We start from the raw sequence: 67507 nt of genomic DNA, 5'->3' as shown, positions 1-67507 counted from the left end.
TTCCTCAGCATGTTCCTTCACAACCTCTTCCTTTTTTTTCTCTTCATCCGCAACTTTCTCCCTGCTTTTTTCCTCTGTTTCCACAGCCTCTTTCTTTTGTTTCTCTTCTTCCACAACTTTCTCACCTTTTCCAGGTTCATCCTCCATACGCCTAATTATTGGTCTCCTCGCAGCCATTGCCTTAGTCCTACCACGTGGCGGTGTTGGAGTTCCCTCTGACTGACTCCCACGTGGTGGTGTTGGAGTTTCACCGGTTCTGTTTGTCTCAACCCGAGGCTCAGTGTTATCAACTTTGGGAGTTCCCTCTGACTGACTCCCATGTGGTGGTGTTGGAGTTTCACCGGTTCTGTTCGTCTCAACCCGAGGCTCAACCCGAGGCTCATTGTCATCATCTTTGGGAGTTCTCTCTGTCTGATTCCCACGTGGTGGTGTCGGAGTTCCTTTTTCTATCTCTGTCTCCCGTGCTTCTGATTCCACCTCCTCAGTCTCATTTTTCTCCTTTTCTTTCTCCCTGGTTTCAGACTCTTTCCCTTCAACTTCTTCTTCTTCATCCTCCTTCCCTTCAACTTCTTCTTCTTGATCCTCTTTCCCTCCAACCTCTACTTGATCATCTTCTCCTTCAGCCTCAGATTCCACCACTTTTTCTTCATCTTTCTCATCATTGTTCTCATCCTTTTCCTCACTGGTTTCAGCTTCTTTCTCTTCACTTTCTTCTTCATCATGTTTCCCTCCAATCTTTTCCTCATTCGCAATTTCCTTCCACAATTTAGCAGCTTGTCTTCTACTTCTCTCCTTCATTTGCTTCAACTCTTCACTTTCACTCTCACTGTCTTCTTCCTCATCAGCCTCACTATTTTCCTTCTCTTTCTCACCCTCTTGCTGAGCATTGTCATCAGCCTCTTTCTCACCCTCTTCCTCAGTATTCTCGATGTTATCCTTTTCTTTTCCAGCCTCGTGCTCAGCATTAGCTTTCTCCTTCTCAGAACAAGCTTTGTCCTTCTCTTCATATGTATCATTGTCCCACTGTCGAAAATCCATGTCTTCACCATGACTCGGCTCCACTTTACTCTCAATAGAAGTTAGCCTATCTTCTATTTTCTTAGCCCTTCTTCTCAAAAGCCGCTGGTTCTTTTCAAGAACACTCATCCTTGAGCTTTGAGCCTCTAACATTGTCTCCACCGTGACGTGAAGTCCAACAAATCTTTCTCCCATGAACTCCAAAATCCTCTCTTCCAGACCTTGCAACCTCGAATCTAATCCAGAATTAGAGGATGATCCTTCTGCAAACGTCACCTTCTCTTTGTCTTTCTTTTTTGGCAACACTCCTCGTGCAGCTTGATCCAACTCATATAGCTCTTCCCACCAAATATTCTTCTGCTTCACATTTAACCAGTAGTTCCAAGTATCACTTGGGCTGCCCTGACGGTCATACTCTCGCTCCTCATCAATGATACGAGCCAGCATAATTTGCTCACCAATAGTTGGAACTAAGACACTGTTGATAACCTGAAAATAAAACAAATGTTAGCTCAAATGAGTTTTTTGTTCTACTAGCTTCTACTATACATATATACATGTACCTTTGTTTCTCCAACAGCAGCATATATGTCTTCCAAAGGATAACCCCTAAGACTGGACTTTGTAAACCGGCTCTTACACATCCTTGGACATTCTTCACTGGCGTCCTCTGAATAGATTCTAAACGTCTTCCCCAGATCCGGAATACACTCAAAAGCCAGAACCTAGAAAATCCATTGTCACAGTGTCAAATTTGAATTATAAAACAATTAAATTTTTTCTAAACTATATGCTTTACCTCTAAAGGGATGATGAAACCAGGAAAGGCGCATGCCTCTTTCACTTCACCCTTCAGATGGTTCATCACGTGCTTAACCCCTAAGACTGGACTTTGTAAACCGGCTCTTACACATCCTTGGACATTCTTCACTGGCGTCCTCTGAATAGATTCTAAACGTCTTCCCCAGATCCGGAATACACTCAAAAGCCAGAACCTAGAAAATCCATTGTCACAGTGTCAAATTTGAATTATAAAACAATTAAAATTTTTCTAAACTATATGCTTTACCTCTAAAGGGATGATGAAACCAGGAAAGGCGCATGCCTCTTTCACTTCACCCTTCAGATGGTTCATCACGTGCTTAATCTCCTTTATTGCATCCTCAAACGTTAGACGACCCCAGGGAAATGATCTGCAAGCATCTAAATCGTCCATCATCCTTAATATGTTTCCCTCCAATCTTTTCCTCATTCGCAATTTCCTTCCACAATTTAGCAGCTTGTCTTCTACTTCTCTCCTTCATTTGCTTCAACTCTTCACTTTCACTCTCACTGTCTTCTTCCTCATCAGCCTCACTATTTTCCTTCTCTTTCTCACCCTCTTGCTGAGCATTGTCATCAGCCTCTTTCTCACCCTCTTCCTCAGTATTCTCGATGTTATCCTTTTCTTTTCCAGCCTCGTGCTCAGCATTAGCTTTCTCCTTCTCAGAACAAGCTTTGTCCTTCTCTTCATATGTATCATTGTCCCACTGTCGAAAATCCATGTCTTCACCATGACTCGGCTCCACTTTACTCTCAATAGAAGTTAGCCTGTCTTCTATTTTCTTAGCCCTTCTTCTCAAAAGCCGCTGGTTCTTTTCAAGAACACTCATCCTTGAGCTTTGAGCCTCTAACATTGTCTCCACCGTGACGTGAAGTCCAACAAATCTTTCTCCCATGAACTCCAAAATCCTCTCTTCCAGACCTTGCAACCTCGAATCTAATCCAGAATTAGAGGATGATCCTTCTGCAAACGTCACCTTCTCTTTGTCTTTCTTTTTTGGCAACACTCCTCGTGCAGCTTGATCCAACTCATATAGCTCTTCCCACCAAATATTCTTCTGCTTCACATTTAACCAGTAGTTCCAAGTATCACTTGGGCTGCCCTGACGGTCATACTCTCGCTCCTCATCAATGATACGAGCCAGCATAATTTGCTCACCAATAGTTGGAACTAAGACACTGTTGATAACCTGAAAATAAAACAAATGTTAGCTCAAATGAGTTTTTTGTTCTACTAGCTTCTACTATACATATATACATGTACCTTTGTTTCTCCAACAGCAGCATATATGTCTTCCAAAGGATAACCCCTAAGACTGGACTTTGTAAACCGGCTCTTACACATCCTTGGACATTCTTCACTGGCGTCCTCTGAATAGATTCTAAACGTCTTCCCCAGATCCGGAATACACTCAAAAGCCAGAACCTAGAAAATCCATTGTCACAGTGTCAAATTTGAATTATAAAACAATTAAATTTTTTCTAAACTATATGCTTTACCTCTAAAGGGATGATGAAACCAGGAAAGGCGCATGCCTCTTTCACTTCACCCTTCAGATGGTTCATCACGTGCTTAACCCCTAAGACTGGACTTTGTAAACCGGCTCTTACACATCCTTGGACATTCTTCACTGGCGTCCTCTGAATAGATTCTAAACGTCTTCCCCAGATCCGGAATACACTCAAAAGCCAGAACCTAGAAAATCCATTGTCACAGTGTCAAATTTGAATTATAAAACAATTAAAATTTTTCTAAACTATATGCTTTACCTCTAAAGGGATGATGAAACCAGGAAAGGCGCATGCCTCTTTCACTTCACCCTTCAGATGGTTCATCACGTGCTTAATCTCCTTTATTGCATCCTCAAACGTTAGACGACCCCAGGGAAATGATCTGCAAGCATCTAAATCGTCCATCATCCTTAATATGTTTCCCTCCAATCTTTTCCTCATTCGCAATTTCCTTCCACAATTTAGCAGCTTGTCTTCTACTTCTCTCCTTCATTTGCTTCAACTCTTCACTTTCACTCTCACTGTCTTCTTCCTCATCAGCCTCACTATTTTCCTTCTCTTTCTCACCCTCTTGCTGAGCATTGTCATCAGCCTCTTTCTCACCCTCTTCCTCAGTATTCTCGATGTTATCCTTTTCTTTTCCAGCCTCGTGCTCAGCATTAGCTTTCTCCTTCTCAGAACAAGCTTTGTCCTTCTCTTCATATGTATCATTGTCCCACTGTCGAAAATCCATGTCTTCACCATGACTCGGCTCCACTTTACTCTCAATAGAAGTTAGCCTGTCTTCTATTTTCTTAGCCCTTCTTCTCAAAAGCCGCTGGTTCTTTTCAAGAACACTCATCCTTGAGCTTTGAGCCTCTAACATTGTCTCCACCGTGACGTGAAGTCCAACAAATCTTTCTCCCATGAACTCCAAAATCCTCTCTTCCAGACCTTGCAACCTCGAATCTAATCCAGAATTAGAGGATGATCCTTCTGCAAACGTCACCTTCTCTTTGTCTTTCTTTTTTGGCAACACTCCTCGTGCAGCTTGATCCAACTCATATAGCTCTTCCCACCAAATATTCTTCTGCTTCACATTTAACCAGTAGTTCCAAGTATCACTTGGGCTGCCCTGACGGTCATACTCTCGCTCCTCATCAATGATACGAGCCAGCATAATTTGCTCACCAATAGTTGGAACTAAGACACTGTTGATAACCTGAAAATAAAACAAATGTTAGCTCAAATGAGTTTTTTGTTCTACTAGCTTCTACTATACATATATACATGTACCTTTGTTTCTCCAACAGCAGCATATATGTCTTCCAAAGGATAACCCCTAAGACTGGACTTTGTAAACCGGCTCTTACACATCCTTGGACATTCTTCACTGGCGTCCTCTGAATAGATTCTAAACGTCTTCCCCAGATCCGGAATACACTCAAAAGCCAGAACCTAGAAAATCCATTGTCACAGTGTCAAATTTGAATTATAAAACAATTAAAATTTTTCTAAACTATATGCTTTACCTCTAAAGGGATGATGAAACCAGGAAAGGCGCATGCCTCTTTCACTTCACCCTTCAGATGGTTCATCACGTGCTTAATCTCCTTTATTGCATCCTCAAACGTTAGACGACCCCAGGGAAATGATCTGCAAGCATCTAAATCGTCCATCATCCTTAATATGAAGTCGTCTAAATTTCCAGCATCCTTCGGCTTTCCTCTGATAACCCGACCAAGAAAAAACAAGACTGTCATCTTCAATCTATCTGGACACGGCGGCATAGACAACATCTTCTGCTTCACATCAGTGATGGTGATCTTCTTTCTGTCATGGAAGTAATAATCCACAAACTTATAACCTCCCAACTTCTCATAGTTTGGTGGATAATCACCGCAGTCTAACCCAGAGATGAGGGCATGTTCCCTCATAGAATAGCGGATGGGTACACCATTAACCGCAAACCATGCAACATCATCTTCTGGAGTACAAATGGTGCGCAGTTGTAACATCCACATCCCCTGAAGCTTCAGGTTATCTTCGTCTGGCATGTGGAAGAAATGTCGAAACTGAGGATGGCTTGTGAACCACGCAGCCTCAGGCTTATCCCTGATGAGCTTTACTGTCCTGGTCACGAAGCACTTAGTTTGTATCTTCGAACTCTGGGGGAACTCGCTGCTTTTGAAGTAGAACTCAAGGGGTTGATTCGGTTGCATTTCCTGCAATCAAAATAAATTTATACATGTTAGTAATGCTAGTAATACAAAAAGTACTTGTATTACTGCTAATTACTACTCAGCATTTCTCACAAACAATAACAATGAATACAAAATATATACCTCTCTTTCAGACCCCTCACTATCGGACCCCTCTCTTTCGGACTCATCTGAGACTGAGAGCGATTCTACACTCGGTGCTCTCGCTGGCTCTCTCACTGGCCTACTCTTCTTACTCTTCTTACTGCTTTTCTTGCTCTTCTGAACTCTCGGTTCTGGTTTTTTTGCAGCCGAGTCCGGTTTCCTGACTCTAAGAGACTGACGACGACTTTCATTGGGGACTACCTTTTGATTTTTCTTCATAATTTTCCTGTACAAGACATTACAACACTCAATTACTCTAAATTCAAACCGCAAAACAACAACACAACATCAACTAAGTTTCCCCAATACAATTTTATTAACAAAAATTAAATACAATTTATAACTCAAATCGGAAACAATAGATTCTATGTAATATATACCTAAACAATAGATTTACCAAGTTCTTATCCAATTTCAAAACCAATATCTAAACATAAGACACATTCAAAGTTTTCCCCAAATTTGTTTTCAAATCTACATACAAATTCGACCAAATAACAACCAAATAAAGGGAAACTAATCACTTACCACAAGGAACAAAGATGGAGCCTCGATTTCGACAAAGGAGGATGAAGAAACGAAGCGGTCTCGACTTTAGGGTTTCAGACAAGAGAGACAAAGAGATAGTTGAGACACGAACCAACAAGGAAGAAGGAAGATGGATTTTCGATTTAGATAGAAAACAAACAAGGAAGAACGAAAATAGATACTCTAGGGTTTCAATCTCCGATTTTGCAATAGAGAGTGTCGCAAGAGGAGAGACAGACCCGATGATTGAAAATTTTGGAGAAGAGAATGTTGAGTGATACAAAACGACATCGTTTTGGTTTAGATGGGTCGGGTTTTAGGGTTTGTATTGTATGGGTCGGATCTTTCTGGTTGGATCTTGTAAATAACTAAATTAGTTTAGGGCAATCTGTCTTTAGCCACGTTTTCTATTTAAAAAAAAATGAAAAAGAAATTATATTATAATAAAGGGAAATGCATGCCAAGGAAAACCAATATAGCCTTTCAAAAAAAACATAAGAAAAAAAGTGCGACTAAGGAGGGGGTTTATTGATAGATGAATTTGGATAGAGTTGGTGAATTTTAACAGTTAGATAGATTTTAAAAGAAAAATTTACACTCACAGACACATTTTGACTTTACAATATCACAATAAGACACATTCCACTTGCAATACACATTCTACTTGTGTAATGTCCATGATACCCTCTTAACCAGCACCTCATTCTCGCTATCTTTTTACTTTTTTGTGCTTTAGTTTTTTTTTTTTTTTTAATTTGCTGATTTAAAGAAAACAAAGAAAGTCACTTTCCCAAATTCCCAGTTCACGAACCCTAATCTTATTTGTTAGATTTTCTATGGTTGCAATTCATTGTCATTTTCTCACCCTAATCCATTTCAGTCCCTCACTCCGTAAATCATTCGCGAATCAAAATCATTTTCTTCTCCACATTTATCTGTTTCGTAGCGGTAGTCTCTGAGCCACCGGCCCACCGTCGAACAAAGCCCCCACACCTGCTCCCGTGAGCAACAGATTTCTAAATGCAAGGTTAGTTAGTTTGCTTTTTTGGCTAATTTGGGAACCCTTTGTTAAAGCAATTTCAGTCAAGATTTGGATATGACAAAATCTCATATCTGGAGTGTTGTTCATTGGTTAAATCTCCATCTCTTTTCTTTGATTGTAATTGGTTAAATCTATAGTAACTGCCCAAAAAAATTGGAACTTTTTCAGATATTGTGGATGTGCTGGAGCTATCACAGCACCAAGATGTCTCGTGAAACTACACAAAGAAGAAAGTTTTGGTGAGTTTCGTGCTTCATTCAATACAACACCAATAGAATTTGATTCTAACAAGGCTTGTGAAATTCTTGTGTGTGTGTGTTTTGTCATGCAAACGAATGGAAGATTTTAATGAGAGCAAGAAAGAGTAAAGATAAGTTTACGCCGTGGAAGAAGTTAGATGGTAACGAGTTCGGTATACAAAACTCCATGAATCTACACGTATGGTTCCCAATAAGCTCAGGAAAAGAGGTACCTCTTAGTTTTTCCCAGGCTTTGACTTAGGCTTCTGGTTAGCTTATGTAGTGTGTCTAAACAATTTTTATTAGCGTACGTTAGAAAGCTTATGTTTTTTGTAATTGTTAGTCGAATATGGACCTGGCAAATCTCTTTAGATTGCTTTATCCAGTTTTTTTCTGTTTGATGGAGAAAGAAATATGATATCCATGTCCATAGTTTTTGTGTCCATGTCCATAATTATATTATAACTATATTATCCACAATAAGGTATCAATATGGTATGCATAAAGTACTTGTCCACAGATACTAAAAAATTATGTAAGATGATTAAGAATATAAAAACTTGTCCAAGAAAACACATCAATGAAACTTAGTTCATGAAACCTCATCCACGAAAATTTTAAAGAGATTTTCTATATTTTTTATCCATCCATGTCCACATCTTTTTATGTTCACGTATTTTTCTTACATGTTCACAATTTTGCATCCACACTTCTTATGTCCATACATTTTTTTATATAATTGTTGAAATATATAAAATATATATATGAAAATGGATGTTAAAATATAGAGAAAAACAAATTACAATTTATTGTAATAATTATACTTTCTTCAAATGTCTTAAACTCTGAGAAAAAAACAAATAAAAACATAAGAACTTTGCAAAAAGAACAAAGAAAAAATTGAGAAAAAATAAATAAAATAAAAAAATGCAGCCATCCTCTAGTTTCTCTGAACCAAACGTGAAGGGTACTGCTGTAAAACCACAAGGGGTGGAAGAGGACAATGTGTCCCTCAAGTGGAAAGTGCTTTATCTTGTAAAAAAAGAGAATAATGTGTCTGATGATGTAACGCACTCATTTTAAAACTTATGTGGATTGTAAAAATTTATATCACAAGGTTACATATGATATTTTTATTTCAGATTCCCGTAAGAACGTAGTGGTTCTTACCTAAAGCTTTAAACCTAGTTGAGTCACAATTCTGATAACGAAAGACAAAAAGAAATATAAAAAAAATTTGATTGATTCCGGACTGAACCTTATATAAGGCTAAAGAAAAAACGCAACATGTTACCTTTTCACACGCATCTGAGATTATTTTGGGAAAACTGCATGACAATATATATAATATCTTAGCCTAAGCTATGTTATGGATATAAACTTAATTTCCTAGTATGTTATGTATACGTTCTCAAATTTCCCTTTTATCTTCTTTATTTTTTAGACATGGCAGCATGCATTCACCGTCACCGGTCCAGCATTGTTATTCCTAACCACCAACAAAAACTTATTGGTTGAAATTCTCTTCTTGAATACGAATGTGAATCGGGAATCGTGACTTCGCCTTGCAGTCAATGTGGTGTCGTCTTACTCCCGCCTCTCAGTTTCATATCTCAGAAACCTCCTCCTTCTCTCACCGCACAAGATTTGGAACTCTGTCTTCTTCTCTCACCGCCGTGAACCCAACCGGTTTGCGTCCTGGATCTTGTACATCTTAGATAATAGATATTCACCTTTCCCTCTTTAATCTATCCAAAGTTAACTTGAGATGATATGTGAATAAAAATGAGCCACGGTTTATCTCTTACATCAATTAATTATTAATTTTTTGCAGGTTTCATCGTTTGTTTAAAAAGGTACCATTGTATTATTATGGAAAATATGGTTGTGATTGGTAACTCAGTGAAGTAAAAGAGACAGAGTAAAGTGGAGTAATAGAACGGAAAAGAAAATGTAAATCAGAGTAAATGATAACAAAAAGTTGTTGCACGGATTTCACTAGGCCTGGGCGTTCGGGTACCCGTTGGCATTCGGATCGGGTTTTTCGAGTTTTCGAATTTTCGGGTTTACGTTCCTAGGTTCCATACTAAAATTTTATTAGTACGGGTCGGATTCAGATAATAACACTTCAGATTCGGTTCAAAATTATATTGCGTCCTAAAACCCATAAAGTAATCATATACCGTACGGATTCGGGTTATATCGGTTCGGTTCGAATATAACCGAAGTGAAAAACAAAAACAATTAAAGAAAAACATAAAGAAAAACATCTAAATTAAATAAAAATTAATATATCATACATAAAATTGATAAAATAACAATAAAATGTTAAATCAAGCATGAAAACAACAATTATTTGTAAACAATATATATTTCTTTATAGAGAGTAGACTTTTTATTTCAATTAGCAAATTATAAAATACTTATTTATAACTAATTGTGTACTTAAATTATTTATTAAAAAATTAATATTTATTATTATATATCATATAACCACAAATATTGAATTTAATAATTGAAATACTTATATATATTTTAAAATATTTATATTAACTATTAATTTCAGATTTTTTGGGTTACCCATTCGGGTTCAGTTAATAACACTTCGGATTCAGATATTTTTTGTACCACCCTACAAGACCTGTTCGGGTATTTTTACATTTCGGGTCGGATAACGGGTCGGATTTTTCGGTTCGGGTTCAGTTCGGATTTGGGGTTCTGGATTTTATGTCCAAGCCTAGATTTCACATGATAAAGATGGAGTAAATATTTACTCTTCTTTTTTTTTAACGCTGATTTATTATGATCTTACAATTATGATATAGGAAATATTACATAGACGATTCGACAACCGACAATACTGCCTACCTTATGAAAATCTACGTCTAACTGTATCACCTGAGCCGTCCTATGAAGATCCATGCCTGGCCAGATTTACTTGCACCATGTTGAAGATCTCTTGCAAGCCTTTCCTCTGTAGTCTGCATAATTGTTTAATAAACCGCTTTCTCCAGGACTTGAAACCTGGATTTCCTGTAATCTGCAATAAATTGCATAGTCTGGGATTTGAACCCCAAATATAAATTATTTAATAAATATTTACTCTTTAAAACACTAAAAGACAAACAACTTTAATGCAACCAATAGTAAAATATTTTGTTTTATTTTTTACCTGACTGGTTATAGAAAAGCGTAACACAGTTAAAAAATATTTTACTTTCAGATATTTACTCTAAGTTGACCTTCCAGTCGCACCCCATATGTTCACTACAAGAAAACAGCGGTATTCTGACGGACGATCCGACGGAAAATGAATTCCTCGGAATATACCGAGGCATTTCCGAGGCAATTCCGAGGAAATACAAAATTTTGCTTCCTCGGAATTCCGTCGGAATATTCCGACGGAATTCCGAGGAAAACACATTTCGTCGGAATATTCCGACGGAATACCGAGGAAACTAGTATTCCTCGGAAAAAACCGATGAATTCCGAGGAAATATTATAGACGTTAGAGAGCCGTTGGAGAGCCGTTGGGGGATTTTAAAAATTCCGAGGAAATTCCGACGAACTAGCCGTTTGCATCGGAATTCCGTCGGAATTTCCTCGGACCGTCGGCAGGATTTCACCTATAAATACAAGCACCCCTCTTCCTCTTCATTCACACCATATCTTCATCCTCCCTCTCACTTTCTTTACACACGAATTTGATTCATAAAAAACATGTCTTCTTCCAATTATTTTCGTTCTTGGATCGATCGACCTCATTTGGATCCGAACACGAGATTGCTTACGGAAGAATACCAACAAGGTATAACCGAATTCATGGGGTTAGTTCACCGACAACCGGAAGCAAAAACAGGTATGTTAAGATGTCCTTGCTCTAATTGTAAAAATAAAAAAGTTATTAAAGAATGGGATGTTTGGACTCATTTATATTTGAGTGGGTTTACACGAAGTTACAAAATTTGGTATCATCATGGAGAAACTGATTATGAACTTGGTAGTACTAGCGAACCTCAGCCACCGGTTAGATTAGAAGATCCAATTAGAACGGATGTAGATTACGGTGTAGGTACTGAGCAGATGGTAAATGATCATTTTAGAGGGGAAGATTTACCCAATGCCGAAGCTAGGAGATTTTATGATATGTTGGATGCTGGAAAGCAACCATTGTACGAAGGTTGCAGAGATGGTCATTCAGCTTTATCATCTGCTACAAGATTGATGGGCATTAAGACGGATTATAATTTGGCTGAAGACTGTGTGGATGCGATTGCTGATTATGTAAAAGGTATTCTACCTGAAGATAATGTAGCTCCTGGCTCATACTACGAGGTTCAGAAACTCGTAGCTGGTCTTGGTTTATCGTATCAGGTAATAGATGTATGCAGAGACAACTGCATGATTTATTGGAGGGCGGATGAACAGCGGGTTTCATGCAAATTTTGTGGGAAGCCTCGTTATAAAGATACGAGTGGAAGAATTCCAGTACCATATAAAAGGATGTGGTATTTGCCTTTGACGGAAAGGTTGCAGAGGCTGTATCTGTCTGAACGCACAGCGCAACCAATGAGATGGCATGCGGAGCACTCAACAGATGGTGAGATCAGACATCCTTCAGATGCAAAAGCGTGGAAGCATTTCCAATCAAAGTATCCCGACTTTGCGTATGAGAGAAGAAATGTCTACCTTGGATTATGTACTGATGGTTTCAGCCCGTTTGGCAAGAGTGGAAGACAGTATTCTCTATGGCCAGTCATTCTTACACCATACAACCTACCCCCAAACTTGTGCTTGCGACGAGAGTTTTTGTTCCTCTCGATTCTCGTTCCCGGACCAGAGCATCCTAAGAGATCACTTGATGTGTTTCTTCAGCCACTAATATATGAGTTGCAACAACTATGGACTCAAGGTGCTGAAACATACGATGTTTCGTATAAAGAAAACTTTCAATTGCGGGCAGTACTAATGTGGACAATAAGTGATTTTCCAGCATATGGTATGTTATCTGGATGGACAACGCATGGAAGGCTATCATGTCCATATTGTCAAGATAACACTGATGCTTTCCAACTAAAACACGGAAGGAAAACGTGTCGGTTTGACTGTCACAGGAGATTTCTACCACCAGATCATCCATATCGTAGAAGTAGGAATTTGTTTACGAAGAACAAGAGGGTGTTTGACAGTCCACCTCCGGAAATTCGTGGGAAAGATTTGAAGACACAACTTAGAGATTTTGGTGCAGAAAGAACGCCAGACGTCGGTGGACATGAGCATTTTCCGGTAGATGGTGTTGGAAACCTACATAACTGGCACAAAAAAAGTATTTTTTGGGATCTGCCATACTGGGAGGATCATCTACTAAGGCATAATTTAGATGTCATGCATATCGAGAAGAACTTTTTTGACAACCTGATGAACACGATCCTTAATGTTCAAGGTAAAACAAAGGATAATTTGAAGTCAAGACTGGATTTAGTCGATATATGTGCTCGTTCAGAACTTCATGTTGATGAGAGTGGTAGGGCTCCTTTTCCCATATACCGACTTGATGCAGCGGGAAAGGATGCGTTCTTTGATTGGATTTCAAACGATGTGGAATTTCCAGACGGTTACGCATCTAATTTGCGTAACTGTATCGACAGAAAGGAAGGAAAGTTTACTGGCTTGAAAAGCCATGATTGCCATGTAATGATGCAGCGTCTCCTTCCGTTTGCCTTCAAGGAACTATTACCACGAAATGTTCATGAAGCAATTGCAGGGATAAGTGGTTTCTTCCGCGATTTATGCACAAGATCAGTGACTCTTGAAGGTATTGAAAATTTGAAGACTAACATAGCTGTGATTCAGTGCAACCTTGAGAAGATATTTCCTCCCTCATTTTTTGATGTTATGGAGCATCTTGTTATTCACCTGGTAAGAGAATTGGAGCTTGGTGGTCCTGTGCAGTATAGATGGATGTATCTGTATGAGCGGTATATGTTCCATTTGAAGAAGATGGTGAAAAATTTAAGTAGGGTGGAAGGGTCTATAGTCGCACAGATGATCAATGAAGAAACTTCAAACTTTGCCGAGTACTACTTTCCAGCAGAAGTTCAGACCAAAAACAGAAGACCTGCTCGGCATGATGATAGAGGCGAACGGGCAACATATCATTGGAAGGTTCCAGACATTTTCACAGACGTTGGACGACTTAGCGGAAAACCAAAAGACCGTCGACTTACTGATCAGGAGCGCAGTCATTTGCAAACATATTTACTCACCAACTGCGAAGATGTTCTTCAATATGAAAGGATTTTCATGGCAGAAAAGCGGTTAGAATATAGATACGCCACAGAGGACGAACTAGAAGAAATGAAGCAGAGAGAATTTGGTGGATGGATGTTTACCTATGTGAGTGATGGTTTGGCCAGAGGTGAAACATTTGACGATTGGATACGCGAGATGGTCGTTGGACCAAACTTTGTTGTGAAGTCATATCCGAGATTTTGTACTCGAGGATATGCATTCACAACTCAGAAGAGGAGACGTTCGAGTACGACTTACGATGCTGGTGTTTGTTCTGCATCAGGAGATGATGTATACTACGGACACATAAATGAGATTTTGGAAATCAAGTATTTGGGCATGGTTGGATTGCGCTGTACTGTTTTCTATTGTGACTGGCACGACAACACTCCAGATCGAGGTGTGAGAACAGATGCATTTGGTGTTACATCAGTAAATTCAAGACGGAAGCTGCAATATTATGATCCTTTCATTCTTGCTTCTCAGGCCGATCAGGTTTGTTATATCAAGTACCCCCGGGTAAGGAACAGAGATGATCCATGGGTTACTGTTACAAGACTCAACCCGAGAGGCCGAGTTCAGGGAAGTTCTGAGCTGGAAGACCCACTACAACCAAGCACATCCGGCAACTTAAGTGCAGCAGAAGATTTAGGTGGAGTTGGCCTTGTAGTCGATTTAACTGACTTCGGAGAAGAAGCCGCCGTTCACGAAGAGGATGAACCAGTGATTGGAGAGTTTCACCAAGATCCAGATTCAGATTCATCTGGTGATGACGACTCGGAAGAAGACTAGCCTCGACCTTTTTTTTTTTTTTTTTTTAAAGGAAAATTTCGAGGAAATTCCGAGGACAGATAGGTTTTCCTCGGAATTTCCTCGGAATAGATCTTCTCGATTGAAAACCCCAAGTTCCTCGGAATTCTGTCGGAAAATTCCGAGGAAATTCCGAGGAACTCTTTTTGTTTGTCGGAATTTCCTCGGAAAATACCGAGGAAATTCCGAGGAGATGGGGATTTGATTATAGATTCTTTTTCCTCGGAATCTCCTCGGTATATTCCGAGGAAATTCCGACGAACATAAGGATTTCCTCGGAATCTCCTCGGTATATTCCGAGGAAAATCCGAGGAACTGGGGGTTTTAAATCGAAAACAACGTTTTACGGATTGAATAACACGTATATAACCTTCATTAAGTGTCATAACCAGATTATGATGTTTGGAACTATGAACTTTGGTGTTTTATCCAATAACAAACACTTTTACGATTGCATGAACGAAAACCACACAACGTAAGAGAAACACTTATACACTTTAATAAACGGTAAAGGGAATACTTAGAATTATTTTTGAAATTGTGTTATTTCATGGTTTATGATCATCTATACAAAGAATCCTCAATGGTATGCATTATAATTGTATAAGAAATGAAATACGGCGAAAATAATCGATGTTTTAAAACCCCAAACCCTGGTTCCTCAGAATTTCCTCGGAGATTACCGAGGGTATTCCGAGGAAACTGGATTCGTCGGAATATTTTCATCTAACCGGGTAAACGAAGCCGCCAAATATTTCGGGAAAATTGAATCATAGAATTCCGAGGAAATTCCGACGGAAGTATAAAATATTTCCGAGGAAATTCCGACGGATATTTTCCGTCGGACGCCTCATAAGATTAGGGCGAGCCCGATCTTCTTCCCCATTTCTCTCTTTCTCTCCGCGCCGCTGCACATCTCCTCTCGCGATTCCGGCGATTTCCGGCGATTCCACCGTTCTCTCTCCCGTTTTTCCGGCGATTCTCCCCTAATCCTCCCCCATAATCATGTAAGAACCCTATCCCACTCTTTTAGGTTAGATTTGTATGGTTTTTAAGTAGATTTGATGATTTTGGAATGAGATTTATAGATTTTGTTAGGGTGAATGGTAGATTTGTGTAAAATGGAGTTTGATTATGTATTTCACTTGATTTGAATTTTTTTTTTAGTTTTTATCAATTTTGTGGTTATAAAAATCGAATTTGAAATTATATATATATATATTGAAAACGTTTTTTGTATATAAAATCTATTTTTGCATTTTAAATTCATTTATAAATTTATTAAACATTTTTAAAATCTATAAAACTTTTTTTAAGATTAAAAATCATTTATATAATATTTAAAAACATTTTTTTGTATTTTATATGTAAAATATAAATTTATATATTTATTAAACATTTTTAAAATTTTTAAACTATTTTTTATTTATTAAAACTTTTTTTTGTAATTAAAAATGATTTATAAATTTATTAAACATTTTTAAAATCTATAAAACTTTTTTAAGATTAAAAATCATTTATATAATATTTAAAAACATTTTTTTTGTATTTTATATGTAAAATATAAATTTATATATTTATTAAACATTTTTAAATTTTTAAACTATTTTTTATTTATTAAAACTTTTTTTTGTAATTAAAAATGATTTATAAATTTATTAAACATTTTAAAATCTATAAAACTTTTTTAAGATTAAAAATCATTTATATAATATTTAAAAACATTTTTTTGTATTTTATATGTAAATATAAATTTATATATTTATTAAACATTTTTAAATTTTTAAAGTATTTTTTATTTATTAAAACTTTTTTATTAATTATTAAACTATTTATATTTTGTGATTAAAAACTATGTTTTTAAACTATTTTTGTGATTAAAACTATTTAAACTTTTTTTTTAATTAAAATTATTAGAACTAATTTTTAAATATGTTTTTTTTTAATTTACAGGTCTAATGATGATCAGATCCGGCCTCGCCAGCGTCGTAGCCGGGGTGGTATGGGGAGCCAGTCTCGGGGTTCTTCCAGCCATGTTCAGGATTCCGTTTCGCCCCACAGCTCATACCAAACATCTCCCTCTCCATTACTCGCTCCTGCTGCTCCCTCTCCCGCTGCTGCACCCGCTCCTGGTCCCGCTGCTGCACCCGCTCCTGGTCCCGCTGCTGCACCTGGTCCTCTGGGAGTGATGAGGGTTGCGGAGTTGGTTCGACAGCCCGGTCGTGACCATCTTCCCTATCTCACTGAGTATCCACATGGACATGGTCAAACATGGTAATTTAAACTTTTATTTTTTAAACTATTTTTAATTTTTAAACTATTTTTTATTAATAATTTATTTTTTTTGTTAGGTTCAACCGATCCGGGAACGGGATCAGCGCATGGATCAACCGTATGATGTACTCGGCCCTCGACAGCGGACATCCGACTTTCACTCACTTCCCTGTCGAGAAGCAGCATCTGTGGTTTCAGCAGTTTGCGGTAAGTATTCTAATTTTAAATTATATTTTTTATATTATTAAAACTATTTTTTGTAATTATTAAACTATTTTCTATATTTATTAGACATTTTAAATATTATTAAAACTTATTTTTGTAATTATTAAACTAATTTATATATTTATTAGACATTTTAAATATTATTAAAACTTATTTTTGTAATTATTAAATTATTTTTTTAATTATTAAACTATTTTTTATTTATTAAAACGACGATTTTTGTAATTTTTAAACTATTATATTTTTGTGCTTAAAAACTATTTTTAAACTATTTCAGCAAGAATTCAACTGGAATGCCGATGATACGCTCTCTATCTATCACCATTTTGTCCATAAAGTTATGGACAACTATGGGAAGCAGATGTACGAGTGGAAGAAGAAGTGGGAAGTAAACAAGGTAGTTTTTAATTTATTAACAATTTTTAATTTATTAAACTATTTTTAAAATTATTAAACTTTTTTTTTTTAAATTAAAAGGTCCCAAAGTCGATGAACGGCACGGTCTGGAAGGAGTTGTGTGCGCATTGGGATAAAGAAGAGACGAAAGAAACTTCTTCCACCAACTCCAACAACCGCAGGAGCGACCGTAAAGGAAAGGGCATCTACAAGCATAACTTGGGTGCTCAATCTATTGCCACTCTGGCGGATCGCATGGTAAGCTCAACCGCTTTTTCTTCAATTATTTAAGTTTCAGAATTTTATTTTTTTTGCATTTTCAAATCTCTAATGTTTGTCTAATTTATTTTTTTTCAAGGCGGAAGAAAATGAAGGCCACCCAGTTGATGATCTCGCCCTTATGAAAAGGGCGTATACCAACAAGAAGACCGGCCAGATTGATGATGGTCTTGTGAGGGACGTGGTCGACCTGGTCCAGACTCAGGTGTATGACGAAGTGTCTCAGCTTCAAACCGATGATGACGATTCGACGGCCTCGACCAACTTGTCTCGGGTTCGAATCAACGAAATCGTTGAATCGGTAAGTTTTTTTTTTTAAAAGTTCAATTTAATTATTTCTTGATTTTTATTTTATCATCAATTTAAATTATCTTAACTTCGTTTTATTTATATTTCAGTCGGTTCCAAAGAAAAAGGGACGTTTGGTCGGTTTGGGTCGTCGCTCCCGGTCGGCTGCTCCTTCTTCTGCACCACATGCGTATGTTGATCCAGAAGTTCTTACGGCTCAGCTGAAGGACAAGGATGATCGGATATCTGCGTTGGAGGCTCAGATGGCAGCTCAACAGGCGGGCTATGAGACCCAGAAGAGGCTGAACGAGCAGATGATGGACATGATGAAGAGGATGTACCCGAACGAGACGTTCCCGAACATTCAAGACCCGTAGTTTTTTTTTTTCCAAAAACTCTGAATGTTTTATTTAAATTTGAATATTATCTACTATGTTTTATTTTATGTTTTATTCAATTTTAATTTTAAATTTTAAAAATTTTAATTTTTTTCCAAAAAAAAATAATTTTTAAAAAAAATAAATTTTTTAAAAAAATAATTTTTTTCAAAATTCCGAGGGAATGGAGGTCCTCGGATAATTCCGAGGAACTTTTATCCCTCGGTAAATTCCGACGAACATTAAGTTCCTCGGAATTGTCTGAGGGAAAGGATTCCTCGGAATTTTCCGAGAAACTCAATTCCCTCGGAAAATTCCGAGGGAAGAAAGTTCCTCGGAAATGTCCGAGGAACAAATGTTCCTCGGAATTTTCCGAGGAACAAATGTTCCTCGGAATTTTCCGAGGAACTTTCTTCCCTCGGAATTTTCCGATAAATATTCCGAGAAATATTTCGTCGAAACTTCCGAGGATTGGACCATCGGAATTCCTTCGGTATTTTCCGAGGAACCTTCCGACGAACATTGTGTCCTCGGAGTTTCCTCGGAATTTTGTTTCCTCGGAATTCCGTCGGAAAATTCCGACGGAATTCCGAGGAATTATGAATTTCCGAGGAGTTATTTCCGAGGACTTTTTTCGTCGGTATGTCCTCGGAATAACGTTATTCCGACGACATACCGACGATTTTTTCCCTCAGTATCCCGATGTTTTCTTGTAGTGGTTGTAAGTAGGTCAAAACGCTAGACGATGAATTATAGAATTTTTTTACGCTGTAAAGTGCAATCTTCCGTATGAGATGATCTAACGGTTAGAATTCTAAGAAGGTATAGGATTGTTGGCTGGTGAAGGTCGTTTGATCTAATCAGAGCCGTACAAATGTAGCAAACGTGGCTTTATAATAATGAAGCCACGTAAAGCTGACGTGGTAGTGGTCGACGTATCTTCTTATCATTTCCTCGAACAGAAGAGACAAGAACCGATTGGGAAAGATTCTTACCGTCCCGCTCTCTCCTCTTCTTTTGTCTGATAGACCCCAAATCAAGGCAGAATATCCAGAAAGAAAAAAAAAAGAGCTCAAAAACCCTAAAGTCTGAATAATAATTATAGAAACGAAACGACTATAGATTCTAGAAGAACGATCTGAAGCTTGAAGTTAGCTCATTTCTAGGTGGGTTCGTTGAGAAAACACCTTCTTCTTCTCGGTTTCACTTCACTGAGATTCTGTGTTCAAGTTCCAAGTAAAGCGTTGATGTTGATGAAAGAAGAATCAGAAATAACATTTGCGTAATTGTTTGTAGGTGTTTAGACAAAACTGGGTGAGGAAATCTTGCAAGTATGTCGAGCAAAACACCACGGGATGTCCTAGAAGGTCTGGTTAAAGATACCTCGCTCAAATGGTTGCTTGGGAAGCAAACTTCTCTGGATGATGAAATCGAGGAGATTGAGAATTCTCCTTCCGCTGGATCGAACTGGATACCTGAGCTTTCTCCAGTGGCAAACGTGGTTATCCGCAGGTGTTCAAAGTAAGATTATTTTTGGTTTTGATGTTAATGTTAGAAAAGAACCTTTTGGTTTGGTTTCTGTATAGTGATGGGAGGAGACATTTGTGTTTTGTTGCAAGAATACTTGGCGTCTCTGTAAACGAGTTGCAAGATAGTTTCAAACAAGAGGCGTCTGGATCTGTGAAGCAGCCGTCAATGTTTCCGCGGAACTTTCTAGAGTACTGCTGTTTCAGGGCACTTGCTCTCTCTGTGGGAGTGACAGGTCATCTAAGTGATAAGACGTTTCGGCGTTTAACTTTCGACATGATGGTTGCTTGGGAGGTCCCTTCCGCTGCTAGGCAGTCATTGCTCAGTGTAAGCCACTTTTGATCTCTTCCTTTTTTGCGATCTGGTTTAGACAAGACTACCTGATCGTCATGGAAACAGGTTGATGGGGATCCAACCGTCGGTTTAGAAGCCTTTTCCCGGATTGCTCCAGCTGTTCCGATAATAGCTGATGTCATCATATGCGAAAACTTGTTCCGGGTGCTGGCTTCTTCATCAAATGGTCTTCGGCTTCATTTCTCTGTTTATGACAAGTACTTGTATGGACTTGAAAGGTAACTAAAAAGTTCTATCTTTTTTTATGGGAAAAAGTTAGCTAGTTTTTTCAAATCCGGGAGCAATGTGTAGAGCAATAAAGAAGATGAAGAGCCAGTCCGAGTCATCTCTTCTTTCTTATGTTCGATCAAAAGGAGAAAAGATTCTTGAGATCGACGGGACAGTTACTACACAACCAGTTCTTGAACATATTGGAATGTCTACATGGCCAGGTATGCGTCAATGTGTGCAGCTTGTGGTTTGATACAATCCCTCTCTATTTGGTTTATTGAACTTGGGTACTGTTAAATGCAGGTCGCTTGATTCTGACTGACCATGCTCTCTATTTTGAGGCTATAAAGGTTGTCTCTTTCGACGCACCAAAGCGTTATAGCTTATCTGAAGATCTGAAACAAGTCATTAAACCCGAACTAACCGGTCCTTGGGGGACTCGGCTTTTCGATAAGGCAGTCTCTTACAAATCTACTTCCCTGTAAGTAATGTGACTCATCACAAAGAAGGCCCTGTTGTGTATCAGTTTCTTAGTTGACTGACTCAGTTACATGTTTTCAATGGCTCTTGTTTTTATAGACCAGAACCAGTAGTGATGGAGTTCCCGGAGCTCAAGGGCCACACACGAAGAGATTACTGGCTCGCCATAATCAGAGAGGTGTTGTATGTTCACCGGTACATGAACAAGTTCAAGATCGTCACAGGTGTGGCAAAAGATGAATCCATCTCAAAAGCAGTGCTTGGCATTTTACGCGTGCAAGCCATTCAAGAACTCGGTTTAACAAACCCAGTGCGTTACGAGAACCTTCTCCCCTTCAATCTCTGTGATCAGCTTCCTGGTGGAGATCATATTCTTCAGACGCTTGCAGAGATGTCGAGCTCCAGAGTGCTTGACCGGACAAACAAAGCCAAAGAAGGTAACGTTAATTACATCTTATGCAAACTGTAATCTTACAGAATTGTATGTTGATAATTCCTGTTTTTTTAACAGGGACACTCTACTCTATCTCGGCCTCGGATATGGTTTCGCAATTGGGTTTGGTGTTTGGAACAAGCCCAAGGAGTAGTAGTCTTGTGGTAGGTGAAGTTGTGGTTGGAGATGTGAATCCATTGGAGAAAGCAGTTAAGCAATCAAGAAAGAACTATGAGAAAGTAGTTTTAGCGCAAGAGACGGTTAATGGAGTCAAAGTTGATGGAATCGACACCAATTTAGCTGTGATGAAGGTATAAAACAAAGAGATTCTTACATTTTGCATATCCTCAACAGACTCTTGAGACTGTGTTTTTTTTCTGGCAGGAGTTGCTACTTCCAGTAATGGAAATGGGGAACTGGCTTTTGTCGTTAGCGTATTGGGACGATCCATTGAAGTCTTTTGTCTTCTGTCTCTTCTCAACGTTCATAATTTACAGGTAACATACTTTTAATTTTGGTTTTGTTTGTTAGTCTAGTTACAAGTCTCTGAAATGTAGTATTGTTTAGGGGATGGGTTGGCTATGTTTTCGCGTTTGCGTCTCTCTTCATAGCGGGTTTCATACTTCTCACAAGATGTTTCAGCAAAAGAGAGAAAGTAATGATCGAGCTGAAAGTTATGGCGCCTCCTCCTATGAACACCATGGAACAGCTTTTAGCAGTTCAAAACGCTATTTCCCAGCTAGAACAGTTAGTCCAGGATGCAAACATTGTTCTCCTCAAGCTCCGAGCTTTACTACTCTCTCTTTTCCCACAGGCAAGTGAGAAGTTTGCGGTTGCTATAGTGGTCGCTACGACTATGATGGTACTGTTGTCTTGGAACAGCTTAATCATGGTGGTGTTTCTTGAGCTGTTCACAAGATATTCACCTCCGCGGAGAGCAAGCACAGAGAGACTGATGCGGCGGCTTAGAGAGTGGTGGTTCAGCATTCCTGCCGCTCCTGTGATTCTCGAACAACAGAACAAAGATGATAACAAGAAAACCAAGTAGACGAATCAACTGTGTAGAAAAGTGTTTCGTTTAATAGTGATGTAAATATTATAGAGAAAGTACTAAACAGTGGTAAAATCATCTTGCAAAATTAACCATTTTATTCGTAGTAATAATCACACAACAAAAGTGAAGCGTCTCTTTGTCTGTCTCATCACTCTAAATCTTCTCGAGTTATGCTTACAAAGCAGCAGCATTTTGCGGCTGCTCAAGCTCAACAGGAGAAGCTGTCCGAAGAGGTTCCTGCAGCTCTGGATTTATTGGAAACAAATGGCACTGTGCGTATTGCGCCATCAATTGATCCACAAGAACTAAAGCCACCATTGCTTCCACCATCGGCACAGCTGCAACAAAACCCAAGAAACCAAGTTCAATATACTGAGTGAGAGGTCAACGTAAAATCAATTCAATTGTTTCTGGTTTATATAGTAACCTCGTGGAACAACACAGGGATCATGACGTCCACGCGCAATCATCTCTGTTTCTTGCTTATCTCTGGTCACAGTGTTCTGCTTTCTCTGCACAATGGAAGGAGAAGGCCAGTGTGTTAAATAATTAATGATCATCAAACAAACAAACATGTTATTATGTTCATAACGGTTTTCATCACAAACTTACTCCAATTGTAGATGTTGGTTTGAAGGCTACTCTCATGTTTATTATCTCACCGTTTGATATCCCTCCCTACGCAAATCCGACCAATATCAGCAAAATCTCTCAAGAGACAAGTAGTTCACTGACATATAAAACACATAAGACGCAACAACGAACCTGAATTCCACCGGATCGGTTTGTTTTTGTTCTTATTCTTCCGTTTTCATCGGTATAGAACTCATCATTGTGTTCAAGACCAGTCAGAAAGGTACCTACGGGTTCATTGCGTATGATTCATTACTGCTCGACAAGGGTTTTTTCACTAACTGAATAAGAGCAAAGTTTAACTTTATATATATATACCTGAGAAGCCACTACCAAACTCAAAGCCCTTTGTTGCAGGTAAGGACATACAAGCTTTTGCTAGTTCTGCTTCAAGTTTATCGAACACCGGCGTTCCAAGCCCCTGCACATAATAGTTTTAGTAATCATTCGCTTGCGTTCATGACATCAAACGCATAGATTAAAAACGGAACAGCGAGTTCCTACACGTGGAGCATTCCGGACGATGCAGGTCACAACACCACCAACAGAGTTCCCTTTAGTCCTGACAGCATCTATCGCAGCTATCATCTTTTCTGCATACTCTGGATTGGGGCACCTGACAATGTTATTTTCTATCTGCAAGACAAACAAAATGAGGTAATAAAGTTACTAGAAGAACCTTAGGAAAATGATGGTGTTAAGTGTATGAAAGTCGCACCTGTTCGAGTGTCAGATTCTCGTGGTCTACCAAATCCTCTGGAAGTACAACTTGGTGGACTTGCGAGACATAGGCAAGAATCTGGAAAAACAAAAGAAAGATATGCTAAGATGCAAGGAGAAACCAAATGTCCCTAAGGTTTAAAGAGTTTGATAGGAAATGATTGTTCCAAGGAAATGCTTCAGAAAGTAAACACACCTCAGTTCCTGCAAATTGCTTCAAGATTTTCTTGGCTAAAGCTCCAGGAGCAACTCTTCCTATGGTTTCTCTCGCTGATGATCTCCCACCACCCTTAAAAAGGACAGTTAAAAGTCAGTTGAGCCGAGTGATGCCTTCAAACTAGATTAAAAACTTTACTAAAAAGGTAACACAAGAAAATTGAAATCAAAGGTACCTGTACAGATCTGACACCATACTTCATGTCATAAGTAGCATCAGCATGAGATGGCCTATAGGCAACTGACATCTCACTGTAATCCTGAAAATTCAATGAGTCTCTCAGAGATTATAATCTACAGAAGAAAAAAAACTCTAAGCTTTCTATTTGATTCTGCTTTAGGCACTAACATAAGTACAAACAAGCAGTGTACTGTCTTTCCTAACGCCAATATATATGCATGCATAGAGAAGTGAGAAGCTTACAAGTCCTCTCTGATCAGTGTTTGGCACAAAGACATGGATAGGTGTTCCTGTCGTCATCCCTGCATTTTTACGGATGCCAGGAGTAAGAAGAAACGAAAAATCAAAGTGAATCAGAGAAAAGCACACCTTCGGAGACACCAGAAGATATCCGGCAAGTATCAGTCTCTTTTCTAGGAGTCGTGATCCGGCTCTGACCGGGTCTCCTGATAAAGCAAAACCAAATGGATCATTTCCAGAAACATAGAGCTTTCTTCCTCAGAAACAAAAAAAAAGAAAGTAACCTACCTCCTATCAAGATCGAATTGCAAATCAGATTCAGAGAGTGGAATCCGAGGAGGACATCCATCGATTATACAGCCAACGCCTCCTCCATGAGATTCTCCAAAGGTGGAAACTCGAAAGTGAGTCCCATATGAGCTTCCAGTAGCTTGTATCTCTGCCAATTTAGACAAGCCAAAACTCATAAAGCTTATTACTTTCTATCTCTCTGTGTTCTTCTAATGGAATGTGAATCAATTTTAAAAAAAAAGTAAAAAATGAACTAAAAGCAACGTGGGTTTCCCTAAAGGTTCAAACTTCAACAATACAGGCAAGTCTCGACGGAGGTTCGTAGATAGAGAAAACTCACGGAGGTTCTTCTTGGGTTGGGTTCGGATTGAGATCTGAACCGCGGGAGAGGAGAGACGACGGAGGTCCGGAGAAGAACCGGGTTTGGTGGATCCGAGAATGGATTTGGAGGTGAGAGAAGATGCCATGATGAGGATCGAAGCAGAAGAAAGACGAATGAGAGAGAGAGAGAGAGAGAGAAAGGTTAAAAAGGAGGAGTTGGTGAGGGGGTGGGGTTGGTGGCTAATGCCTAGTCGAAAGTATTATAATGGCCTTTTCTTGTGGTCTTCTTCCCTCTGCAAATCCAATCCTCCACCTACCAACACTACCCCAGACGACATGAACCAAACTACCCAAACCCATTAAAATCTATTTTCTTTTTGTTCAAATCTCAAAATTCAATCAATTCTGAAACCGAACAGAATCAAACCATGATAAGTTTTGGTTATCTTCGGTTCTCGTTTATTTTCCAACTCCACAGCATACTGCAACCTATAAACAAATATCTCATCCAATCGATTTCATTACAAATTATGTTTTTTTAGCACCATCATCTTTAGTTTACCCCGTCAAGTGAACATAGACATTGCATTTACGATAAATTTAATAGATACTACTAGATTTTAACACGCAATCCGTGCTGATATTTTTTTCATTTAATCAAATGTATATGATATTAATACACATGTTTTAAATATATAATTTCAATTTAATCTTATATATTGTGTAACTTTATAATATACATTTAAAATATGTTTTTTCTTTAACTTATACATTTTTGCTATCATATATTTTTAAAATTTATTTATTTATATTATAGAAAAAATATGTTTAAGATCATCTATATTTACATGTTATGTTCAAAAAAATATACTTTAACATATATTATTTTTGTATTTTACGGAATTTATAAGTAACAATAATGTTTTGTTTAAATAATATAGTCCTATTATTTTAGTAAATATTATACATAGCATCATCTATCATATTATTTTAGGGGAGAAATTCATATTTATCATTTTCATGGTACCATTATTCATATTTACCATCACTAAAATAATATTTTCAAAAATACATTTTCATTAAATAGCAAAAGACTATTATACCATTGTTTTCTATATATAATAAATAATTGTTTATAATATTATGTTTTCGAATTATACTTTTTCAAATTCGAACGAACTTTTTTAAAGAAAAAATTGAATTTTTTTTCGAAACTTTTTTTTCAAAATTTCTTTTTGAAAATCGAAAATTATGTTTGAAACTAGTTTTTTATAAAAACAAATATTTTTTTAAATATTTATTTATATATTTATTAGAATCCTAAATTTTACATTCAAAAAACACTATCTCACCCCTCAACTCGTAACTCTAAGTCTAGATTAGTTAATCTTAGGAGTATAAACGTATTTTACTTTTCATTAAAAGTGAGGGTAAAAATAGTTAATGTAAACATGAAAAGTGATACTATGAATGTGGTATTTGTGATAATTTTCCTTTTTTTTTTTTTTTTTTTGACAGCAAACATTTACAGACTCATGTAGACTCTGTAAACCAAGGTGGTAAATCTGCATCCATGTGCACGACGAAAGACGATTGTTGCCGAGCACTACGTGCCAAGCTATCCGCCCTTTTGTTCTCCGTCCTAGGAACATGAACGATTTCTGAGCTGACAAAACTTTGTCGCAGAAGCTTGATATCTTCCAGGTAGCTTTCAAATGCTGGCCATTCCTCTGGTTCCGAAACCATCTTCACCAGTTGAGAACAATCCGTTGCAAACATAACCTGAAACTGCCTTAAATTTCGCATACATTCCATTGCCCAAATTAATGCCTCCATCTCCGAATGAAGAGGTGAGAGGGATGCCTTACATTTCGTGCCCCCAATAAGCTATCAAACCCTGGTAGCGTACTAAGCCATCCTTGTCCTGAAAATAGATCTTTATCTTTCCAAGAACCGTCTGTGAAGCACCATCTTCCTAGGGTCCCTAAATCGGGCCTTACCTGTACTTCTTGTACCAACCTATGATTATTAATAACCTGTGCCTCAGCCCACAGTGTTGATTCAACTTCTGCCAGTCGCAGCGTGTCTCTTGGATCAGTGTCAAGGTTACTGAACACTTTGTTGTTCCGTCCCTTCCAAATATACCATAATATCCATGCAAACTGATGATTCTCCATTCTTGGATTAATTCTCCAAAATAGATGGTCCATATTAGCAAAAAGAGAGCCAATTGGGAAGATGTTTGGATTTGATGGAATCTTGGATAATGCCCACACTTGACGTGCTGGAGGACATTCAAAAAACACATGGTTTATTGATTCCTCCGGATCTCCGCACCTGGCACAACAGGTGTCTCCTTGTATCCCTCGTGCTTTTAGATTTTTCGTTACCGCTATACAGCCAGACAACAACTGCCATAAAAAGTGCTTTAGCTTCGGAGGGCACCTCACCTTCCAACAAAATGCTTTGAGGATATCCACATTAGGACCATAAAAATCAGGTGGTCTCTCCTTGTCAGGATAAATCCTTTCTACCTGATACCCTGATTGTACCGTATATTTTCCATTCTTGGTGAAATGCCATCCATTCCTATCTGTCAACTGATTTCTACTCAACGGTATACTCTCAATTATTTTTGCATCTTGTGGATCCACCAAGTTTCTAATGGCCTGTACATTCCATGTGCGGGATTCCAGATTAATGAGAGAATCCACTGTGAGGTCCGGGTAATTATTATGAAGGTTTTTGTTAGCTGGTCTCGGGCGAGTGGATGGGAGCCAAGGATCATTCCATACTGAAATAGATGACCCTGTTCCAACCCTTTTAATTAGTCCTTTACAAACCAGAGATCTAGCAGAAATAATACTCCTCCAGCCATATGACGGGGAATATGAGCGAATCGGTTCCAGGGGTGAAGAATTTCTGTAATACCGTCCCTTGAAAACTCGAGAAAAAAGAGAATTTGGCTTCTCGATCAGCCGCCACAACTGCTTCCCAAACATTGCCGTATTAAAATCAGTCAAATCCTTAAAACCCAACCCACCACTGTCTTTATGGGCACACACTTTATCCCATGATTTCCAATGCATACCTCTTGTACTGCCTCCTGGACTCCACCAAAATTGGGCAACTGCACCTGTGAGCTTCTTCACTGTAACTTTCGGCAACCGGTACACAGACATCACATGGTTTGGCAAAGCCGTAATCACTGATTTAATAATCACCTCCTTTCCACCCTTGGTAAAAAATCGAAAGGTCCATCCATTAACCCTACTATTCAGCCGTTCTTGTACGAAGCCAAACACTTGTACCTTAGAACCTCCTAGACTTTCGGGCAGGCCTAAATAAGATCCCATTCCACCTAAATTCTGAATTCCCAAAATATCCCTTAATTCTTGACGACTATCTTCATCAATCTTATGTCCAAATTGAATTGAGGATTTCTGGAAATTAATCTGTTGTCCAGAGACAGTCTCATATTCCTTTAGAATCCTGAGTATAGTTTGACACTCTTCCTTGTTTGCCTTACAAAAGAACAAACTATCATCTGCGAATAACAAATGAGAGATTGCAGGGCAAGCTCTTGCCACTTTCATACCGGTTAATTGTTTCATCCGCTCCGCCTTTTTAATATTTGAAATTAACGCCTCCGTACACATGATAAATAAATAAGGGATAAAGGATCGCCTTGACGTAATCCCCGCTGGGGAATAATTAGACCTCGTGGCTGTCCATTGAGAAGCACCCTATATTGAACCGAAGAGACACACTCTCGCATTAATTTAATCCAATGAGGATCAAAACCCATTTTTTGAAGGAGAGCCTCAATAAAATTCCACTCTATCCGATCATATGCCTTACTCATATCTGTCTTGATTGCCATGAACTTATTTTGACAGGACTTGTTTGCTCTCAAACCATGAAACATTTCCTGCGCGATAAGAATGTTATCCGAAATTAACCTTCCTGCCACAAAAGCCGATTGTGTCTCTGAAATTAGTCTGGGAAGACAACTTTTCAGCCTTTGACATAAAACCTTTGAAATTATTTTATAGCCCACATTACAAAGACTTATTGGCCTCAGTTCCGTCATCCTTGTCGGTCTCTCTACTTTTGGTATCATACAAATATTAGTTATGTTTAGCCGTGGATCCAAATCACCTGATACCAAAAAATTATTCACCAGTTCGACCACATCCTTTTTAATAACATGCCAGGAATGCTGAAAAAAAAGAGCTGTCATTCCATCCGGACCTGGCGCTTTCTCCGGATGCATCATAAATAAAGCTTGTCTCACTTCTTCCTCTGTTGCTAACCGCAATAGCCTTTGATTCATCTGAGGAGAAATTGATGGTCCTATCTCCTCCAGGAAACTATCAAACTCCGTAGGATTAGTGGAATTAAATAAACCATCAAAATAATCTACAGCCACCTTCTCAACTCCGTTATCATCTGTGATCCAATTACCCGCATCATCATGGAGGCCCACTATTTTGTTTCGGATCCGCCGTTGCTTTGTCAGAGCATGATAAAACTTAGTGTTCAAATCCCCGGATGAGTACCACATATTTCGACTCTTCTGATGCCAATACTCCTCCTCATCCTTGTAGGCCTCCTGTAATTTCCTGGAAATCTCAATAATATCCTCTTGGGATCTATTATTGTGATAATTTTCCTTATTTTAGTAAAAACAATTTTGATATAAGATATTTTTTGGATGTTATGATATCAAGTTTTCTTTTATTTTCAATTAAGATTTTAAAATATTGGATGTTATGCTTTAATTTTACAGCATAAATAGTTTGTTTTTTCGTGGTGCATTTCAAAATTTATTATTTATTATCTACAATTTTATCTCTTGTAAAATTTGAATATATATTTTCAAAATTTTATATTTTGTGAAGAAAATTTTGAAAAATTACACTATTATATTTGAGTTTGGAAGATTAGATGAATCTTCTCTATTAAAAGAGAAGTACCATTTTTATCTACTACAAAATAGTCATACTAGAAGTCTAGGTCCATATATTCAAACAATTTGTTTATTGTTTACATTAGTTTATTTAATGTATAACATTTCTAAATAATTATTATAAGGATATTAATAACAAATCTACTTTAACTATAAATTTAAATTTTAGTTTTAGGAATAACAAAATTTGTTGAGAAAAAATCTAACAAAATCTTTTTAAAATTTTAAATATTCTTTTAATTAATGCACTGATTAATTTCACAATTAGTAGTATATTATTATTATAAATTAATTTTAATTAAAATTTTATTATAAACAAAATAATGATTTTTTTTGCTAAATTTATAAATTTTATAAGTATATTCTACATTACATTAAAATAGAAGTAATTAATGAATTCCATATTAAAATTATGTTTTTTGCAAACATATTAAATTTATATTGAATTGGTAAACCAATATATTTTGAAAAAATACTTTCATTAAGATAAATAAATAAAATAAAATTCACCTTTTAAAGTGACTAAAATATCATTCACCTTTTAAAATGATTAATATTCATAAATTATGTAATAATTTTTACAAAAAATAAAATTATTAACATATGTTAAATTTTAATATTAGAATTATATATCATCTATTTAGTGATTTTTAAAATGACAGCAATATATTATCGTAAATTATTATATACAAAATAATATAAAATTTTATATTTATAAATGAAATGTTACCCGCACAATCTAGTTTTGAACTTATTTTTGTTACTACATTAATACCATACAGTCAATGCAGTTGCCTCAAGTTTATGGACAAAAGGAACAATCTTCACATATTCAAACTCACATCCTCAGTATTCATATTAGAGTAATACCATATAGTCAACATGGACAATTTGGTCTCGTTAGTTGGAAAACGTGGACAAAAGGAGAGAAGAAGAAGCTAAGCAAAGAACCAGATGGGAGAAAGACTGAAGAGACAGATGCAGAGACGATAGTGGAGGAAGAAGGAAAATAAGATGAAGATGATGGGACACGTGATAAAAATACGAAAAAAGAAAAGGATCCAAAGGGAATGAGAGCATTCAAATTTGCTCTAGTCTTCTAAAACCTGCTTAGAAAGAAGGTGGAATGAACAAAGATTCTTACAAAATCATAGTCAGAAAGGTAGTTGACAAAGTAACCGGTGCAATTCAAACCAGAAAGATTCCTCAAACACAGGAGAAGATCGACCATTATCTATTAGCTTCAAAACCAAAGCTTATCAAGCTTCTTCAGGTTATGTTTGTTCGTATACATGCATATTTTTCTAGATTAAGACCCAATTTGTTAGATTTCATGAACGATGTCTTAACTTGTAGGCATATATCAACAAAGTCAAGAAGAGCTAACTTAAATGCAACTCTAGTGTTTCTTAAAACAAAACTGCCACAGTAAGCTGGATCTGCTGGAAAAGGTTAAAACTTGTGTCTCCTCCTCATCTTTGAGGTTACGCAATAAGGATCAGAAAAATATATGTTAGCTTTCCATTTTCAGTTGTGTGTAGATTAGATACACTATAGACATTTTGACAGGAAAAACAGAAATTTTATTTTTTTGGTTGATTTAATAATTTCTAAAATTAGAAAGTTCAGACGAAAAATATGTGTTTATCGTACTGTGTTGTCAAATGATAGATAGGTAAGATCAAGTTTCATGAATTTATCAAATCTGTGTTTTTGATATGTTGATTTCTTTTGTTTGGTCTTTTAACGCTTTTGTTCTTTGCCAGGTTCCATGTTTAATTTCATACTATTTTATCCAAGCCTATGCAATCATTTTATATCATTTCTACTTTTTAAAAAGTGAGACGAAGCAAATTAAGTAACTGCATTTAAACTATTTATCACCTAATTGTTTGTCTCTATCTAGTAAATAAAAATCAGTACATTATCTGATTTAATGATTTGCTTGATACTTATATTTCATCTGGATAGGGCTTAACCATAAACAATGCATGCTTCTAGTTCTAGATGCAATAAAATGATCAAAGACAGAAGACCATTCTTAAGTAAAATAGAGACATCAAGAGTAGATATTTTACAAATAGGGAAAAAAAAAGAATAAAAACTAAATATGACAAACGAGCAAGGTGTTAGTTTCTGGTGTTTAAGAAAGAAAGAAACTATTGTCTTTACCGCCGAACATTTCCATCATGTCCTTAGCCGAAACCATCTGTTTCATGAGACTCTGCACACCACCCATACCACCAATCACACCCCATGCCACCAATCCGCTTGAGCATATGAGAAGGGAGGATCTTGCTGATGTGTTGAGCGTTCATGTGTTTTCGAGAGTGCACTCATGTCTACATTATTTGGGATCTTGAGCGCTTTCATCTTGCTCCATATCTTTTCTAGCTTCTTGTACTCTTCTAACATCTCCATCACCTCTCTTACAAGCCTTCCTGACCATCTCGCTATCCGCATCATCCTTGACTCGATAAACACCTTTGGGTTTGAGCTACCCAGCTTTGAATATGTGATGAAGGAAGATAGGTTTCCCAAAAAATTAATGCTTCGCATTGAAAAGAAGAAAGTTATATTTACTGTGCTGGATTTTTTAGGAAGGAAATTGGTGGAATCGCTCAAGATGTTATGTCTGTCAACGAAGACATCATATTTATCTTGGAAACTACCACATACTGAAAACTTAGTGATAAATTAGAGGAAAATATTGTGTATGTTTTGGTCTAAAGTCTAATGTTTAAAACCTCTTAATATCTCATGCCTTTATCCAACAACAAAAAATAGAAATAAATAAAAATCCATGTTTCAACTGTTTTGTGTGCGTGGACGAATCAATATGAATGATGTCATATTCATAAATATTATAAGATGATCAATATATCATTATTCATCTTATCAAAAACCATCATCAAGAATAACAAAAAATAATAATAATCGTTATCTATGCTAACATAAATCATATAAAGAACATCTTTTAAAAATAATAATTATTCACTCTATGCATTCTCTAGATTCTACACACGAAAGCGAAGAAGATGCTTGCCCACGAAATAATAATTGTTTAATTTTCATCACATCTTTACACCTTCAAATTCTTAACAATACATATATCAATACTTTCATTTGTTAGCTAGTAAGACTTCCGAAATCTTGATTATTTTTAAATTTTTCGTTTAGATTTCAGTTTCCATATGTTAGATAATGGTTTATTTCCGATTGACTTTACAGCTGGTTGTAAAACATTTCTAATGACTTTATCAAATAGAAAACATCTCTAATATCAATATGGACTAGATCTTGACCCACACAACCTTGCGGATGTTATTTCTAATTTTTATATTTCACAAATATGGTTGTTCATATTATTTATTTTATTTTTATAAATTCATTTGTTTATAACATGTATTATTGATATTCAAACAACTAAAGTGATATGTTAAATAAATCATTTGATATTTTGGTATTTCTTTATAAAATTTACCATTTCCAAGTATATTTATGTATGTAGCATACAATTTGGATGGTTTATGTGTATTAATACATATATGCTAATAACAACACATTTTCATAGTTTGGATTTTATTTTTTTCATTTATATAGATTGTAATTTATTTTATGTCCTATTTATATAGTTATGAGACTTGTAATATTTGGTTAATTATCAATGAAAAACTATGTTTATTTTTAGTTTTTATATCTCATAAAATAAGCAATAAACAAAATTGTGATTGTATTTGAAAATAATATTATATAAGTAAAATATAATTTATCAAAAAAATTTGCTGTAATTGAAAGATATTACAGTCAACTAAATATATGAAAAATAAATAAAAGATTTCAATAATACTAATTTTAAACTATGTTTAGTGAATTAAACATATATCAATTTATGTTTTTTAATTATTTTATGTAAATATCTAATAAAATAGATAGATATATAAACTGTTTTTAATGAAATCAAAATAGTTTTTAAATGTAATATTACTATTTTGTGAATTTTCCTTTTTTATGAAATAATATTATAAATACATATATTTTCGTTTTTCAATTCATTTTTTTACTTTATAAATATTTTCCTTTTTTTATCATAAGTTTATTTTTTGGAAAATTTTAAAGAGGAAACTAAATAAAAAAAAGTAAATAATAGTAAATAAATAATAGTATTTTAGATGAAATATTTTTAATTCATTAAGGGTATCAGTGTAATCAACCACCGTGAAAGTTAACGTGAGCGCGAGACATATGAAACTGACTTCTCAAATAATATTATAGAGATACAAATATTTTTTCTTTACATCGAAAAACTATTCTATTACTCAAATAAAAGTTTCATTGTGTTTCCTAATATATATTACATGAATCATCTAGTGAAGGTCGATTTAAAAGAAAATTACACATGAAAAAAAGAAGTTTGACTTCTATTTATTATCACAAGGCCGAGGAGAATAAGACCAAAATTCCTTAAAGCCCAGCCTACCGAAGCCCACTAAAACTCAGCCCATCTTAGAGAGGGATGTGGTACTCCGTTTTGACCTAGTTATTTTCCAACCGTTGTCACTATTTAAAAATTGATATCTTTCCATAAAAAAAAAAGCGATATCACTTCAAGTGGACGGAGAAAATCAAATAACACGCGCGAGTAGACAGCCGTTAGATGGAAAACTCGAAAAGACAACTTTACCCCGAAACCAAAATGAAAAAGATTATAAATACATACCGTAAAACCCTAAACTGAAAATATCTTCAAGCAGCTGTCTAGGGTTTTTGCCTCTCTGCCTTCACTCTTAAACCTAGCAGCAGTCTCTCTTCTCAAATTCGCCATGGGTAAAAAATCCGCCACCAAGGTAGTAAGCTTCTTCTCCTTCTGTGTTTTCTAATTAGCTCTCCTTCCTTCTCTTAAGATTGTAATGACACATTGCTTGTTCAGGTTGACGCAGCACCTGCTGCCATTAAGGCCACCAAGCCTTTGAAGAAAGGTATGAACCTTGAGCTTTTTCGTTTATATATTGCTCCTACTTGTACATTTTGATGGATAAAGTTCTTTAATTTAGTTTACCCATCTATACCTTGTTCATTTGTTTTGGAATGTGCCTGTCATAGGATATAATATACTTGCTTATATGTACTTTATAATCTTGACATTTGAGCTCCTTTGTTGTTGATACAGTTCGTTTTATGTTGAAGGGGTTGCTTGGTTTTAACTTTGTATGCTTTTCTGATTTAGTTCGTATTTAATTTTTAACAATGCCCCTGCTTATTTTGGACTATTTGAAGTACATTGACTGTTTAGTCTCGATATATATATATCCTATTGTGTTGAAGGGTTGGTTTTAACTTTGTATGCTCCTATTCTTCAGGTAAGAGAGATCCTGAGGATGATTTGGACACCAAAGTGAACCTAAAGAAGCAGAAGAAAGATGTGATTGCTGCTGTTCAGAAGGAGAAAGCTGAGAAGAAGGTGCCTAAAAAAGTTGAGAACTCTGACTCTTCTGATATCGAGGAAGAAGAATCTTCAGACGAGGTCAACTTTCTATTAACTATGCAAGTTTAGTCTGCTATTCTTGGATATTTGCTGATACACAATCTATTTTTAGGAAGAAGTTGCTGCAGTTGCTAAAAATGGCTCAGTGAAAGCCAAGGCAGAGAGCTCCTCTGAGGAGGAGGACTCTTCTGATGAATCAGATGATGAATCTGAGGTGACAAGTTTATTCTCATATCTTCATTTTTCTATTTGTTTATTCTGCATATATATATATATATTCCAAAATGGTGACTAATTACTTAAGTATTGATATAGAAACCTGCTGCTAAGAAGGCAGCTCCTGCTACTACCAAGGCTGATTCATCCGAGGAAGATTCTGATGAGGTTAGCTTGTGTACTTTAACGAGATCATCAAGCAGCTTTTGATGTATTATATTTGATTCATTGACCATGTGTTTGCAGGAAAGTGAAGATGAAAAACCTGCAGCTAAAAAGGATAGCAGTAGTGATGATTCTGATTCTGATGAATCAGAGAGTGAGGATGAGAAAGAAACCCCAAAGAAAAAGGTGAGAGTAATGTTTACTTTCCATTATTTTGAACAGAAGCTGTATTACTGTTTGCTGATTTAAAGTTACTCCATTCTGTTTTATAAAAACAGAACTCTGATGTTGAAATGGTGAATGCTGAGCAGAAACAGGTAAGAATCCCATTGTAGTTGCTTTAGTGTCTTTGCTGTGTATTGATTGTGCTTTTTGTCTTTCAGCCTAAGACCCCATCGACTCCTGCTACAGGAGGATCAAAGACACTCTTTGTGGCCAATCTCTCATTCAATGTTGAAAGATCAGATGTGTAAGTTGCATCGTTTTAACTATATCTCTTTCTCTTGTCTAGTTGTTCATGACCTTGCTTAATTTTCATCCTCCACATACAGTGAGAATTTCTTCAAAGATGTTGGTGAAGTTGTTGATGTCAGATTTGCCATGTCAAAAGACGATGGCAGTTTCAGAGGCTTTGGCCATGTTGAGTTTGCTACTGCTGAACAAGCACAGAAGGTGAGGCGGTTGTTTTGGCTTATGATGAAGGATTTAAAATTAGTCATTTGAAAGGTTGATTGCTGATTATTAAATCGTTTGTTCCTAGGCACTGGAACTTCACGGCACATCCATGCTTGGTCGTGATATTCGTCTTGATGTTGCTCAAGAGAGGGGAGAGAGACCCGCATACACTCCACAGAGCGGGTATATTGATTTTTTTCTATTCATGTCTTGGATTGTGTATTATGTTCCTTGTGTTTATAATATTCTCTTTGGCAAATTATTGCAGTGCCGGTGGTAACTTCAGAAGCGGTGGTGGTGGAGGTCAATCGGTTTTTGTTAAGGGATTCGACTCTTCTCTTCCTGAAGAAGACATCAAGAGCGCATTGAGTGCGCACTTTGCTTCATGTGGAGAGATCACGAGGGTTTCTGTTCCCTGTGACCGTGAAACTGGAGCTTCCAAAGGGTTTGTGACTAACTGCTCTCCAACTTTATTACCAGTTTGTGAATATGTTCTCTCATATGCTAATGAAACAGACTTTTTTTTTTTTTTTTACAGAATTGCTTACCTTGATTTTAAAGACGGCACAGACAAGGCGTTTGAGCTTAATGGTAGTGACATGGGAGGTTGGAGTATTGTTGTTGATCAACCGAGGGAGAAGAGTAGTGGTGGATTCGGTGGTGGCGGAAGGAGCGGTGGTGGTCGTTTTGGTAGTGGAAGGGGCGGTGGCAGAGGAAGAGATGGTGGCCGTGGTCGTGGAAGGGGCGGTGGCAGAGGAAGAGATGGTGGCCGTGGATTCAACAAACCTAGTTTCTCAGGTAACTTGATCTTGTTTTCTTGAATCTTGATGTTAAGTAACTAGCTTCTCACTAATTCATGGTTTATTTTGGCAGGTAAGAAGACCACCTTTAACGACTACTAGAAGCTTATATGTAGAAGAAAATGCTCTTCTTATGTTTTTAACTTATGATACTTCACTTCCTTTCTATTGTTTCAGTTTTGTTTCTGTTCTAGTTATGTTTTTGTCCGAACCTTCAATTTTTGTTCGAGTGTTAAATCAAGCTCAATCTTGAGTTCTTTTGGTGTTATATCATTTTCTTTCTTCGATTCCTTCACTAGGTAGGCAAAAATAATTATCTCTCAAGGGACACAAATTTACATTTCTCAGATTTAGTCTCAACTTGGTTGGCTATTTTCAAATCTCACACAATGCATAAATCCAAAAAAAAAGAAGGAAAATGGAATCTTAATTAAAAGAAAAGGATTAGTAGTAACTTAGGACAGAGACCTTAGCTTGAGGACCACCTTGCACATAGACAAAATCGTAAGCTTGCCCTGCTTTCAAAGTCTTTTGCCACTGAGGAAGCTGGTAAGTATTCTTTTGCCCTGTTGGGTTAAGTCCCCATATAGGTCCTGTGAGATCTTCAATCTTAAGCTTGAGGCCTGATATCGGTTTCTGAGAATTGTTCTTGATGATCACTTTGTGTCTGTAGTACCTCGTGTTCCAAGCCATCCAATTTGCAGTTATTGAATGAAGAAACTCGATTGGTGCACCTGATTGCTTTGGAGTGTATATTGTTGGTGCTGCTTTGTAAGCTGAAGCTGTGGATGAGTGTGAGAGAAAATGAGAATCAGACACTGCAGAAAAGTTACAAAAGAAGCTGCAAGTAAAAGATATCAACCTGGTGGTTTTGGTGTTTGGTAAGGTTTAGAATATCCTCCTCCATAAGAACCTACAAAATTCCAAAACATTAGTTGATGATCCATTGAACAAAGAGTTATTCGAGCACAAGGTTTACCTAATTTTCCAGAGAGTTTAGCGAATAAACCAATGAGTGGAGCTGTTCCAGACAATGTTGGTTCTGACTGCTCGTAGTTTGTCCGGTCATCAGAATAGTAATCATTCTGGTCTGGTCCACCAACAAGAGCACCATAGATAACATTCGGATCAGCTTGAGCCCTTCTATACCAAGAATCAAATCCTTGTACACAGTTCACAGAAGACCGTTGAACAAAGATTGAAGGGATTGAAGCGCCTCTATGGTGAACTCGGATTGGATATTTTGGTCCATATCCAACTAAGTAACTCATCCCTTGACGGTTCTTTCCAAGAATATAATCAGCCTGCATGAGAAAAACTCGGTTAATACATTTAAAATCACTTGAGAAATGGTTTTGTGTTCGTGAAAGATTTGGTTACCTGAGATCTTGAAAAGTCTAGAAGTGCTTGAGGCGGCACTGAACCATCAGGACAGTTGAGTTTAGCGTTTGCTGCAGATAGATAATCCGAATAAATCGCAAGAAGAAATGCAGCCGCAGATGCATATTGCAGATTGTTCCACTCTCTAACATACATCAAACCACCTGAATTAACAACACCATTTTACTTTCATAACTTAGTATTTCTTAAAAATAAATTGAAATTTGTAAATCGACCCGGGAATAAGGATTTCGATTAGACCATTAAACTTTCGTTACTTGGACTTGAAGTTTAGATTTGTTTAATATTTTTAAGTTATAGGAGTTAACTTACCAGGAGTTGTTTGAATATTGTAGCCACCATTCTTCTTGAGACAAGCACAAGCGAAGTAATCAGCTTTCATCTGATACTGCTTCAAGGTCGAAGTATACGCACCACCTTTACCTTCTAACAAGATCTATGCAAACATACAGAAATCAAACATGGATCAAGATTAGTCTTCTTGAAACTTCAAGAAAACAACATTCTTGAAGAAACCAGTTGGTTTACCTTGGAGAGAAGGACTTGAACACCAGCGTATTTGTTATCCCAAGAGAATTCTTTCATTCCCCAGCCGGTTCCACCCATGTAACCAGCATTATTTACAGCATATTTCAAGTAATACTCGTCCCCAGTGGCACGGTGTAGCCAAGCCGCAGCCCAAAGAAGCTCATCCTTCAAAACATTAACACAATATAGACATTATTTATTGTACTGAAACAATATTCAATGGAAAGAGAGAACTGGAAGTAAAGATTTTGAGAGATCAGATCAAAAGGGATTTACCGAGTAACCAGATGACATGTAGAAAGCTTTTGCATTTGGGATTGAATCAGTGTATAATCCTCTGTATTTGTCAGCAAATGAGAAGAGCTGAAACACAACAATAGGTTTCCAAAATATTCAGAATCTAAATTCATATTCTTAGCAAAAAAAAATGTTCAGAATCTAAGCAGAAACGGATCCACAACATAAGACTGAATATATAAACTGAACCGGACTCATAATCAAAACCGAACCAGAATTTGGACAAACATCAAATTTAGTGTGCCCGAATCAAATAAACCTAAAATAATTATCTTATCGTATCAAGTATCAACTACACTAGAAAGCCAAAATATGCAAACCGAGCAGAACAAATAACTAAATACCCAACATACTCAAAACCATGCTCACTAACCAAACCAATATAAACCAAACCGAAATTAAAACAGATAACCAAACCAAAATTAAGAAAAAGCGAACCTCTTTGGCATGAGTCAAGAGGATAGCAGAATAAGAGGAGTTATACGGCTTGAAAGCTAAAGAAGCAGCGGCTAAAGCAGCAGCGGTTTCACCAGCCAAGTCTGAGCCAGGATGGTACTGGTCAAGCTTATAAGCTGTTCTTGAAGTGGTCATGTCCTCCGCTCGCTCCCAACAGTAGTGATCAGATTTTCCATCTCCAACTTGACCCCATAGAACATTAGGCTGAGGATGAGCCTTGATGAAATAATCAGTACCCCATCTGATTGACCACAATGTCTGTTGCATTTGGTTCGAACCGGATAGCTCCTTCTGGTTATCAACCGCAGCCCACGATAGCATTGTTACTGCGAAAGCCATTGGTAAACCGAATTTCACATGGTCTCCTGCATCATAATATCCTCCCTCCAAACTCACCTGTTCAATCATATATATATAATACCAACGTCAATATCATTATATACAAATAGTATTAGCATCATCATTAGAAATACAACTCACTATTCTTACATTCCATCAATTGCTAATTTCGATAATTAGTTTGCAACGGAACTAAATCATATTTTGATATATATTAGGTGTATGTCCAACTACATAATATACGAATTATGTGTATGTTATATATGGACTTACGCCTTGAGCAAGACCATCCGCGAGACCAGAATGGCTACGCCATTTGACACGTTGGGCAGCTGGCAACTTCCCTGACCGTTGAGCCTCAAAGAACAAGAATGTCTTGTCAAGGGCATTTCCATAGTTGTAATACTCCGCTGCTGCGGTGGCTGCCCCGAGGAGAACGGTCAGTAAAAGGCTTAAGCCGAACAAAGACCCACCAAACCTACTCATTTCTCTGGATCAATGTTACTTTAGGTTAACTTCTCTCTCCCAAAAAATGTTCTCTGTTCAGAATTGTGATGTGAGTAAGTGTATATAAATAGAGAGAGATGTTTTGTCTGTGACTTTGGTGAGAGAGAGGAATGTAGAGAATCAAATAGGTACATAGTTTTGCCTGAATAATCATTGTCTTTGTCTTACTTGTGTTCGTGTGTGTTTTGTGCGTGTTTGATAATAGTTATGGCCTTCACGTTTTGTTAGAGCTTCTCACGTTGTACTTTTAAGACTTTTGTGCAGAAGCTGAACCAACATTGAGTTGCCACGTGTATTTATTGTTAGCCGTTTGATGAACGTGATATTGACCATATATTTGAATAGAAATAGATGAATGTATCTTGTAATGCAAAAAGTCAACAATAATATTTTTGTTGATTTTTGTTAAGGCGTCGATGGACAAGTTCCATTCGTGGTATTCACATCTTGCAATTATTTTCTCCCGATTTAATCGTATGTTCTGATGTTCGTAATTTATAGTTTTATTTTGTCGGTTTGTTTAACATGTAAACAAAGCTATAATGTTGAATGATAATATCAAGTACGAGGAGAACATAGCTAGACTGAAAAATAACAACACCCTAGATCCTTGTTCTCTCCGTGATCTCGTTCTGACTCGTTAGGAACTGACACCATTGATCCAGAATCATATGCGTAAATTGTTGTATGCCTCCATCTGAAGCAGCACTTAAGCAATCATACAACGCTTTTTTTTCATATTCTGGTTTATTCATCGCCATCAATCTCTTTAACGATGGGACATGAGGCTTCTTATCCTTAGGTATAGAACCGGGTTGAATAGTGTCAGTGCTTTAAGTAGTAAACAAGTTAGACCGGCTTTGAATAGAAAGTCTTGGCCTATACTTAATATTTTTTGCTCAACATCGAGAATTGACCCCCTTGGACACTTTCATTGATATTAACATCTGACGATTCTTCGTTATATATATGTTGTTGCTGCCTATTTTTAAAGCTTTTGAGTTGCTCTCTTGTTGTTATATCTTGTGTTGCAAATACCTCTTTGTAATTATAGTCTCTGGATTTTTTTCTCGAGTTTAACCGAGAGGCCGTGAATATACTGATCATACCCATTTTTTGATCAAATTTTTCAGTGAACACTGTCCCATAGCTTTTCCTTCTCACATTGTGGAAGTTTTCCAGTAAATGGTGTTAGCCTCACTTAAGTTTATGCTTATGTTATATTTGCTATTATCCAAGTATTTTCCTAATAGGCTTCACACAAATAAGGGGGAACACAATCGTATATTTCACTGCACGGTGCAAACTTGTTGTTTGTGTAATTTCCCCACACTAAAACATCTCTAATGTAATTTCTTAGTAAGTGTTTAAAATAAATAAAAAATAATATAAAAATTAGAACGATGGTGGGAATCAGTTTTCATTTGAGAGTTTATAAAATATATTTATCTAAAAAAAATTCCACCACTATTTCTCAACTTTATTATATGAAACACAAGGTGGTGCTCAAGCGATAGGCAGGTTCCAAGGTGCTAAGCGAAGGCACTCCACTTCACCTTGTAACCAAGTGGATACGAGGCTATGCTTTATACTTCATTTGAATATCCGATGTGATGGTCTATTCGTGCACCATACCACTTTTTTGGAAATTAATATGAGTTTTTCCATATGCCTGGAATACTACAAAGTTAAAACACAAATTTTATTATAACTTTTGTATATAATTTTATTTATAATCAAATATTAATATTTAAAATCATGCCAAAAATCAATACTATTAAAAGGGGAGGAGTCTTAAAAAATCTACCTATCAAAGTTGTTTGGACCCTTTTATTTAATTCATTATTTTTTGGTCTTACCTTAAACTTAGACTAACAATATGTTAGCATATATTTCTCTAACAATAATTTATTCAATTTTTTTATTTATTCAAATACCACTCCTAAATCTTAATCATTACTATTATTATATTTACCATTTTGACTTTTAATCGTAAAAACATTGAAACTAATATTTTATATTATCACTTTTATCATATAATATATAATTTACAGCAAGAGAAGTTACACGACATATATGTGTACATTTTAACTTCATCTTTCCTTTATAATAACGTAATCATATCATATATACAATTTCCCACTAAAATCTCATATTATATACTAAACTTTCAACCGTCTATAGTTTGATAGATATTTTCATATTTAAAAATGAGTTTTCTAAAAAATATTTCATCAACCATGTTTTTGTACAATAACGTTAAAAATCTATATAAAAGGTTGTTGCACCCGATATGGACGTAATGGGTCCACATCTGTTCGGGTATTTAGGATCCTAAAAAGATTCGAAATATCTAAAAAATCTGAAAAATATCCGAAACACAAAAAGTACTTCAAACTCCAAACAAATATCCATAAAATTCAAATACCTAAAATTTCAAAATCTTATTCAAAATCTGACACTGAATTGAAAATACCCAAAATTTTATCCAAATACCCAAAAAAAAAATTAATTTGAAAATTTACCTGAAATCAAAAACTATAATCGTAAACCAAAAACCTAAAAAAATATTCATAATGCCGGAAACATATTCAAAATTTCCAAATATACCAAAGAAACAAAACATATTTATGATCGGGTCTAGGGTAGGACCCAGACTCAAACAAAGACATGCGGGTCCAAAAAAAAACCCAATAGGTTATCTTTTCTGGACCTGAACTAAACATATATTTCCGGATCGGTTCGGTTTGTTTTTTTGATCCGGATATAATTCTCATGCCTAAAAAAAACTTAAGTAAAAGTGTACATATAAAATATCAAATAAACTAATTCATAGATTATATAACTGTTAAAAATTATATTTTTCGATATAATAAGACTTTGTATTATAATGTAATCCAAAAAACCCGCGCTTTCTAAGCGCGGGTCAAAATCTAGTATAGACATTAATTTTTCTCTACTTTCTTTCCTTGTCTCTTGTACTTTCTATTTTTTCTTATTTTTGAGAGATTCTTGTGAAAATCATCAATGATAATGCTTAAGAAACTCACAACCGATCTTTCCACTTATCATCATATAAATGGTTAAATAGTTTAATTAAAATTAAAATTGAATTAAATAATTTAAAATATTAAGATATTGTTATTAAAATATCCGGCAGTTGATCGCAGCTCTTGAAGTCGCCAAGTATTCTCTGGTTCAAGGTACGCGCCTTCGTCTTCATCAGAGGATGTCAGAGGTTGAAAGACTGTCATCTCCGTCGTAGTCACTGACGTAATCCTTTCCGGTTAATTCCTTGTGTATACGCTTGTAATAGCTGAAAGAAGAACAAACAATATCAGTATCTAGATATCAATCACTTGAGAAAGGTTACGAAGGAAACTACATCCATTGAAGTGTGGAGAGCTTTAGAAGGAGACTATCAAACAAAGACATTCCTAACCGGATCTATCTAAAGCAAAGCTTTGCGAGTTACAAGATGGATGAGAACAAGAGTATTGAAGAGAATCTTGATAAGTTTCTAAAGCTGGTGGATGATCTTGCTAGTCTTAACATAAATGTGTCAGATGAGGATCAAGCAATAAAGCCAGTCTACCTCCACAATACGATTCATTGGTTCATACTCTGAAGTATGGAAATGGCAAGGAGACACTAACTGTCAAAGAAGTGACAACCTTAGCTTATGCAAAGGAAGCATAGCTCAGGGAGAAAGGCTTAGGAAAGCGTCCTAAGTCTAATGCTGAAGGTTTTGTGGTCTCAAGGGGAAGGACAGACAAGAGATGTTAAAATCAAGGAAAGTATAGATCAAAAAGTAAAGGCTTTCGTTCAAAGTCAAGAGGAAAGTCTCAAGCTAAAGCTAGAGAGTGTTGGGTGTGTGGAAGGAAGGTCATTTCAAACGTGACTGTTCTGAACGAAAGGAACAAAGATCTTCAAACTCCGCAAATGTGGCTCTAAGAAAAAGAATTTCCAATGATCTTAACAGTGAGCATGCAAGATACAAAAGAAGAATGGATTTTTGATTCAGGATGCACCTTCCACATCACCCCGGACAAAGAAGTTCTATTTGATCTAGAAGAGTTTGAAGGAGGTAAAGTACTAATGGGAAACAATACTATCAGCAAGGTGAAAAGAATTGGTAAACTGAAGATTGTAAATCCCGATCAGTCTACTGTGGTGCTGACTGGTGTAAGGTACATGCCTTCAATGGGGAGAAACTTGATTTCGTATGGTAAAATGGAGAAGAATGGTTGTAAGTACACTTGTGAAGACTACAAGGTTACTTTCTTCAAAGATGGCAAGAAGGTGTTTTCAGGAGATTATAAAGACGGCTTGTATTACTTACAAGGATCTGTAGTTAAAGCCGAAGCTAATTTGTCTAGAGCTGATGTGAATCTCACAAACCATTGGCACTCATGACTTGGTCATATGAGCTTGAAGAACATGAATGTTCTGGTGAAGAATGGTTATCTGAACAAGGAGGTACATACTTTGGATTTCTGTGAAGTGTGTTCTTGGTAAGCTCATAAGTTGTCGTTTCCTAGTGCTAAACATGTGACTAAAGAGATTCTTGGCTATGTTCATAGTGATCTGTGGGATTCTATGTCTAATGAAGAAATCTTGCCATGTTGTAAGTATTTTCTCATGCTGATTGATGACTTCTCAAAGAGAGTTTGGATCAGGTTTCTACGATCTAAGAATGAGGCTTACGAGAACATATCAGAGTGGAAACCGGAAAGAAGGTTAAGTGTCTTAGAACAGATAATGGGCTCGAGTTTTGTAACAACTTTATGGACAAGATGTGTAAAGAAGCTGGAATCAAAAGACACAAGACTTGTACTTATACTCCACAGCATAACATAGTTGCAGAAAGGATGAACAGAACCATTGCTGATAAGATTCGATGTATGTTGGATGATCTGGTTTGGAAAAGAAGTTTTGGGCTGAAGCTGCTTCTACGGTCATCTATCTGATTAACAAAACTCCAAATGCTTACTTCGCGTTTAAGATTCCAGAAGAAGTCTGGTCTAGTGTGAAGGTGGAGTTCAGTCATCTTAGAAGATTTGGTTGTGTTGCTTACGTGCGCACGGTTCAAGACAAGATAAGTCCTAGAGCTATAAAAGGCATCTTTATGGGTTATCCACAAGGAATAAAAGGCTATCGAGTCTGGTTATTGAGTCTGGTTACCAAAGGATGTAAAGACTACAATAAGTAGGAATGTGGTGTTCAATGAAGACAGTCTGTACATAAAGTACAAGGGAAAAGAAGTTGATGTTTCTCCTAAGACAAAGTGAGTGACATTCAAGGCTGATCTAATTCAAGGTCCTACTAGAGGAGGTTCTTCTTTTGAAATTGGAACGACTTCAGGAACAGGAAACACTGGTGAAGGTGGATCATCTTTGAACAAAGAAAGAAACTCAGATTCTGAAGACGAGGGAGAAGAGACAGAACAAGAGCCTGTGAACACCAAAGCTTCATTGAATGATTATCTTCTGGCAAGAGATCGGGCGAGGAGGCAGATTAAACCTCAGCTACCTTTGAAAGTGGAGACTTTGTTGCATATGCTTTAACCAGTGCTGCGGATATTGAGGTAAATGAACCTCAGAGTTATGCAGAAGCTAGAAAGAGTAAGAACTAGTAAAAGTGGAATGCTTCTATGGGTGAAGAGTAGGACTCGCTTGACAAGAATGATACATGGGACGTTGTTGAGAGACCTCCGAGACAAAGAATCATTGGTTGCAAATAGATTTATAAGTATAAAAGGTATACCAAGAGTGGAAGATCCTAGATACAAGACACGTCTTGTGGGTAAAGGTTATACTCAGGTTGAAGGTGTTGACTTCAATGAAATATTTTCACCAGTCGTAAAGCATGTTTCCATTCGGATCATTATGTCGTATGTTGTCAACTTTGATGCTGAGTTGGAACAAATGGATGTGAAAACGGCGTTTCTTCACGTGAACTTAGATGAGACTATCTATATGGAACAACCAGAGAGTTTCATCAAGAAAGGAGATGAAGGCAAGGTGTGTCTTCCGAAAAAATTGCTATATGGGTTGAAACAATCACCCTGACAATGGAACTTGAGGTTCAATTCTTTTATGAAGGCTATTGGTTTTACGAGGTGTGTGAAGGACCCGTGTGTATATTCAAAGAAGAACAGATCAGGATACAATGTCTATATCTTCTTTATGTTGATGACATGCTCATAGCAACAAGGAGTAAGAAATAAATCTCAAGACTTAAAGAAGATTTGAAGTCTGAGTTTGAAATGAAGGATCTTGGACTAGCGGCTAGAATACTTGGAATGAATATCATCAGAGATTGAAAGAAGGGAGAGCTGAAACTGACTCAAAAAGTATGTGAAACAGATTTTGAGAACGTGTGGTATGGAATTCTGTAAGCCAATCGTAACCCCTACAAACTGTTAATTCAAGTTGAAGAGTTTGACTGATAAAAGTGGCTTACAGAGGCGAAGCTTATGGATGATGTTTTGTATGCAAATGCGGTTGGAAGCTTGATGTACGCGATGGTAAGATCAATACCAGAGTTGGCCTTTGTAGTTGGTTTGGTGAGCAGATTTAAATCAAAGCCAAGTCGTGAGCACTGGGGAGCAGTTATGTGGCTATTGAGATATCTACATGGAGCTACAGAGGTCTGTTTAAACTTCTCAAAATCAGGACATTTTGAGATTGAAGGTTTCAGTGATTTAGACTACTCAACTGATCTCGATAAACGAATATCAGTAACTGGATATGTTTTTCAAGTGGGTGGTAACACCGTTAGCTGGAGATCATCACTGCAGCATGTTGTTGCGTTATCAACAACAGAGGCTGAGTACATTGCTTTGTCAGAGGCTACAAAGGAAGGGTTATGGTTGAGAGAGTTTTAAAGTGAGTTAGGATTCAATTCAAAGTATTTTAAGCTGCATTGTGATTCACAAAGTGTTATTTGCCTAGCTAAAAACTCAGTACATCATGACCGGACTAAGCACATTGCTAACAAGATTCATTTCATCAGAGACATTATTAATTTCGGGTTGGTTAAGATCCTAAAGATTCACAATACTCTAAACCCAGCAGATATGTTGACCAAGTGTTTACCTGGTAGCGCGTTCGAGAAGTGCCTCGTAACGCCGAGGGTCACCGTCTGATCATGTGTCGAAGTACTCCGAGGTGATAATGTTGTTTGGTCGTCTTATAAGGAAGGAGTACATGTTTCAACAAAAAAACAGATTTTGTTAGTAATTTGTTCTTGGTCAAACAACGAGTTTAACTAACAAAGAATAGCTGAATTCACTTAGGCAAGAGTTACTGGAGTCTCTCCAAAGATGTTCAGATGCTCGTTAACTGAAAGAAAGGAAACGAGTTAATCAGTTCTTGTTCTAAAGGGAGATTCGAGTTGTGTAAGGAAGAAAACTTACAGTATTCAAGGTTGGTTTGTCTTCGAGGTGGAGCTTCAGTTGGTTCTGACTGAATTAGAGCTGTTTGTTCTTCTGGTTCGACTTGTGGAGGTGCTGGAGGCGTCTCACGAAGTTTGAAGTCGGGTGGAAGAGTGAGAGTTAAAGAAAAAGGGTTAGGAGTTCTGATAGGTTCTTGGGGAATCAGAAATGGAGTGTCATTTTATTCGCAGTAGCTGTTTGAGCCGGTACGACTGTTCCGAGGAGATTCCGATATGGTTTGACGTTTCAGGGGATGAACAGTGTTCGGTGGAAAGAATTGGGTTTGAATGACCTAATCGACAAGGTGGAGATTTGTGAGGAACGCTGTCGTCTTAGGTCTGGGCCATTGTTGGGTTCGTAAGTAAATCAAGAAAAGGCATATTGAGAGTAGTGGGCCTTGAGATTTATTTAGTCTCAGCCCGAAATGAGCCTGAGCTGGAAGGCGCAAGTTTGTTACAAGATTGGGTCCCACATTCAGTTACAAAATGCGTGAGTCATCATCGTCTTCCTGACGAAAACAGAGCAAGCGAGAGAAATGGAGTTTTGCACAGAGAGAGAAATGAGAGATTACGAAGAAGCTGGAAGAGAGTGCTAGACTAAGAAGAGAAAAGATTCAGCAGTTGATCGCAGCTCTTGAAGTCCCCAAGCATTCTCTGGTTAAAGCTATGAGCCTTTGTCTTCATCGGAGGAATCAAAGGTTGAAAGACTGTCATCTCCGTCGTAGTCGCTGATGTAATCCTCTCCGGTTAATTCCTTGTGTATACGTTTGTAACAGCTGAAAGAAGAACAAACGATATCAGGATCTAGATATCAATCACTTGTAATCACAACGATTATATAAATGAGTTGCTAGCTGAGCTAGCTCCGTGAGTATAGCAGCTTCTACACGTCGGGGAGGTGCGGTGAACACCGCGTGAAAAACCTGTGTGTTGATCTGTTTTAGTTTCGCGTTTCACTTGTCAAGATCGAGATCGATTAGTCAACTTGATCAAGCAGTAATCTAAGTTTAGTCTATGACCTAAGACTTGGATCGATACCTTAACAGTGTTGATTGATAGATTATTTGGGACTGAAACTCATAGACGGTTGACAATTTACCAATGGAAGGATCAAGGCCACGGTTCTTGAGCTCACGATATTCTTGGCAAAGTGCACAATACTCACAGAAACAATGGGTTATCCAATCTGGAGCTGGAGCATCTGGTAACCCGAATTTACTTCGGATCTTGGCCCGGAATGTGCATGAGTAAACACACGGTGTCCAAAACTGACAACATATCAATACGTACAGCATTCCACTCATTACACAACCTACACAACCTACATAAACACAAGGTATATATATTATAATAAGATCATTAACGTGAACCGCCATCGCAAATATATGTGATTAGTAATAACTTGTTTTTTATTCCTTAATCTCGAGTCTTAACAATCATAATCTACGTATATGCATGATAAATCGATTTACATTTGTATATATATACTTACTTGTTGTGCCTTCATCGGTAACTTATGCGATCTGCCCGAATGTAACGAACGGAAAGCTGCATAGGATGATTGCTGATCCAAAATACACAACAATTAAAGAGATCAAAATCATTATGTAAAAAACGCAACAAAATGAATAATTAAAAAAAAAATAGTTTCTAACCATTTTCGACATCGTTCATGCAATCACAAAGCCCTGAAGTCCAGTTTGATATTGGTTGGTTAATAATCACCGCAGGGCAATTTGTGCAACATAAGGTTGGTTACCCATTCCACTGGGATTTATATACTGAGCCGGTATACCCATAGTGGGTACTACGCTTGGTTGGTTAACCATTCCACCATTGCTGGGGTATTTCTGATCGGTTTCAACCATTTGCTTTTCGTAAACCGGTGGTTGGGTTGAAGTTATTGTTTATCCTCAGACTCGGACTTTGATTTGGTTGACCCATTTGTAAAGAAAAAAGAACAAATTAGGGTTTGAGAATATAGTTTTCACATTTCTTCGTTTTATTTTCCTTTTTGTAAAGTAAAAAAAACTTGGAATTAAAATTTTGTTTATAGAAAGGGACAAAGGGTGACCATCGTTCAGAACTTAAAAAAAAAACAAATCTCAAAAATAAAATAATAATATCTTAATATTTTAAATTATTTAATTCAATTTTAATTTGAATTAAACTATTAAACTGTTCTTAGTCTAGCACTCTCTTCTAGCTTATTCGTAGTCTCTCCTTTCTCTCTGTGTGTAAAACTCCTTGTCTCTCGCTTGTTTTGATTTTCGTCAAGAGACGATGATGACTTACGCATTTTGTAACTGAATGTGGGATCCAAACTTGTAACAAACTCGCGCTTTCTAGCTCAGACTCATTTCAGACTGAGATTAAATGAATCTCGAAACCCAGTACTCGCAATATGCCTTCGCTTGATTCACTTACAAAACCCGACAATGGCCCAGACCTAAGACGACACCGTTCCTCACAAACTCTTGAATACATTTTGTTTGTTTGTCAATGTTTGACTTGGTAGTATATTGGTTTATATAGGATGGATTGGGAATGTGCAAAGGCAGAAACAAGACATAATGGCTCCTCCCATGGGTCAACGGATGATGCGTTGACTTACATCAATTTTTGCAGAATATGATTTAATTAATAAGATAATTTCTATTTCTTTATGTTTTTTTCTTCTTTGTATCTATTAGTCATTTATTTATTCATAACCATTGATTTAGCTAGGCTTCGTTTTTGACTTTTCGTAGGTGGGCAATTGGGCATGAACTGATCTTATGCTGCGATGTGAACTTTTTGCTATAATTTCTGAAACATATCACTGGGACGTGAACCTATTTTGTATTTTTTATTCCAAAAATAATAATATTATTTTTTTATATTTTATACTCGCTCCGTTTTTTATATAAGTCATTTTAGAGAAATTTTTATGTTCCAAATTATATGACGTTTTCGGTTTTCTATGTAAAATTTATTAACACTTAATGTTATATGACCAATAACAATATACATTCTATTTTATTATTGGTTGATTTGTGGTTACGTAAATAATTAGTGATGTTTTTGTTTAAAAAATATAAAAAATTAATGCTTTCTTAATCTGTGTGCATAATTCTAAAACGACTTATACTGAAAAACGGAAGGAGTATTATTTTTTGACCTTAAGTAATAACATCATATACAAATTCAATTGCTTTTTTTTTTGCAACAATTCAATACCTTTGAATGAATTGATTCTCTCTTTTCTGCAAGAAATATGTAAGTTTGTAACTACTTTCTCAACAAAAAAAATGTAACTACAATTAAATTAATTTTGGCAATTTTCAATACGATAGTACTTTTATTTGCAGAAGTAAAATGTTAGTGGAAGATACATGTTTTCAATAAATATCAGAATTTTACATGTATGTACTTTTAATTGAATTTACAAAATAACTGCCTCATTTCATCGTATTTCATCATATTTAGGATATGATACATGTTTGAAGATGAACCGTACTTTTATTATCTTTTATCAAATCATTCCATCACAAACTTAAATGGGATGTTCAACACAACACAATTATCCAAAACACATCATAGACATAAACCGGATAAACTCGTAGCCACAAGCCGAACAACACATGAAGCAAATACAACAATACTAAACCATAGAAATTAAAAACTAACTTTCACCAATGCTCAAGACTTTCTTACCGAAAATCACTTCCCCCCATAGAAGCTAAAGAACAAATAAGCCTATTTTGTGAACACATATATCGGCCGGAACCTAGTAACACAACCATAATGACGAGCACAAGAGATGCCGTCCTTGAATCACAAAATGTTGCTTGATAAGAGCTAACTGAAGAGCTCCAAACCACTAGGCTAAAACAAAAGCCCCATGAACAAACCGACAATTATTAGAGAGAATTAGAACAACTTCGCAATGACACACTTCAAATACCAAAGCAGAACCATTGAATGCATAACATGATCAACAGTCAACCGGATGCAGATTCCACAACCAAAGGAAATGAGAGAGAGCTAAAGAACCAAAAGCTGCAAGGAGACATCACCACTGTTGGAAATGTGCATTTGGTCATGGATGCTATTTCCATGGATGCAATTTCATGGATGGGTTTGGTTATGTGAAATTGGAAACAGATGCAGTTCCGTGGATGCGTTTCTGTGGATGCCTCATTCCAAGTTATGTTTGGGTTTTAGTGGCTAAAACCCATTTCGTGTAAGGGTTTTGGAAGACCATATATAAACTCTTTAACCTAATTTGTGCCTCCTAATCAAGAAAAAATAAAAAATAGAGAAGCTCTACAAGATCTAGAGAAAAAGAGACAACAAAGAGGGAAATTCCACAAGGTCTCAAGAGGGAGACAAGCAAAAGGTTCAAAGGCAGCCAAGGAGGAACTGCAGGCTGAGCAAAGGGCAAAAAGGAGACAAGAGAGAAGTAGTCAGAGAGTGAGAAGCTACCATAGACAAGAGAAGAAACAAAGTTCAAGTCTTTGTGTTTTTAGAGTGCGTTGGTATCTCTCCTTTTGTAATCTCCTTTGTCATTCTCAAGCTTGTGAGAAGTGAGAGGAACTTGTAAACATTGCTTGATAGTGGAAGTCGTGGGAGAAGGATCCCACCCCAGAGGTACCGCAAGGAAACTGGGTTAAAAATCTTGTATCTTTAAGTCTCTGTTGTTCATCACAAAGATCCAAAGGTTTAACACTCAAAGAGTAGGGAAGTTAGGTGTATGGGTAAACCTAACAAGGTGTATCATAACTAGCAAGTGATTGCTGTTGGGTGAGACAAAGTCTAGTAGGATTTCCCTAACAACCATAACTACAAAATCAAGCTATAAACCCAAACCCTTTGCAAAACATGATGCTCATAAAAGCTTACCCATGAATAACAAAGGAGGAAGAAGATGTGAAACAAAAAGGTCCAACAAGAATGTAGATAGAGCAAAAACAAAGAACTGAATTCGCTAATCTAGAGAATTGAAAACATGGCAACACAAGGTGAAAGAACTAAACAGCCAACAAAGACTGAGAGACCATTCAACAAAATAACAAGGATATGGAGGAAATATGACCCGATCAATTAACCATCCAAGAATCACTTAGAACCCATTTCAACAGATCCGATGAAAGAAGTAATGTCTCACATCAATGCCGACATATTCCAGCACTGCTTACTAGAAAATAGTCTCAGATCTGTTCAAGTATCCCAAACGAACCAAAATACAGAGACATTCTCAGACACCATCTCAGGAATCTCAGCTACCGAAGAACCTCATCTTAACTTAATAAACCTACTAGGCGACTCTATAGATCCTCTCACGGCGCCGACAAAGCTTGCCGGACACCGGAGAAGGTGAAACGAACTCTTAAATATTTTGCTCTCTTGACGGTTGCAGGGACAAACTCGATGAGGATTGTGACCAAACATGTTTATTTACGAAATTAACATATTGTTTTATCATAAAATACTTATATTTTTTTTTTGATAATCCAGGTATCCAGACCTCTCACTTAGTCCGACTATCCCATCGCGTCCAACCGGAACTGGCGAGGAAGGTCCTGGAGGCCAAACGGAAACCATGTTAAATCCGCTGTGGCGGAGGCTCGAACTCATGATGGCGGACACCTCATCCGAGGTTTTTTTACCACCAGACCACGAGGCCCGGTTAAATACTTATATTTTGTTTAAATGAATATATATTTATTAAAACGTTCTTAATTATATATAAAATGAGGGAGAGTATCGTCTGTTAAATCTGTAATTTATAAGATTAAAAAGAACTCAATTTTCTCCAAATCTTCAGAGTAAATTATACTAATATTTTTGACGTAATTGGTATCTTTCAAATATGGTTTAAGTGTTGACAAAAGAAAAAGAAGATCAAATAGGATTGAAGTAGCTTAATAATATTCAAATATTAGTAAAAAACAACAGACCTCTCTCCTTCCTCGCAACTTCGCATAGGCCTCTTGACTCTTGACCACATCCCTCCTAGTCCTACTCTGCCATTTCAATTCTCGATCGAAATCTCCCTAAAATCAATTTGTCGGAGAATGGAGCCACAACCTGACGACCAGCGAGCCCATGCCGTAGTCATAATCACTCTCCCACCTTCCGATGATCCTTCCCAAGGCAAAACTATCTCCGCCTTCACCCTCACTGACCACCCAAACCCGACTTTTCAACCCGGCCCCCCGGATCCCGGATTCTGGCTCTCGGATCTCTCCACGGGCTCGCCGAGGCTAGTGCTGAGCCTTATCGCTATTTCGCTCCTCGCGGTTGCTTTCTACGCCTCTGTTTTCCCCAACACCGTTCAGATGTTTAGGGTTTATGATGATGAGAGGGATCGTGACGATGAACCCAATCGCCGCGAAACGTCGTCGTTTGTCTTCCCCGTGTACCACAAACTGGGTGCCCGCGCGATTCCAGACCGGAAGTTAGCGGAAGTTGTGGATGTACTAAAAACTGGAATCCTTGTGAAAGTCAACGATGCTTCTTTTGACTCCTCCACTACGATTCTTCCCGTTGCTGGAGATGTCTATCCTAATGGGTAATAGAGCATTCATTGTATTGTATTGAAATGTAAAATGTTGTTTTGTTACTTACAGCCCAAGTAACTGAAAGCTTTTTTTTTTTTTTTTTTTTTTAATTTTATTGCAGGTTTTACTTCACACGGATTCTTGTTGGAAAACACTACTTCTATCTTGACATCGATACTGGAAGTGACTTGACTTGGGTCCAGTGTGACGCTCCTTGTAGGAGCTGCGCTAAGGTAAAGATCCTGTTTTCTTTTTTTTTTAAAGATTTTTAGGAGAATAGTATGTGTGAAAGTGCTGATGAACATTCTTGATTTGGTGGTGGGTATTTAGGGAGCAAATCAACTATATACACCAAGAAAAGGTATGTTAGTGAGATCCGCGGAGTCCTTATGTGTAGAAGTTCAAAAGAATCAAATGACACAACATTGTGAGGATTGTGAGCAATGTGACTACGAGATTGACTATGCTGATCTTAGCTCTTCCCTTGGAGTTCTCACCAAAGATGAGTTTCATATCAATCTCCACAACGGCTCTGTTGCCGACTTGGATATTGTTTTCGGGTAACCATTATTACTCCCTTTTTTTCTAAAAACTATTTGTGACTTTCTTACGGAAATATCATTTTTGTGACTGGAACTTTAAGGTGTGGATATGATCAGCAAGGGCTGCTGTTAAACACTCTGGTTAAAACAGACGGGATCCTCGGTCTAAGCAGAGCTCAAATTAGCTTGCCTTCTCAACTTGCAACCCGAGGTATCATCAGCAATGTGATTGGCCACTGCCTTCCCTCTGATCTAAACGGTGAAGGGTATATCATCATGGGAAGTGATTTGGTTCCCTCGCACGGAATCTCATGGGTTCCTATGCTTCACCATTCTCACTTGTAAGTATAATTCCCAAAAGTTTTCAATCATTCACATAGTCAAACAATCAATATTTGCATTTCTGGGATCTTTCAGGGAAGTTTATCAGATGCAAGTTTCGAAAGTTAGCTACGGGAATAGTATGCTTAGCTCAGACGGTAGAGTAGGCAAAGTCTTATTTGACACAGGAAGCTCTTATACATACTTCCCTAACAAGGCTTACTCTCACCTGGTCAAATCAGTAAGCTATCACATTATGAATACCAATAAATACTTTTTAGATTAAACTCTTCTTCTGGTCAATGATTTTGTTATTGTGTTCGTTGGTGAAAAGCTTAAAGAAGTTTCTGGGTTGGGACTAACACTTGACGAATCAGACAAAACACTGCCTATCTGTTGGCGAGCTGACTTCGTGATCAGGTAGTTTTCAGAACTTATTTTAACAAAAAAGTATCCAATTTCATATCTTTAAAGGTTAACTGTTGGTGTTTTGATATGCAGTTCCTTGTCGGATGTTAAACGGTTCTTTAGACCAATAACTCTGCAAATAGGGAGCAAATGGTGGATCATATCAAGAAAACTTGTGCTTCAGCCAGAGGATTACTTGATCATAAGCGTAAGCGTTTTAGTTAATGCTCTCACGATTATGATTTGGCTTTTGTTTATTTGAGTTTCGTACACACTTTTGATGCAGAACAAAGGAAACGTATGTCTTGGGATATTAGATGGAAGCAGTGTTCATGATGGATCCACCATTATTCTTGGAGGTAAAATCAAAAGACATAATTATATTAATCAGAATCTCGTAATAATCGAACATTGAAATATCTTTTGTTTTTGTTTTCTGTAGACGTGTCGATGCGTGGACACCTGATCGTGTACGACAATGTAAAGCGGAGAATCGGATGGATGAGATCAGACTGCGTTCGGCCTCGTGATTCTGATTTCAATGTACCTTTCTTTCAAGGTTGAGGAACATCCATAATTCTTATTACATCCCGACACCATGCGAGTGTTTGATATATAGTGTATGTAGTAGGTGTAATGTAACATAGGAAAGAAAAGATTACTCATGTTTTGATCTGTATCTAATTCAATTATGTACTATGGGCCTTTGGCTAAATTGATTTACAGTTTTTACTTTTTATAACGACCCTGCGAACTTAAATTAAGTCACCACTATTGTATAGCTTTTCTTCATGACGTGTCTTGCACTGTTAAGACTGATACCTATATACTCAACCTCAACGTCTTCTCCAGTGGCTCTAGTCTCGTATTACTGATCAAAGATACAACTACAACCAGAGTAGTCTCAAGAAGATATCGGATTATCCGATCAACTTCTCAATACGAATCCCCCATGAGAGAATCGCCTCAAGATCTCACACTAATCTCCAGTTCTAAATGCATAAACCATGAAAGAGAACGATAGATAATATTTAAAGCTTCAGCTTCTTTTAACAGCAAACCCTTCATTCCAATCAGAGTCTTTGCCTCTCTCAAACTCTACATCATTATCTCACTTCCTCCTTCGACCAGAGCATGACCAAGCGTATCCCCAAGATTGAGCTATAAAAATTGAGACCAAATGCTGAAGGTTTGCTGTCACGGCCAACAACCACGCAAAAGTCCTCAAGCCACGCATCACTGGAAATGGATTTTGCTGCAGAACAAGATTGACATCATGTCTATAAAATGCCAACAGCTTTTGCTATGACTTAGACTTCCATTTGTGCTTAACAGAGTATTTCACAACGACACCTATACGTTTCTGCATTACTCGGAAGTCCTGCTTTTGCAGTGACTTACCTCGTGTTGCATAACACTTTGTTACTGTTCAAGTTTATGATGTCTGTACTTGACGTGCTGGGATTTGATTTTTCTTTGCTTCCTCCACTGGTAGTGAATTTGTTGTAAACTGCATAGCAACCACGGCGGTAGTGTTGTGAATCTTGTGTGAGCCACTTCAATATCTGCTTCTCCAAAAAAACTCACCACAAATCTTAGCTTAAACTTGTTCTCAACATACAATGCGCCAAAATCCAAAATTCAAATTCTTTGTTGGGCTGAGAACTGATACCAGACTCTAGCTTCTTCTTCCATGAAGTTCTGCACAAGGTTCATTGATTGGTCGGAAAACGGTGATAAAGAAGATGTGGGTTTAACAAAGACGTTTTATTATGGTCGGAAGAGACAATCAGTCGGTTACAAGAGAGGTAAGAAAGTGCGACAGAGAAGAGGCCGGTAATTCGGAGAGCTACCGGAAAAGTACAAATAACGGCAAGATGAAGCAAAGGTGAAAACCCTAATCTAGCCGCCAAGTGTTAGTCAGATGATTTCGGATCCCTTTCTCGTTCCTCTTCCTTCTCCTTATATAGTCCTCTGATGTGTCGTTCTTGACCTAGCTTATGTCGTCTTCGCGGGCTTTCCTTATTGGGCCGAAAGGCCCGCATTCATTCGAGCGGTCGCCGAGCCGGATACCTCTTAGTCGACAACGACCGACTCAAGGTACTTTAGAGGCGAGCCGAGAGACTGACCTATTAAGCCGACTATCCGAGCCGTCGCTTCCCTTGGTCCGGGCCAGGCCTTCTATTCCTTGGGCCTTGTGGGATGGTTAGATCCATCTCCTACAGTAAGTCCCCCCGGTCCATCAGTGAGCGAGGAGTCGCCTAGCTTATGATGGATTCTAGAACTTGAAGGTTCAAAGGAATAGAAGTCCTGTCGGGAGGTTAAAGCGATGGGTCGCGGAAAAAGCTGTGGTGACGCCTTCTCTCGGAACTGTTGAATCGCAGGCTCCCAGATTTTAGTCGGCGTGTCTTGGTTAATTGCCGGTTTAACCAATTTTAGGATAACCGTCGATTAATTAAGACGAGAAGCCGGAAAGTCGCGGGAACCGTCGGGATCTTAGGGAGAGTTTCGAGGCCCATTTAGGCCCGTTTAGACTTAATGATGACGCTTCGATTTTCCCCCATCTCTTCTTTTCACGACACGTCGAGAAGCGGAATCGTCGCGAGGGTCCGCTGGGTTTTTAGGGGAGATTTCGAGGCCCATTTAGGCCCGAATAGGCCTAATGATGACACCTCGAATTTTCCCCTTCTCTTTTCCTTATAAATACGCGGTCCTTCTCTCATTTTTTCAAGTTTTTCTCCGCGATCAAAGGTACTTTCTCTCTCTTTCCTTTATCTCTCTAAGTGTTGTTAGATTCATTCGAAGCGTTCTTCACCGTTACGCTCCGCGATGTCGTCGGGTCAGAGGTTATCGAGGCAGCAGAAAGGGAAGGCAGTCGCAGCGGCGTCGAATACGGCAAGAAATCCTGACGGGGATCGTGTCGGAGATCCAGAAGCGATTCACCGTGGGGCGATGATGGATACAGCGAACCTATCCCGTTCTCAGAGGCTCCTGGTCGCGGATGCCGCGAGACTCGCGAGGGAAGGGAGTGAGAACGTCGTTGCGAGAGATGCGACGGAATGTGCGAGAGACGGGCAGAGCGGGGCGATGCCTGTTGAGTCGATCACCTTGAGGGCTCGACCTGTGGAGGGCGGTTCCTCGGAAAGTGTCGATTCTGAAGCCGAACTATTCCCGACTATTTTCTACCCTGACGGGATTTTCGAAGAGCTTCCTCAACTTCATACCGACTTATTACGTTCCGCCTTCTTAGCCGGTCAGGACTGGGAAGGCGTAGAGAAGACAAAGTTGACTTCGAGAAGCGTGAAGAGGGTTCTTCGGGCAGCTGGCGCAGTGGGCGTGACCTTCCTAGTGCCTACGGAGACGCAGAGGCCTTGGTCTCCTCCGATTGGGTACCAGACAGTGTATGAATCCTACTTTCAGGGAGACACTCGCTGCTGGTTCCCCATCCCGCGACTGATTACTGCATACGCCAGGCGCCGAGATCTCGCGATTAGTCAACTGCTGAATGGCTCGCTGCGACTAGCGGTTACTTTGTCGGTTTTGGCGGAGCAGATCGATATGCCGATGAGCGTCAGATCGTTCGAGGAGATGACTTCAATAACCGATATGAAGGATGGCACCTACTCGGTGAAGATGCGACTGAAATGCAATGTATGCGCCGGTCATCCGAATAAGACGCAGAACTGGCAACGTTCCTACTTCTTCCTCAAGTCCGACAGTTCGGCCTTCGAGAAACCTCCCCGAAATGATTATCGAGTTCTTTGGAACCGTTCTTGCGGTAGAATATTCTGTCGCGATCCGTAAGCAACTTTGTCGATTCTAATCATGTATATCTTTTTGCTTTGTGTGCAGTCGGCCATCCTACTTCTCCCGTTTATCCCGAAGATTTCTTGAGGAGCGTTCGTGCCGTCGCTCTGCTTCGAGTCTATCGCTGGTCCGAGATCACCGTCAAGAAGATCCACGAGCTCAAAGATCGAATCGCTCGAAGTATGTTTTCTCGCACCTTTAGATTAAGTCATTTTAGTCGTAAGATCTTTTGTCGCGTCTTGACTCTTCTGCATATTTACAGGAGAGTGGAGATCCGACCTTCCGACCGTTCTTCCTATTCGCGCTAAGCGACTAGACATCTTCCCGAGAGACATTCAGAAACAAATTTCCGAGGCGAAGAAGATGGGCACTCTTCCTGATCTGAGCGCAATGATAGCGGCCCAGCTGGGGCTGGTCAGCGGGGAAGGTCCTTCGACGGCGGTTCCTCGTGCTGGCGAGGTTCCCCCTTCCGAAGCCAGAGGCGCGGGGAAGGGCAGAAAAAGAAAGAGAGGTGACGGCTCGGGAGCTGAGAGGAGTACCGAGGAGGCGAGTGATGTCCCTCCTTCTGGTGAACCTCAGAAGAAGAAAAAGAAGAAGAGGACAAAGAAGAAGTCCGTTAGCGAGGAGTCGGGGAATCTCGAGGGACCGACCGAAACTGAGGGGGGAGACGTCGAGGAAGAAGGACTTCATCCCGAGGAGGAGGCTCTCGCAGCTGGGGCCCTTGGAGAAGAAGACGACGAGGAGGAGGCCGTCGACGGGCAGGAGCCCGAGGCTTCTCTCGGAGATGCGGGCTCAGATAACCTTGAAGAGGAATCTGAGGGGTCGCCGCTTCTGATAAGAAGGCGTGACGACGAGGCAGATGGCGAGGAGCAATTTCCTGCTCCGATATCCCCTTATGTAGAGGTTCCGGCCCGTCCCAGTATCGGGGCCGTCCAGACTGGTACCTCTTCTCGTGGTGATGCCATCTTGAGGAGGGTGCCCGGAGTTAGCTTTCCTGACAAAGTCGACTTCCACTACGAGGGGCCGGCTCCATTGGCGTACGTTCCAGAGAAATGCGGGGAGCTCCTTCGTCAGTTTAGGGGAAGGGCGAAACCTTTGCCCGCCGTGAAGGACCTTATCTTCGGGGGAGAGTACGAGGAAGCCGCGAGGGCCAAATTGCTGGTAAATAATTCAACTTCTTCTTATCTTTTTCTTGCTCCATTACCCTAGTGCTAATTCCTCGCGGTTTTCGTTGCCTCGCGTCTTTAGGGGGACAGCGCGATGAATGTCTTGATTGACAAGTACGACACTGCGCTGAAGGGAGCTTTGGGTGAACTAGAGCTGGCTAAGAAGGAGTTTGCTGAGAAGGAGGAGGTCCTTGCTCGCCAGCTAAGCGAGAAAAGGAGCAATCTCGAGAAGCTCAATGGTATGATGAGTCGCACCATAACTCGGAGAGACGAGCTGAAGGCTGAATTGGAGGCGTCCCGAGGTGTCGTCCGTGAGCTTGAACAGAAGAATGCTGATCTCGAGAGCGAGAAGGTCTCACTTACTGCGGCTCATGAAAGGGAGATGAAACGCCTTAGAGACTCCAGGATCCTAGAAGTCACTAAGGAAAGGGTAAGAGTCGAGACCGAGATGGCCGCGAAGGCTAACCGTCGTTTCGCGAGGATTCGTTCCCGAGAAGAGCGACGAGGCCTCTATGATGAAGCTCGGTAACTCCATAGCCAAGCTTTTGGAACCAGGAAATGTCTCGAAGCCTTGAGGAGGGCTGGGAGCGACATCTCGCAAGCTACCATTGAGATTTTCGCGGAGCAAGAGAGGAAATACGAGCAAGAGGCCGAGAAGCTCAAAGTGGGCGAGATTCCCGCGGGAGATCTCGCACTCTCTCCTCTCGTGCTGGACTCTCAGTTCGTGGATGCTCGAATCTTGGCGAGTCTCGACCCGTATGGGTCCAACGCTGGCTTGATCGATCCCGAGACCGCGCTGACTCTTCACACTCCGCTCACTCATTCGACGGAAGTGCATCATGCAGTCCCGACGCCCCTCGTTGAGGGTCCTTTGACTGCATTCTAGGGAGAGACGCCTAACCGAGGGAACCTTGCTGCTGAAGATAACGCCCCCCTGCTCGTACTTTCGGACACTTCGGCTGAAGGGTCCCGTCGAGGCAATGAAGAAGAGAATGTGGGGGTGTTTGAAGAGATCCCGAGATCAGATGAAATGCACGTCTCTCCGGCTGCTCGTGAGTCGAGTGTTAGGGCTTCGGAGCTTTCTGCCCTCAACGATCGTGAGAGCGACCGAGAGGATTAGGGTCTCTTGTATGTTGTTCTCTTTTGAGTCCCGGGGGACTTTTGTTGTTGTTTTTTCTTTTCTAGGATTCTGCCTTCTGGGCTTTCGTTCTTGTGCTCGTTATTTCGAACTGTTTGAATCACATAAGCCGTTTTATTTAACTTAGACTTGTCTTATCAAATGCATGATTTCTCGAGATTCGAAGTAACTCTATTTGTTCGGTGTAAATGCTGTTCGAGACGTCGAATCATTATAGCTTTAAGCTCGTTACGACTTTGTCTCGGTCGATCTCTTTGAGTCGTGACCGTTTGCCACTTTGAATTTTAGTCGTCAATTGAGAGTTTTCGACTTTGACGGTTCCAAGTCGATCCTAATGTAATTTTCAAGCGTTTGGTTGGCCAGACCTTACTTAGTTAATTATAGGATGAGTTGGAGTCATTGTCTCGGCCATGTTGGTTTAGGTCGCAACGCGGTCGATTCCCGTGAATATGTGTCTGATCAGGACGTATTCAACGTGGGATGCGAGTGCCGATACATTTGTTCGAGGAGCCGGGGCGTGCTCGTGTAGGCATCGCTTAAGTGATCGTCTGCTTCGGAGATCGATTCCTCGGGGAGGGTTTATTTTATTTTTTTTTCGGCTGGACTCTTTTTCTTTGGGCTGCCTACGTATCCCTTTGCGGGAATCAAGCCATTCGTAGTTCTTAGATTGCGAGTAAAAGTGGCCTTTGGGGCGCATTTGCTCGTTTTTTTTTTTTTTTTTTTTTTTTTTTTTTGTGTGGCGCATTTACTCGATCAATAGATTGCGAGTAAAAGTGGCCTTTGTAGCGCATTTACTCGGGTTGGTGTTTTCCTTGACTAAGGATGGAAGAGGCGGAGATGTTTGGAGTTCCAGGCTCTCGGTACTGCTTCACCTGTTGAAGTCTCGAGGCGGTATACTCCTGGCTTGATGACTTCGACTATCTTGTATGGTCCTTCCCAGTTGGCTCCGAGCTTGCCGGCTTTCCACTCCTTAGTGTTTTCGAAAACCTTTCTTAAGACAAGGTTGCCCATTTCGAGAGGACGCGACTTGACCTTTTTGTTGTAATAGCTCTCGATTTGATGCTGGTAATTCTGGATACGGAGTAACGCTTGGTCGCGCTTTTCCTCGATGTCGTCGAGTGCGTCGAGGAGCATGTCGCGGTTGAGTTCAGCGTTCTGTGGCATTCGCGATCGGCGCAGACTCGTCACGTTCACTTCTGCAGGAGCCATTGCCTCGACGTTGTAGGCCATTGAGAAGGGTGTAGTCTTCGTCGCTCCGCGAGGAGTGGTTCTGTGAGACCACAGGACACCATCTAGTTCGTCTGCCCTGCCGCAACCTTTCTTTAAATCGAGTCGTTTCTTCAGACAGTCTATGATGGTCTTGTTCGTCGATTCGGCTTGACCATTACTTTGCGGGTTTCTCGGTGTCGACATGTTGAGTCGAATGCGCCATCTGTCGCAGAAGCCCTTGAAATGATGCGAGATGAATTGCGAACCGTTGTCCGTGATTATCTTGTATGGGAGCCCGTGTCGGCAGATTATGTTCTTCCAGACGAAGTTTTGTACCTCCTTGTCGGTTATGCTGGCGTAGGCTTCGGCTTCAACCCATTTGGTGAAGTAATCGGTGAGGACCAGGATGAACTTCTTTTGTCGGGATGCCGGCATCGGACCAATGATGTCCATTCCCCATCTCATAAATGGGTATGGAGCAGTCAAGGTGTGGAGAAACTCCGTTGGGCTGTGTATGGTTTTGGCGTGACGCTGGCATTTATCGCATTTGCGCGCGTATGTCTCGCAGTCGGCGTTCATGGTTGGCCAGTAGAATCCGAGGTTTTTAACTTTTAGTGCGAGAGCTCGCCCGCCCGAGTGGTTGCCTGCTGCTCCTTCGTGTGTTTCGGGCATGACGAGTCTCGTTTCTTCGCCGGCGATACACTTGAGTAGTACCTTTGTTGCAGTCCATCGGTGTAGTTCCCCGTCCATGACGACGTAGTGTGCGCTGCGTCGTTTCAGTCGCCGGGCGTCCCATTTTTCGACGGGCAGTAAACCTTCCGCGAGATAATCGATGAGTTCCATACGCCAATCTGTTGGGTGATCATCTGGCGAGGGAGATTCCACTTCGTCAATGTCCATCGCGTCGTTGATCGCTGCTATAATGCGGCCTGTTCTGCCTTCGTGTCAATGCTTGGTTTCTCGATTTTGTGGATCGGGATTGTCCTTTTGACCTGGTCGTGTAGCTTGCTTCCCAGAGCGGCGAGGGCGTCAGCACAAACATTTTCTCCGCGAGGAACCTTCGTGAGTTCGAAGAACTCGAAGTCTCGCGTAAGGTCCTGGACGAGTTTGAGGTAGGCGTCCATCCTTTCGTTGCGGACGTCGTAATCACCGAGGTATTGGCTTACGACGAGTTGAGAGTCGCAGTAAGCACTGATTCGTTTGGCTTTCACCGCCTTGGCGAGACGGAGCCCCGCGATGAGGGATTCGTACTCAGCTTCGTTGTTTGATGCCGCGAAACCGAAACTGAATGACTGCCGAATGAGTTCTCCTGTTGGTGATTGCAATTGCACTCCTGCTCCTGATCCTTTACTCGTGGATGAACCGTCGACGTGGAGGATCCAGTTTACACTTGGTAGGATGAGGTCTTGCTCCAGCTCTGGCGTCAACTCGATCATTTGCTCCGAGCTCCGTTGAAGCCAGTGAGCGTGCGAGAGGAAGGCTTCATGTCTCTCAAATCGACTCCCATTTTGTCGAGTGTGTCGCGAAAGATGAGATCGACTGAGCTGCCGGTGTCGATAAGGACTTTTGCGACTAAGCATTCTCCGATGTCGAGGTCGACGAGAAGAGGATCGTTGTGTGGCGTATGGACGCCCTTGGTATCTAGTGCCGAAAAAGTGATCTGGTGATCATTTTCGACTGGAGGCGGCCACTTCTTGGAGGTGGTGGCTTGTCGTTTGTAGTCTTTGACAGCTCGAACTGAGTCGCCGCAAGGAGGTGATCCTCCCATGATTACGCTAATGTGCTGATTGCGGGTAGCTCGCATTGATTCGAGTTGCTTCCTTAAATCATCGGTTGTGTTCTCGAATTGAAGAGTTTCTGCGGGCTTTTTCTTTTTTGATTCGAGACGTCGTCGCAGATCGGACCCTTTTGAACGGTTGAGTTGGATTCGCAGGTCAGCGGCCTTTGAATTGAGCTGGTCGCGAAGGTCGCCGTTTTGACCTATTCTCCTGGCGCTGGATTTTGAGATGGTCGCGCGGAGGTCGGCGCTTCCTACGTGTTCGTTCGTAGCGCTCTTTCGCTTCAATAGGGTGCGCAGATCTTTGTCTGTTGTCGGGGAAGTGAGAGATTGCTCGACTTTGCTGCTCAGTTTGTCGCGTAAATCTGGTTGCATTGTCGAGGAGTCGTCGTTAGAGGAGTCACAAGGGCGGGAGAGTATGACTTACACTCGTCGCCGGCGACGCGGATGTTCGTTTCTGATGAATCGTTGGCAGGGCCGACGTTGTTGACAGGAGTGCGCTCAGGGCTCGCTCTTTCCTCGCTAGGGGCCGTGTTCTGCTGAGACTTCTGTGCCTTCTTCTCCTTCTTCCTTGTCTTACTCCAACTTTTGGTGTTTTTCGGTGTCGTTGGAGAGGTGGGCATTTGAATTGTCCCGTTAGTGATCCCGTCGAAAAATTGCCCGATGAGGACTTTGCACTCTTCGTATCATGGGAATCCCTTTTGTGGTAGAGGCACCATTTCTTTGGCTCCTCGGAGTTTGAACTCGCTGGTTCGGACGACTTTGATTGCTTCGAGGCGGAGTCTCGATCCCAGTGGTTCCAGGCTTTCTCTCGCGTGACGGCTGCTGTTTTTGGCGATTCCTCGTCGTCGACCGAGCTAACGTAGCCTCGCTTCTGAGTGGTGTTCCCACCGGATGAGTGCTGGCGGGGCTCAGGGCGGGTGTCGTTTGTTCGGGGCGGTCGCTGTTTCGCTGCTGCTTCTTTTGCAAACTTTGCCTTGTGTCTTCTTCCATGCGGATGAAGTTGTTCGAGCGAGGGATGGCGTCAGACACAGATTTCGTCGGGTATCGGTAAATCCTGACGGAACGTGGAGTCAACGTGCAAAGTGTTCATCAGAGACTCGACAGCGATAGGATCAGGAATATCAACTTTCGAGACGATAGCCTTGAACTTCTCCATGAAGTCGCGGAGGCTTTGGCCGCTGGTATGAGTGAGGTTCCACAGTCGGACACGGTCGTTTCTTGGTTGGTGAACATGATATAATTCTTCAGGAAGGCCGTCGAGAGGTCGTGGAAACAATCGACGGAGTTTTCTCTGAGGCCTGTGAACCAAGTAAGGGCCGGTCCCTCTAGGGTTTCGACAAAGAGTTGGCAAAAGCCGGCGTCTTTGTCTTCGTCGGTCAGATTTGCACGTCGCATCGCTATGTTGAAGGACGTGACATGAGTAGACGGGTCGGAGAGACCCTTGAAGGTTGGAAGACGAAGTTTCTCCATCTTCTGGAGCCGTACGCCGGTGACCCTTGCGTGAAGGGTGTGCGAAGAGATTCCGCGAGTACGTGCTCGATTTGGGGCGCCGAGGTCGTCACCTGGTGGATCTTTGAGTTGATGTCGAGGACCGACTGTTTCAACGCGGCTAGCTCGCTTGCGGTGTCTGCGTTGATGTCGTTACCGGCTCTCTGGTTGTGTTACCGGGCGCTCTGGTTGTTGTTATCCCGCGCAGGTGCTACGTTGGTGGTTCGTTCAGTGGCGAACAGGTGTCGACGGTACTGCGCCGTTGAAGCTTCGGCGTTTGCAGCGATAGGGCGAGTATTTTTGCTATCGCTGTGATTGGTCGACCGCCGCCTTCTGCGCCGCTTCTTGCAGGGCGAGGCGTGCCAAGATGGTTTCCATGGACGCAGGAGGGGGTAGCGGAGTTACTGGTGTAGGCGTAGGTGTTACCTCGGGAGCCGGCATCACCTCGAGAGCTTCGCGCTCCTCGCCTGACGAAGAACTGTCGTTGCTGACAACCATAGTACTAACGTTACTTTGCTAAAAAGGCCCACGGTGGGCGCCAACTGTTTGATCGGAAAACAGTGATAAAGAAGATGTGGGTTTACACAAGACGTTTTATTATGGTCGGAAGAGACAAATCAGTCGGTTACAAGAGGTAAGAAAGTGCGACAGAGAAGAGGCGGTAACTCGGAGAGCTCCGGAAAAGTACAAATAACGGAAGATGAAGCAAATGTGAAAACC

The 67507-nt window shown here is 39.1% G+C and overlaps 10 protein-coding genes, 1 long non-coding RNA gene and 1 pseudogene across 13 annotated transcripts in view; 6 read left to right on the top strand and 6 right to left on the bottom strand.

Moving 5' to 3' along the window:
- LOC103869403 (uncharacterized protein At3g43530-like) overlaps window positions 1-1894 on the bottom strand; it is a 2400-nt gene extending 506 nt beyond the window's left edge. Inside the window, exons 1-3 of the mRNA XM_033290912.1 lie at window positions 1817-1894; window positions 1581-1742; window positions 1-1506 (exon numbers count right to left, since the gene is read on the bottom strand). The exon at window positions 1-1506 is cut by the window's left edge and continues 506 nt beyond it. Of these exons, the coding sequence (XP_033146803.1) occupies window positions 1-1506; window positions 1581-1742; window positions 1817-1882 (1734 nt within the window). The 5' untranslated portion in view covers window positions 1883-1894. The remainder of the gene's footprint in view (window positions 1507-1580; window positions 1743-1816) is intronic.
- Window positions 1895-2156: 262 nt separating this feature from the next.
- LOC117133882 (uncharacterized protein At3g43530-like) lies at window positions 2157-3766 on the bottom strand. The gene is made up of 3 exons (XM_033290913.1): window positions 3340-3766; window positions 3104-3265; window positions 2157-3029 (listed from the first exon to the last, which is right to left on the bottom strand). Exons 1-3 carry the CDS (start codon window positions 3403-3405, stop codon window positions 2181-2183), a joined length of 1077 nt encoding a protein of 358 aa, XP_033146804.1. The 5' UTR covers window positions 3406-3766; the 3' UTR covers window positions 2157-2180.
- On the bottom strand, window positions 3704-6671 carry LOC103844085 (uncharacterized protein At3g43530-like). The gene is made up of 5 exons (XM_009120859.3): window positions 6225-6671; window positions 5676-5922; window positions 4863-5555; window positions 4627-4788; window positions 3704-4552 (listed from the first exon to the last, which is right to left on the bottom strand). The coding sequence occupies exons 2-5, from the start codon at window positions 5913-5915 to the stop codon at window positions 3704-3706; spliced, it is 1944 nt and encodes a 647-aa protein (XP_009119107.3). The 5' UTR covers window positions 5916-5922; window positions 6225-6671.
- A 10-nt stretch (window positions 6672-6681) lies between these two features.
- Window positions 6682-9887, top strand: LOC117133886. 2 transcript variants are annotated; one of them, XR_004457928.1, is made up of 4 exons: window positions 6682-7251; window positions 7435-7505; window positions 7609-7734; window positions 8950-9887. It is a non-coding gene; the product is annotated as an uncharacterized LOC117133886 (long non-coding RNA). The 2 variants fall into 2 exon arrangements; XR_004457927.1 differs by having other exon boundaries at window positions 7609-9734.
- Window positions 9888-19247: 9360 nt separating this feature from the next.
- LOC103868666 lies at window positions 19248-22595 on the top strand. 2 transcript variants are annotated; one of them, XM_033291662.1, is made up of 10 exons: window positions 19248-19518; window positions 19751-19966; window positions 20065-20299; window positions 20372-20544; window positions 20618-20757; window positions 20840-21017; window positions 21116-21453; window positions 21528-21760; window positions 21834-21946; window positions 22017-22497. In XM_033291662.1, the coding sequence occupies exons 2-10, from the start codon at window positions 19779-19781 to the stop codon at window positions 22495-22497; spliced, it is 2079 nt and encodes a 692-aa protein (XP_033147553.1). In that variant the 5' UTR covers window positions 19248-19518; window positions 19751-19778. The 2 variants fall into 2 exon arrangements, with proteins under 2 accessions (XP_033147553.1, XP_009144997.1); XM_009146749.3 differs by having other exon boundaries at window positions 19253-19611; window positions 19742-19966; window positions 22017-22595.
- LOC103868667 (chorismate synthase, chloroplastic) lies at window positions 22508-25452 on the bottom strand. Its single transcript, XM_009146750.3, has 13 exons — window positions 25125-25452; window positions 24782-24932; window positions 24623-24699; window positions 24497-24555; window positions 24249-24332; window positions 24053-24145; window positions 23855-23935; window positions 23641-23772; window positions 23455-23557; window positions 23269-23363; window positions 23116-23181; window positions 22931-23015; window positions 22508-22841 (listed from the first exon to the last, which is right to left on the bottom strand). The coding sequence occupies exons 1-13, from the start codon at window positions 25249-25251 to the stop codon at window positions 22678-22680; spliced, it is 1317 nt and encodes a 438-aa protein (XP_009144998.1). The 5' UTR covers window positions 25252-25452; the 3' UTR covers window positions 22508-22677.
- A 9262-nt stretch (window positions 25453-34714) lies between these two features.
- On the top strand, window positions 34715-37705 carry LOC103868665 (nucleolin 1). Its single transcript, XM_009146747.3, has 13 exons — window positions 34715-34924; window positions 35008-35056; window positions 35438-35601; window positions 35675-35776; window positions 35878-35946; window positions 36025-36129; window positions 36222-36260; window positions 36327-36412; window positions 36495-36615; window positions 36704-36801; window positions 36887-37063; window positions 37157-37416; window positions 37492-37705. The coding sequence occupies exons 1-13, from the start codon at window positions 34901-34903 to the stop codon at window positions 37518-37520; spliced, it is 1323 nt and encodes a 440-aa protein (XP_009144995.1). The 5' UTR covers window positions 34715-34900; the 3' UTR covers window positions 37521-37705.
- Window positions 37706-37731: 26 nt separating this feature from the next.
- LOC103868664 (endoglucanase 5-like) lies at window positions 37732-42813 on the bottom strand. Its single transcript, XM_009146746.2, has 9 exons — window positions 40713-42813; window positions 40083-40496; window positions 39624-39710; window positions 39348-39512; window positions 39132-39255; window positions 38799-38962; window positions 38398-38722; window positions 38281-38331; window positions 37732-38200 (listed from the first exon to the last, which is right to left on the bottom strand). Exons 1-9 carry the CDS (start codon window positions 40923-40925, stop codon window positions 37863-37865), a joined length of 1881 nt encoding a protein of 626 aa, XP_009144994.2. The 5' UTR covers window positions 40926-42813; the 3' UTR covers window positions 37732-37862.
- A 6234-nt stretch (window positions 42814-49047) lies between these two features.
- Window positions 49048-50050, bottom strand: LOC103868750 (cell number regulator 13-like). Its single transcript, XM_033292628.1, has 4 exons — window positions 50039-50050; window positions 49876-49947; window positions 49422-49651; window positions 49048-49159 (listed from the first exon to the last, which is right to left on the bottom strand). Exons 1-4 carry the CDS (start codon window positions 50048-50050, stop codon window positions 49048-49050), a joined length of 426 nt encoding a protein of 141 aa, XP_033148519.1.
- A 4232-nt stretch (window positions 50051-54282) lies between these two features.
- Window positions 54283-56963, top strand: LOC117134133 (aspartyl protease APCB1-like). The gene is made up of 9 exons (XM_033291919.1): window positions 54283-54939; window positions 55050-55161; window positions 55259-55488; window positions 55572-55811; window positions 55888-56032; window positions 56126-56211; window positions 56293-56407; window positions 56486-56558; window positions 56642-56963. The coding sequence occupies exons 1-9, from the start codon at window positions 54443-54445 to the stop codon at window positions 56761-56763; spliced, it is 1620 nt and encodes a 539-aa protein (XP_033147810.1). The 5' UTR covers window positions 54283-54442; the 3' UTR covers window positions 56764-56963.
- A 2065-nt stretch (window positions 56964-59028) lies between these two features.
- LOC117134353 (meiosis-specific protein ASY2-like) lies at window positions 59029-62292 on the top strand. The gene is made up of 6 exons (XM_033292627.1): window positions 59029-59977; window positions 60052-60186; window positions 60269-61167; window positions 61255-61697; window positions 61728-62004; window positions 62059-62292. The coding sequence occupies exons 1-6, from the start codon at window positions 59029-59031 to the stop codon at window positions 62290-62292; spliced, it is 2937 nt and encodes a 978-aa protein (XP_033148518.1).
- Window positions 62293-66715: 4423 nt separating this feature from the next.
- LOC117134352 overlaps window positions 66716-67507 on the top strand; it is a 3051-nt pseudogene continuing 2259 nt past the window's right edge.

The sequence above is a fragment of the Brassica rapa genome, chromosome A05 (assembly GCF_000309985.2).
Source record: "Brassica rapa cultivar Chiifu-401-42 chromosome A05, CAAS_Brap_v3.01, whole genome shotgun sequence".
Classification (NCBI taxonomy): domain Eukaryota; kingdom Viridiplantae; phylum Streptophyta; class Magnoliopsida; order Brassicales; family Brassicaceae; genus Brassica; species Brassica rapa.
This window is presented reverse-complemented; position numbering and strand designations above follow the sequence as displayed.

Bases quoted from the DNA above. Each gene is read 5' to 3' on its own strand.
- LOC117133882 (XM_033290913.1), bottom strand. From the start codon at position 3,405: ATGAACCATCTGAAGGGTGAAGTGAAAGAGGCATGCGCCTTTCCTGGT. The intron at 3,266-3,339 runs GTAAAGCATATA...TGGATTTTCTAG, and splicing joins GTTTCATCATCCCTTTAGAG to GTTCTGGCTTTTGAGTGTAT. The intron at 3,030-3,103 runs GTACATGTATAT...TTTTATTTTCAG, and splicing joins CTGCTGTTGGAGAAACAAAG to GTTATCAACAGTGTCTTAGT.
- LOC103844085 (XM_009120859.3), bottom strand. From the start codon at position 5,915: ATGAAGAAAAATCAAAAGGTAGTCCCCAATGAAAGTCGTCGTCAGTCT. The intron at 5,556-5,675 runs GTATATATTTTG...TTTTGATTGCAG, and splicing joins GTGAGGGGTCTGAAAGAGAG to GAAATGCAACCGAATCAACC. The intron at 4,789-4,862 runs GTAAAGCATATA...TGGATTTTCTAG, and splicing joins GTTTCATCATCCCTTTAGAG to GTTCTGGCTTTTGAGTGTAT.
- LOC103868666 (XM_009146749.3), top strand. From the start codon at position 19,779: ATGTCGAGCAAAACACCACGGGATGTCCTAGAAGGTCTGGTTAAAGAT. The intron at 20,545-20,617 runs GTAACTAAAAAG...AGCAATGTGTAG, and splicing joins TACTTGTATGGACTTGAAAG to AGCAATAAAGAAGATGAAGA. The intron at 21,761-21,833 runs GTATAAAACAAA...TTTTTCTGGCAG, and splicing joins CCAATTTAGCTGTGATGAAG to GAGTTGCTACTTCCAGTAAT.
- LOC103868667 (XM_009146750.3), bottom strand. From the start codon at position 25,251: ATGGCATCTTCTCTCACCTCCAAATCCATTCTCGGATCCACCAAACCC. The intron at 24,933-25,124 runs GTGAGTTTTCTC...CTAAATTGGCAG, and splicing joins CCAACCCAAGAAGAACCTCC to AGATACAAGCTACTGGAAGC. The intron at 23,773-23,854 runs GTGCGACTTTCA...TTTGTCTTGCAG, and splicing joins AGAATCTGACACTCGAACAG to ATAGAAAATAACATTGTCAG.
- LOC103868665 (XM_009146747.3), top strand. From the start codon at position 34,901: ATGGGTAAAAAATCCGCCACCAAG. The intron at 35,777-35,877 runs GTGACAAGTTTA...GTATTGATATAG, and splicing joins AATCAGATGATGAATCTGAG to AAACCTGCTGCTAAGAAGGC. The intron at 37,064-37,156 runs GTTTGTGACTAA...TTTTTTTTACAG, and splicing joins GAAACTGGAGCTTCCAAAGG to AATTGCTTACCTTGATTTTA.
- LOC103868664 (XM_009146746.2), bottom strand. From the start codon at position 40,925: ATGAGTAGGTTTGGTGGGTCTTTGTTCGGCTTAAGCCTTTTACTGACC. The intron at 39,711-40,082 runs GTTCGCTTTTTC...GTTGTGTTTCAG, and splicing joins TCTTGACTCATGCCAAAGAG to CTCTTCTCATTTGCTGACAA. The intron at 38,963-39,131 runs GTAAGTTAACTC...TTGTTAATTCAG, and splicing joins CAATATTCAAACAACTCCTG to GTGGTTTGATGTATGTTAGA.
- LOC103868750 (XM_033292628.1), bottom strand. The intron at 49,652-49,875 runs GTAAGTATATAT...ATATGTTGTCAG, and splicing joins TACCGATGAAGGCACAACAA to TTTTGGACACCGTGTGTTTA. The intron at 49,160-49,421 runs GTATCGATCCAA...TTCTTCTTTCAG, and splicing joins TATCAATCAACACTGTTAAG to CTGTTACAAACGTATACACA.
- LOC117134133 (XM_033291919.1), top strand. From the start codon at position 54,443: ATGGAGCCACAACCTGACGACCAGCGAGCCCATGCCGTAGTCATAATC. The intron at 54,940-55,049 runs GTAATAGAGCAT...ATTTTATTGCAG, and splicing joins GGAGATGTCTATCCTAATGG to GTTTTACTTCACACGGATTC. The intron at 55,812-55,887 runs GTAAGTATAATT...GGGATCTTTCAG, and splicing joins ATGCTTCACCATTCTCACTT to GGAAGTTTATCAGATGCAAG.
- LOC117134353 (XM_033292627.1), top strand. From the start codon at position 59,029: ATGTCGTCGGGTCAGAGGTTATCGAGGCAGCAGAAAGGGAAGGCAGTC. The intron at 60,187-60,268 runs GTATGTTTTCTC...GCATATTTACAG, and splicing joins CAAAGATCGAATCGCTCGAA to GAGAGTGGAGATCCGACCTT. The intron at 61,698-61,727 runs GTAACTCCATAG...TTTTGGAACCAG, and splicing joins GGCCTCTATGATGAAGCTCG to GAAATGTCTCGAAGCCTTGA.